Source organism: Coffea arabica, chromosome 2c (genome assembly GCF_036785885.1).
Source record: "Coffea arabica cultivar ET-39 chromosome 2c, Coffea Arabica ET-39 HiFi, whole genome shotgun sequence".
Taxonomy (NCBI): domain Eukaryota; kingdom Viridiplantae; phylum Streptophyta; class Magnoliopsida; order Gentianales; family Rubiaceae; genus Coffea; species Coffea arabica.
This window is the reverse complement of record NC_092312.1, coordinates 12,857,683-12,921,651: the sequence shown is the minus strand read 5'-3', so window position 1 is coordinate 12,921,651 and position 63,969 is coordinate 12,857,683. Positions and strand designations below refer to the sequence as shown.

At 35.8% G+C, this 63,969-nt stretch overlaps 10 protein-coding genes and 1 non-coding gene across 23 annotated transcripts in view; 4 read left to right on the top strand and 7 right to left on the bottom strand.

Annotated features, from left to right (window-relative positions):
* LOC113726115 (probable pre-mRNA-splicing factor ATP-dependent RNA helicase DEAH9) overlaps positions 1 to 2,381 on the bottom strand; it is a 17,213-nt gene extending 14,832 nt beyond the window's left edge. For 2 of the 8 annotated variants that reach the window (XR_011839010.1, XM_027249657.2), the window contains exons 1-4: positions 2,198 to 2,377; positions 1,257 to 1,401; positions 978 to 1,052; positions 59 to 148 (exon numbers count right to left, since the gene is read on the bottom strand). Coding sequence is in view for 6 of the 8 variants with exons in the window: in XM_027249657.2 (XP_027105458.1) it covers positions 59 to 148; positions 978 to 1,052; positions 1,257 to 1,401; positions 2,198 to 2,304 (417 nt within the window). In the remaining 2 variants the exon portion in view is untranslated. Of the gene's footprint in view, positions 1 to 58; positions 149 to 977; positions 1,053 to 1,256; positions 1,402 to 2,197 lie in introns of all 8 variants that reach the window. The other 6 variants (XR_011839011.1, XM_072074452.1, XM_072074451.1 and 3 more) reach the window with 6 other exon arrangements.
* Positions 2,382 to 7,895: 5,514 nt separating this feature from the next.
* Positions 7,896 to 18,463, bottom strand: LOC113726105 (apoptosis inhibitor 5-like protein API5). Of its 4 annotated transcripts, XM_072074448.1 has the most exons (17): positions 17,812 to 17,952; positions 15,844 to 17,378; positions 15,167 to 15,266; positions 14,979 to 15,044; positions 14,812 to 14,911; positions 14,624 to 14,689; positions 12,781 to 12,878; positions 12,624 to 12,698; positions 12,158 to 12,307; positions 11,202 to 11,267; positions 11,053 to 11,118; positions 9,821 to 9,931; positions 9,388 to 9,477; positions 9,197 to 9,303; positions 8,499 to 8,613; positions 8,335 to 8,400; positions 7,896 to 8,253 (listed from the first exon to the last, which is right to left on the bottom strand). In XM_072074448.1, the coding sequence occupies exons 4-17, from the start codon at positions 14,985 to 14,987 to the stop codon at positions 8,086 to 8,088; spliced, it is 1,287 nt and encodes a 428-aa protein (XP_071930549.1). In that variant the 5' UTR covers positions 14,988 to 15,044; positions 15,167 to 15,266; positions 15,844 to 17,378; positions 17,812 to 17,952; the 3' UTR covers positions 7,896 to 8,085. The 4 variants fall into 4 exon arrangements, with proteins under 4 accessions (XP_071930549.1, XP_071930547.1, XP_071930548.1 ...); XM_072074446.1 differs by having other exon boundaries at positions 14,812 to 15,044; XM_072074447.1 differs by having other exon boundaries at positions 14,812 to 15,044; positions 15,844 to 17,284; positions 17,812 to 17,950.
* Positions 18,464 to 19,958: 1,495 nt separating this feature from the next.
* Positions 19,959 to 24,586, bottom strand: LOC113726104 (uncharacterized). The gene is made up of 5 exons (XM_027249638.2): positions 24,368 to 24,586; positions 23,559 to 23,880; positions 23,255 to 23,334; positions 23,118 to 23,176; positions 19,959 to 20,502 (listed from the first exon to the last, which is right to left on the bottom strand). The coding sequence occupies exons 2-5, from the start codon at positions 23,868 to 23,870 to the stop codon at positions 20,198 to 20,200; spliced, it is 756 nt and encodes a 251-aa protein (XP_027105439.1). The 5' UTR covers positions 23,871 to 23,880; positions 24,368 to 24,586; the 3' UTR covers positions 19,959 to 20,197.
* A 2,033-nt stretch (positions 24,587 to 26,619) lies between these two features.
* On the top strand, positions 26,620 to 29,293 carry LOC113722068 (peroxidase 19-like). The gene is made up of 3 exons (XM_027245643.2): positions 26,620 to 26,999; positions 27,452 to 27,652; positions 28,654 to 29,293. Exons 1-3 carry the CDS (start codon positions 26,733 to 26,735, stop codon positions 29,230 to 29,232), a joined length of 1,047 nt encoding a protein of 348 aa, XP_027101444.1. The 5' UTR covers positions 26,620 to 26,732; the 3' UTR covers positions 29,233 to 29,293.
* Positions 29,294 to 30,806: 1,513 nt separating this feature from the next.
* Positions 30,807 to 34,542, top strand: LOC113726103 (uncharacterized). Its single transcript, XM_027249637.2, has 8 exons — positions 30,807 to 31,080; positions 31,186 to 31,277; positions 31,393 to 31,459; positions 32,200 to 32,230; positions 32,366 to 32,506; positions 33,935 to 33,960; positions 34,051 to 34,109; positions 34,195 to 34,542. The coding sequence occupies exons 1-8, from the start codon at positions 30,901 to 30,903 to the stop codon at positions 34,223 to 34,225; spliced, it is 627 nt and encodes a 208-aa protein (XP_027105438.1). The 5' UTR covers positions 30,807 to 30,900; the 3' UTR covers positions 34,226 to 34,542.
* Positions 34,543 to 35,089: 547 nt separating this feature from the next.
* LOC113726102 (negative regulator of systemic acquired resistance SNI1-like) lies at positions 35,090 to 41,602 on the bottom strand. 3 transcript variants are annotated; one of them, XM_027249635.2, is made up of 15 exons: positions 41,075 to 41,601; positions 40,916 to 40,982; positions 39,767 to 39,860; positions 39,608 to 39,697; positions 39,438 to 39,509; positions 39,171 to 39,242; positions 38,906 to 38,987; positions 38,781 to 38,830; positions 38,462 to 38,674; positions 38,313 to 38,383; positions 38,151 to 38,220; positions 37,387 to 37,452; positions 36,413 to 36,565; positions 35,954 to 36,087; positions 35,090 to 35,302 (listed from the first exon to the last, which is right to left on the bottom strand). In XM_027249635.2, exons 1-15 carry the CDS (start codon positions 41,262 to 41,264, stop codon positions 35,224 to 35,226), a joined length of 1,503 nt encoding a protein of 500 aa, XP_027105436.1. In that variant the 5' UTR covers positions 41,265 to 41,601; the 3' UTR covers positions 35,090 to 35,223. The 3 variants fall into 3 exon arrangements, with proteins under 3 accessions (XP_027105436.1, XP_027105437.1, XP_071930546.1); XM_027249636.2 differs by lacking the exon at positions 39,767 to 39,860 and having other exon boundaries at positions 39,608 to 39,725; positions 41,075 to 41,602; XM_072074445.1 differs by lacking the exon at positions 39,767 to 39,860 and having other exon boundaries at positions 41,075 to 41,146.
* On the bottom strand, positions 41,550 to 41,622 carry TRNAE-CUC (transfer RNA glutamic acid (anticodon CUC)). The gene has a single exon. It is a non-coding gene; the product is annotated as a tRNA-Glu (tRNA).
* A 2,803-nt stretch (positions 41,623 to 44,425) lies between these two features.
* Positions 44,426 to 47,402, top strand: LOC113726101 (GDSL esterase/lipase At5g45950-like). Its single transcript, XM_027249633.2, has 5 exons — positions 44,426 to 44,782; positions 45,666 to 45,796; positions 45,924 to 46,157; positions 46,670 to 46,916; positions 46,989 to 47,402. The coding sequence occupies exons 1-5, from the start codon at positions 44,515 to 44,517 to the stop codon at positions 47,177 to 47,179; spliced, it is 1,071 nt and encodes a 356-aa protein (XP_027105434.1). The 5' UTR covers positions 44,426 to 44,514; the 3' UTR covers positions 47,180 to 47,402.
* Positions 47,368 to 50,377, bottom strand: LOC113726100 (GDSL esterase/lipase At5g45960-like). Its single transcript, XM_027249631.2, has 5 exons — positions 49,974 to 50,377; positions 49,653 to 49,783; positions 49,302 to 49,535; positions 47,956 to 48,226; positions 47,368 to 47,719 (listed from the first exon to the last, which is right to left on the bottom strand). Exons 1-5 carry the CDS (start codon positions 50,257 to 50,259, stop codon positions 47,526 to 47,528), a joined length of 1,116 nt encoding a protein of 371 aa, XP_027105432.1. The 5' UTR covers positions 50,260 to 50,377; the 3' UTR covers positions 47,368 to 47,525.
* A 2,180-nt stretch (positions 50,378 to 52,557) lies between these two features.
* LOC113726098 (GDSL esterase/lipase At5g45960) lies at positions 52,558 to 59,900 on the bottom strand. Its single transcript, XM_027249630.2, has 5 exons — positions 59,567 to 59,900; positions 59,339 to 59,469; positions 57,192 to 57,425; positions 55,020 to 55,275; positions 52,558 to 52,943 (listed from the first exon to the last, which is right to left on the bottom strand). Exons 1-5 carry the CDS (start codon positions 59,853 to 59,855, stop codon positions 52,750 to 52,752), a joined length of 1,104 nt encoding a protein of 367 aa, XP_027105431.1. The 5' UTR covers positions 59,856 to 59,900; the 3' UTR covers positions 52,558 to 52,749.
* Positions 59,901 to 62,899: 2,999 nt separating this feature from the next.
* The window catches only part of LOC113722052 (ethylene-responsive transcription factor ERF091-like), a 1,222-nt gene continuing 152 nt past the window's right edge, over positions 62,900 to 63,969 (top strand). The window contains exon 1 of the mRNA XM_027245642.2: positions 62,900 to 63,969. This exon is cut by the window's right edge and continues 152 nt beyond it. Within this exon, the coding sequence (XP_027101443.2) occupies positions 63,066 to 63,932 (867 nt within the window). The 5' untranslated portion in view covers positions 62,900 to 63,065 and the 3' untranslated portion in view covers positions 63,933 to 63,969.

Below are 63,969 nucleotides of genomic sequence, written 5' to 3'. Positions count from 1 at the left end.
AATCTACAATAATACTAATCAACCAAATGTTGTCAAAGGTATAACATAAGAATCTTACAGTATTTGTGACATCCTCAAACCGAATTGTATAACCAACTTCTTCACCAAGTTTGACACCCATCTCTTCAGCGACTCTTGATGCCACTGACTGCATATGTCATAACCTCAGTCATGTGGTGCATGATTATAAGCTTCTAATATAAGACAAGTACAACGGAAGCATCCAATCTAAAAAGGGAAAAAATTAAAGCTGCAGCAGGCAATATCTGACTTCAAGTTTTCAGCATGGAGATCAGCCGGAAATCATAAATTCACAAAAGAAAAATCCTTAATCATGGAAAACTAAGTGAAATTTTACGACAACTTAATAGAATTCAGAATTTTAGAGTTATCAAAATCTGCCATATCCTCACACTATAACTTTACTTCTGCCAAGCAATTTTGCAACAAGGTGGTAACTAGATCGGAATTGTTAGCACCTTAATGTACACATGATTAAACTGAAAGCAACCTGAGAATCATTACAAGACAAGCAGTTTTCTTTCCTACACTGACATACCAAATTCTCTGGCAAGACTACCAAAACCACAATAGTCCTACATTAAACAATTTTGGGGGAAAAAGTGGCATCAAGTTATTTCCCAGAAATTAAACTTTATTTCACCCCAAAAAAAAGAGGAGAAGAAGAAGTTACAGATTTAGCAAACTCACATCCACATACATCATCCAAAAGCACTTGGAGACATGTCCAACTCAAAAATGATCTTATATGTACTAATATAACTTTTCAAATGTAGGCTTCCCAAGATTCACACATGGAGAGAAACAATCCACTATAAACATATGTACAGATGTACGTGGAGATGCAGAGAGAGAGAGAGAGAGAGAGAGAGAGAAAGTTTTAAAAATTTGACAATCAGGCAAAAGCACATATACTGGGATGTGCATGTGTAGGTGAATCACGACAAAAACTAAACCTGTACAGCAAGTCTTCTTGGTTGAGTACAAGCTATAATGCGTCCCCCTTCTGCCCAACCAGCTTCTTTCAAGAACTGCAGGCAATTAGAGCAACAACCATAGTCATGAAACTTAACAAAGTCCAGAAAGGAATAGAGAAATCAATCTCGATGATTTAACTCAGTTAGCCCATTCAAGAATTCACGATATACACACTGCGTTAAACAAAGCAAGCACAAGAATAGGAACATAAATACGTGGAAACAGAGAGAAGGGTTAGGGGAGCCTAAAAATTGTACCTGAGGAATCTGAGTGGTCTTACCACTACCAGTTTCCCCAACAATAATGGCGGTGGCATGAGTCTCCACTAAATAAAGAATAGCGGTTCTGTACTTGTACACTGGTAGCCTCTGCCTTTGTTTCTCTACACTCGCAAAGCCGTATCTGTAATATTAACATCTCTTAAGGTTTCATCAATTCAAGACCCACACTCTCTTTCGGAAGCCCCCCGCAATAATTCAAGGAAAAATACACTCCCACTCCCAAACATCGACTTGTCAACAGCATATTACAACTCTCAAGAATCAAGAACCATTCTCAGAATTCCATGTCTTTGGTTTCAATACTATCGTAATGACCAGCAGTTCAAACGTAAACTTCCCATTACCACTGTACGACTACAACTTCTATAATTCAAGAAACATATTATCACTTTCACAGGTGAACAAATAATATCACAGAAAATCCCATGTCTTTTATTTCAATAATCAATATGGCAATGATTCAGGTAAAGTTATTCGGGTACATTTCCATATTTACGGTTTCCACACATTCAAGAAACACGTTTTCTTAGCGACCCTCATATTTGGCTTACATCATTACAACATCTAATTTCAAGAAAACATACTTTCTTGGCATCACATACTACCCATATTAAATCAAGAAACTTCAGTGACCATATAAAATCAAGAAGCGTTAGTGGAGCAAGTAATTCAAGAAAATTTAAGAACCATGCTCACTTTGCTATATAAGTTATTTCTTGGCATCACATGCTGCCCGTACTAAATCAAGAAACTTCAGCGAGCATATAAAATCAAGAAGCGTTAGTGGAGCAAGTAATTCAAGAAAATTTAAGAACCATGCTTACTTTGCTATATGAGTTTATTTCAACTAATGATTACCACTATAAATTGAAACCAAAAAACATTTAAAAAAAAAAAAAAGGTTAGCAAGGAAGTACCCAGAGGAGGAGGAAGATAGGGGGGATGTGGAATAGAAAAGAACACCGCCTTCTTCGTCGTCGATGAGGCGAGGCCTCTCCGTTCCCGGTTTCCAGAACTGTGACATATTTTCATTCAGGGGTTTTGGGTTTTAGCAGTTCAGGAACGAGGAAAGTATGGAATGGCACTGATTTATTGTTAAAGAGATCCGGGTCGGGTTGTAAGTACCCGGTCCAGGCCGGTGTATTTTATTGGTGCTTCTCGGTGCCGTAAATATCGTGCATTGTATATCTTTTCTAGACTTTTGACCCAAAAAAATTATATATATATCTATACTATATATAAGAAGCACTTTGTGCTTCTACTGTTGGGGATTTCGAGTGCATCCGTTTGCTTTAAGCTGTTGTACCTTGGGCTGCTGATTTGTACGTTGAGTGGTGGGACCGCTCTTGCTAAATTGGAGCCAAGCACTTGATGTGAGTGTTGCTGGTTTGTAGGTTGTTGGTCTGACTCTTGGTGGGTTGAATGCGGCTGGTTCATCGTGTTGTACTTTGCAGTGGTAGTTTGTACATTGACTGCTCCCACTGCTGCTTCAGCTTTTGCGGTGATTTGAACATCCGACTGCTGGCTGTGCAGCTGGCTTTCATAGCTTCTGTTGTACTTCACAACTGTATGGATGGAGAAGGAAAAAAGGCTTTTTCTCTTCAAATTTTAGAATCTAAAATTTATTATAAATGAATGTTTACAATCTAAAATTTTTTGTTCTACTCCACAATTGTGTGGATGTCGAAAAAATTTAACCAATCCCAAAAAATTTCAAATCGCTTTGATCATGTGTTATAACGTTTAAAGTAATTTCACTTAAATCATAATCAATGTTTAGAATTGAACTTAAACCATGAATTGAACTTTGTCCGACAAGTTTAATATTAAAACGTGTTTAATATTATCAAATGTCTTTATATTATCAAATTAAACACATTTTGTTTATATTATCAATTGTTTAAGTAAAATGTATTCTGGTTTTTAATATAAAAAACCATCACTTGTGTTTAAGGGGTTTCTAATATAAGGATAACCATGTATATATTTATTTTAAAAAATTGATAAATTGATAAAGCTAATAGGCATTAAAAAAATATCTAGAATTATGGTGGATATAAGAGAACCACTAGATAAATTTATATATTTATTAAGTGATAAGTGATAAGTGGATATATTTTTTTTATATGCATATATGTGATAAACATGAGATATACTTTATTCCTCAATTCTGACCAAAGAGTTCAATCATGTGTCATAGGGGTTAAATCACTTGTCTCCCACTACCATCTATTTTTTACTGTTTTAGTCATTCTGATGCTTATTTTGTGGACCACTTTCTTCCTAAGGTTGGCTATATTTGTCATTTCCAGATTCTTTGTCTCGATTTTGCATATTTCTTGTTTTTTACTGATCATCGATGAATACATTGGCACCAGAGATTTCATGCAAACAATTTGCTACGTTCAAAAAACCAGTTTACATGCAAATTACAGCGCATCTTGCATCTTACAACTTGCTTCATACAGCTTGCTTCGAATCAGGTATTTTCTTATGCTAATCCAAACTTACTTCACATGAGTTTTTCAGCTGTTCCATGCAACTAGAAATTTCTTTTATTTTAATCTGTACTGAGGTGCTCCAATTTCTTATAATACGCAGTAGCAGAGATACTTTGATAAGCTTCGTCTGCTGTCTCCATGGAGGTTTTCTACTCTCTTTCCTTCGTTCAACTGGTTTTTTATTGTTTTTTAATATATTTAGTTCATAGCTCATTCCATCTGTACTGATAGTCTTCATCCTTTTTAGCTGAATAGTTTGTTCCTTGCACATCACCACTTATATACCTATCTATCGATATATATATAAACAATATATATCTGTCCATACGCATAGATTTTCCTCTGTCTATCTTTGTTTGTTGCTTGGTATATATGTATAAAAAACATGAGCTGCTCCAAGCTATCCATAACGGATGATCCTGATAAACTTCGTGAGAAAAAGGATAAGCGAAATCGTAAAAAAAGAGAAAAATTTGCTGCTCTATCTGTCGAAGAGAAACAGGCTCAGCGCAAAAAAAACAGAGAAGCTTATCACAGAAAAAAATTGGAGAAAATACTTTCCAAGTCCTTGCCACAACAATTTCAAGAAGCTTCTCAATCACCAGTTTCTGCATCTGTTATCCGTAGCCTTTCTCCTCAACAATGTTCTCATGGTACATAGTGATTCAAAAACTCTTACTATATTCTCATAATCTGTATGTGCATAGCATATTTATCATAACCTGTCTATTTCCCTTATTTTGTTGATGACTAGCTTTGAATGATAAAGTTATCCAAGCTATTGGTTGTCAAACTTCCAAACTCAATGAGAATGTTCATAGAATTATTGGTTGTAATCAAGGTTAGTCATAGAATTTTTTTTTCTTTACCAACTTTTCTTAGAATTCCAACCCCTACTTTTGTATATATTGAATTGCAAATTTTTCTACCTGACTTTCAGCCGATTCACGCAGTGAATTCTCACACTCTCATTTTACAGAACACTTTACAGGTACCATTTCTATCTACTTTAAATCAATGAATTCAGCTAAACTTAGTTGTATATGTATTAGTGTTTCTTGCTATATTGTAGTGAATTAGACTGTGCATTGTTTGTTATCCAATCTGAATTTCATTTTTTTTATAATATTCATGCAACCAATCTGAACTCTGTCTATTGTAATAGGTGCTCCAAAACCTGGTATTCGGATTTCTCCCTCTCCAAATAACAGTGATGAACTAGCTTCTGCTCAGTTGGGTAGAAAATTAAAGGAACAGATTTCTTGCTTCTCAAGCTATGAGAAAGGTACATGGTGTACTTTGTTTTTGATATATCTTTCCTACTCAAATCATAAACAGTATTCTACTGATACAATACTCCATCTCTAATTTTTATATGTAGGATCTGCTTCTAACTGTGGTACACAACATACATGCGTAGCTACTGACATGGTGCACAATGCAGGTGATTTAAGCTTCGAAATTAATCATTGATTATTGCTTCTTATATATAACCATCAACATTATCATGATCAGTTATATTAGTATTCTTGTTTACTTTTCAGATAAATCATTCATATGCATGAACTGCTACAAATTCTTGACAGAAATAGCTGAACAAACTTCAGGTCAAATGTTCTTTGAGCTTTTTAAAAAAATTCCTTCTGCGATTGTGTCTAACAATTCCATGAACTTTACCTTGAACAGATTTGTCAGCTATCCTCCCAATGTACCAGCTGTATCAAGTCCCTGATAATTGTTCTGCTAAAACAAGAAGAATTGCAGGTTATTAGCTTTGGTCTGAATTTACTATCTTGTATATAGAAAAACTCAAATTACCATATGAGCTGCTTGACAATTCTCATGAGGTTGTCATTTTATTCTGAAATTTTTTGTGTACTATCAAGTTTCTTATTTCTCACTATTGTTGTAAACTAATTTGGCATAAAAAATCCATCAAATAACCATCTCATTAAAATATATTAAATTGTTTAATTGCTTCTGATGTTGATCAGAAAACTTCAGTATGCATTATGTAACCTCAAACCACTTCTATTCATACAAATACCTTGATCATATTGCTACCACTACATGTATAAAGCTTATGGCTTCTGCTTCTAATTATATATACTTGAATCATTCAGGCAAAAAGCATTCATCAGCGAAACAAGTGAAAGCTATTAATAACAAAAAGAAAAAAACAGAGGTACAGATTACAAATCACTGATTGTTCCTCTTTTACCTCCTTATGTTCAGTTCCAACCTTTAGTTTAGCTGAACTAATTGCTAAATCTATAGGTAATCAGCCTGTTGATGGAGTTCATGCACTCGAATTTATTAATCATCAGGCAGATAGATTACCTGCAAAAGTTGATTGTCAGTACTGTGGAGGGAAAAAAATGCACTCTGAGACACCCAATTTCTGTTGCTCAGACGGACAAGTAGTTCTCCATGAGAATAAATTGCCAGATATTCTTGTAGAATTGTTCACTGGTCATTCTGATGAAGCTTTATCCTTTCGTACATATGTCAGAACATATAATAATATGTTTGCCTTTACTTCCTTTGGTGTACACTATGATAAATCACTTTGCAAGAGAACAAATGGCATTTATACCTTCAAAGTTCAAGGACAAAGCTATCACTTTATCAAAGATCATATTCCACATGGAGGATCTGGATTATATCTGCAACTGTATTTTCATGATACAGATCATGAGCTTCAAAACAGAATGGCAGTTTCAGAAAGATTAACAGAGAGTATAGTAATGAAGATCATGGAAGTCATGAAGTCTAATCCATACGCATGTTTTCTGCGCAGTCTAAGAAACGTTCCAAATTTGGATTCATATCAGATAGTCCTGAAATCACATTCACAGAATGATCAACGAGTATTCAACCATCCAACAGCTTCTCAGGTTGCAGCTCTTTGGACAGAAACAGAGAGTTCAGGAACAAGTTATGCTAGACACATTAAAATTTATACAAAAGAAGGAAGGGATCACCTCGTCCAGTACTATTATGGCTGTTACGATCCTCTCCAATATCCACTATTATTTGCACTTGGTGAAACAGGCTGGCATCCTGGAATCAGAAGATTTGTCAGAGAAAATGCCAAAAAGAGAAAAAGATCTGTTCAGAGAAACAAACCTACTGCTGTCCTCACCAATTTCAAATCTGCTGAACACATGATATCTGCTGAAGAAGAAGGTATTCCTAAGATGAATAACTAATACATTATCTATATGCAAATGTCTTATACATTACTTATGTGCATTGCTCACATCTTGCTTACATAATTACTGATGCTGAATTACTTGTTTTGAGAACATACTACTCGCATTATCTTCGATTAGTCTCACATGATCCTATATCTTATCAATGTATGCAACTTCATATAGTGAAACCAGTTACTTATACCTTATTTTTGTAACTTTCAGTTTCCAATGATCCTGAAAACAATGGTGAATTTGTGTCAATGCGAGAATAATATAGTGAAACCAGTTACTTATACCTTATTTTTGTAACTTTCAGTTTCCAATGATCCTGAAAACAATGGTGAATTTGTGTCAATGCGAGAATATTATGCTTATAAATTGCAGATCAGAGACAAATATTCTCCAAACATACTTAACACTGGTAGATTACTTCAGCAATATGTTGTGGATATGTATATCAAAATTGAAAGTCAGAGATTGGATTACTATAAAAGCAAACAAGAATTCATAAGGAGAGAGCAGCTGCAAGGCGTAATGGATAGTGTTATAACAGGTCAATGCCAAGCTTCAAAAGTAGGCCAACGAGTAGTCCTTCCAGCTTCATTCATAGGAGGCCCTCGAGACATGAAAAGGAGATATGTTGATGCTATGGCTTTGGTCCAGAAATTTGGCAAACCAGATTTATTCATTACAATGACTTGCAATCCTTCATGGCCAGAGATAAAGAATCTCATGCTTTCAACAGATGAAGCACATAACAGGCCGGACCTCCTCACTCGAATCTTTCATGCAAAGCTTGATGTTTTAAAACAGGAGCTGCAGTTCAATTCATATTTACATTGTACTAAGCTTCAAAGGTCTTTCTTTCTATAAGTAATGCCTGTACCTTAGAAAGGAGAAACAGAAATCTTCAACTATTTACTATTGTGAATGTCAAAGAATCTCTATTGTGCATTTGCTTCCACCTTCTTTGCCAATGTTCCACCCTTTTCTCAAGTACCCAGGATTCTCTCCCAAGTATAACACACTACTCATTACCAGGACTTCAAGAATGATCACCGCATAACTCACAGTCCACATTTATATGATCGGAAAACATCAAAAACTCTAAACCAAAAATGTAGTTGAGCTAGACAATCTTGACATGACAGCTTTGCAGTTCCAAACATACCCGGCTGCAGGAGTGTTTGATGGAGGAGAAAGTTTCTTAGTTTCTTTCCAAGATAAGTCAATTCTCTTGTCACCAATAAATGATGGTGATTTTGAATGCAGTGGCTGCATAATCAAGAAATTGTCAAGAGCATTAGTTAAAGTATTTCTATATCAGGAGTCTACAGGAATTTTATCCCCATTCACCTGTGTCATAGCCAATATGTTGTTACAAGTACGCAACCCAGTTGTGGTATTCTGCTTCTGTGTCTTCTGAAATTTGGTCAAAGGGAAAAAGAAAAATCAATTAGGACACACTAAGACATAAATAATCCAGAAAATAACTCTTAACTCTGGCTTGGTCAACTCACTATGCTGGCCTTTGCTTCCTCAGAAGTAGCAGCCGTCAATGCTTTGTTGTGCTCAGCCATTCCTTGAGTTAATTTCTTCATGGTAGCCCTAGCTAGCTCTTCCACACAATTTAAGCTGTAATGGAAACAAATGAACATCAACTTTCAAACCTCCTTCCCCTCTTTCCCTCTCTCTCATACCACATGCCCAAACCCACACAGACAAACACATATAAGCTCTGCAGAAGAGGAAAAGAATTACTGAATATTTTCAGCTTCAACTGTCAAAGGATGTCACAAAGCAACAGTTATCAAATATATGCACTAAAATAAATTGCATTTTAGAGTTTAGTATTAAATTAAATTGAAGAATAAATGGCTCTATACTCACAGTCCCTCTTCACTCGTAGACTACAAGACATTTCTAACTACAGAAAGAAGATTTCCTGATGCTCTCTGTCACATGATATTGATCTTTTCTGAGCAATTTTGTCCCAATTCTGTACAATTACTGAATGCAGTAGACTAGTAATTATCTTTCCTCTTCATTCTGAATTGCATGCCTCGTGTAGGAAGTCACAAAACTATACATGATAGGCAATTGCCCAGTTTATGCATTATATTCACAGGGAAGAGAGAGAGAGAGAGAGAGAGAGAGAGAGGGAGGGAGGGAGGGAGGTAAGGATCAAAATATTGTACTGCTACAATCAACAAACTACCGTTCTATGAATTCTTTATGATACTCTGAGAAGTCCTCCCCAAGCCTATCAGAAGGTTGGCCAGTCACAATCTTGTAACCACACAAGCTGTTGGTGGCATTGGGTGCCTATTTAAAGGAAAAGAAGAAAAAAATGAGCAGTGTAAATGGAGAAAATGTAGTAGAAATTGAAGGAAAGAGAGACTTTGTGACCTTGTAAGCTAAATGGTGGAATGTATACAATAAGCACTCGACATAAGTGAAGTTCATCTCTTCTCCTGTTTTTCTTATAGGCATGTATTTCTGAAAAAAAGAAATAATATCCAATCAATCAAATAAGCAGTATTTTTATACATAGTTATAAGGGAATAGACTCATTCTTCATACTGTAAATTGAAGGCCTCTCATACTAGTATTAGAGGAGAATAAATCAAGACTCAGAATGAACAAGACTGTGGCCACAATGAATGTATAAAGATAAAAATCTTTATAATAGATGCATATAGCTAGACAGAGAGGGAGACATTTGGGGAGAGAAGAAAAAATGTTTTCTTTCCAACCATGCTTGGGTCTCATATATTATGTTCTAGGTGCTTTACAAGCTGTAACAAATTAGTCTTCCATAAGTCGTAAACTATATACTTGCCTTCAAAAGCTGAACAACAGAGGGAAGGATTTGTCTTGAATCCTGAGGTGTGGTGTAAGGTGAACTCTCAGCAAGATCCTTGAGCAGGTCAACTTTCCATTCTTCAGGAAGCTGCCAAGAAAGAACTTAAGAGAAGATTTCAAACAATAGAGTGGAATCTATACTTGGACGTGAAAAAAACAAATAGCCATTAGGTAAGTTTAAACAGATTGGTAAACAGCAGAAATGTTTGATGAATTTCTATATGGGAATGAATCCATGAAGTATATCCGTAGCGATAAGGTGATAAATTTGCCCATCAAAGTGCTCTTATTCCATCTTAGACAATCATGCAAAACAACAACATATATTTAGCTCATGACTTCCCCCAGTTACCAACCAGAACATGCCAAACAACTACAAATCTGTTTCATCAGCATGGTCACCACTCTTCATCGAAAGGTTGATGCATATGTATAGTCCTTAAAGAATGGCAATTATGTCATGACAAGTGAATAATAAGCAGACTGCCTCTACTTAAGTTATTCAGCGCTCAATGACAGCAAGAATTTCTGTATATCAGTTTATGACATGAGCTAACTGAATCCACTAAATATAGTTATCAGAATAATTCACTAGAGAAGATAAAGGCTACCAATACTGTATGCTGGAGGGGTCTGGGTAAAGTAATCAAGGCTCATGTAAGGATGGAAGCTGAGGCTCTTAACAAATGAATAGCCAATTTGATTGGAAACAAGTGCCTCGAATGCTCAGATTTCATGAGGCCAGACCAAATTCAAACCACTAAGTAGACCTATTATTTGAAGGGCATCTCAGAGAATGTCTTCAGTTCAAACTGCATTCACCTCTAACCATCTCAACTATGCGCAACTGCTCTACTCTAGCTACAGAGTTGGAAGTCAGACAAACATTGAAACCCCTTAAGACAGTTTTTTAAATACTTCGACTTCATTCTTTCTCACTTCAAGCAATACACTTCAATAATCCAACCAGCCAAAAAGAAAACCAGGCAACAAGAAAGTGCAATCTCATTCCGCAACAGCATATCCTAATGATTTCTCAAATAATAACTGCAAAGATGGGGATCAGCAGCAGATTATGCAAGGACAAACCACTATAGGCACATAAAAAAGTAGTGGGATTTCCTCTTAGAGCATTTAAATATCAGATGAACAGCCAGACATTGTTAATGAAACAGCTAAATCCTGCTACATTAGGAAATGCAAAATTACCTTGTCAAAAACAGGAAAAATGTGCTTGTTCAAGTAATTAAGAAACTTGCCATTGGATGCACCCCTCTGCATGGGAAACAGTATTTCAGCTCAACAGACCAGTCTATAATTGACTCAAGAGGGCCATCAAGGTAAACAATAGCACAAACCTCAAAAAATGGGATAGCCATAAACAAGCATGCTATTAACCTAGCAATGTGATCCCCATCTGAAACCTGCATTTTAGAAGCCATCATTTCAAGAATTGCTGTAGATAGATTATACTACAAAACCAAGCATAGGTGCATAAGATGGGAAGGGAACAAGAAAGAATTATTGCTTCTATGCATGGCCAAGAGTTTCACTTGAAAATGTCAGAACCTTGGTTACAAAACTAGCTTAATTATATGAGAAAAATAGTGAGATTCAGATGGCATCATGACAAAAATGTCCACAGGGAAAAGGAAAATTTAACGTAGGATGAAAAGAACATGTGAAATGTAAAACCCACCCAATAAACTACAGATAACATGACAACATTTCAGCAATGCAGTAGTTTGGCAGAAGCCATCTTGTAAGAGTTAGCCTTTTCTTCTTGCATTTGGATATCGCATACAAGTAGCAAAATAGTAGACAGGACTCTGTTAAGTCACTAGATTGCTATGGTAGTATCTTTAAGTTCAACTACCAGACAAACATAGCGATGAAGATCCCCTGCACTTCGAAAGCATTGTATATGGTATCTTCTCTTCATCAATCTGACAAAAAGGTTAACCTTAACCATGCGGTTGAAAAAGGATCAAAGAAGTCTACAAGAAGATTATCTGCTTCCAGTGAATGACATCCATGTACATATGGCAACAAAATCATGTCTCAAGTTTTGTAAATATGAATATGGTAAGTTGATGTGCTCTTCACACTCTTAAGGATCTTAATAATGGTCAGCCCAAAAAATTATTAATAACAAAAAAAATTATAATAACACTTGCCCATAAATGACATATATTTATTTGGAATGCTTGTTTTGAGGGAACTTTTCATTTATTTTCAGATGGGTTTTGAAGGGGGGAGGGGGGGGGTTGCAGCAAGAGTCAACCATGTCATCAGGTAATGAGCAATTGCTTACATCGAACTGAGCATCAAGATCAGCTTGGCCTTCAATGATCTCAATGAGCTCTTGAACACGCTCAGGAGGAGCTTTTTCTCCAAATATGCTTAAACTTTTTAAGAAATCCATAAACATCTTAAATTCTGCTCCCGTCACATCTTGTAGACTCTGCAAAAAGAACTAATCAGTTTCTTACCCTTTATTTCCTTTTTTAAATCATCATATCAAACAATTCAGACTACCAGCTCTGCAATAAGCACCCTTATTCGTCCTCACCTAGCAAATTCCTTTGTTAATATTGAAAACATTACAATCATCAACACGAAGACATATCAGCAATTTCCATAGGTATAAAACAGAAAATTTGTCTAAAAGAAGAATTGCAGTTAATAATCAATGCTGCATGCTTGGCAGGAATTTGCAAACTGAAAGTTCTATGGTTCAACAGAGGAGCAATTGGATTAATACACACAGAGAGACGTACCTTTTTAATCAAATCAGTCATGTGTCTTTCCATTAGCTCTGGTGGCTTCAGCAACTCAGTTTTAAGAGGGAATACCTAAAATAAAGTATGTTGATTAAATATAAAACCAAAAAGAGCAGCAAAGTTCATATACTGAGCCATGTAATTTTCACCCAACCTTGTCTCTGATAAAACTTAAGGTTCTCTCTCGAAGATTCTCATCAGTCATCTGCTCATCAACACTCTCAATGTGCTTAAATAAGGCTGTCAAAGAAGCTGCAAAAGAAAGTTCAGTTTACCGACTTGATAAATCTTGAGTGGTGGTTAACCATTGCAGTGATTCAACCAAACACAACAATTCACCCACCCCAAAAAGGCTAAGATTAGAAGGAAATATAGAAGATAGAAGACCACATATCAAATTATTAGACGGAAACAGAGTATTGCAATGGGATTCCTTTTTACCAATGGATTAAAGATTGTACATACGGCATGATCTCTATAATTCTAAGACAATACCTCTGGATCACCGAAGACCCAAACAAGGTGCTAGTATAATATGGAATCCCCACCCCCCCTCTCTCCCAAAAAAAAAAAAACTAAAACAGCATTTAAAATATATTCATAAAAAGATACATAAACAAGCAATGTTACAAAACCATCGAACATAGTGGTATCACTCTGATGTGAATTGGTCATAGCAATTACCCTTGCTTGAGTTTTTTTATCATTGAATGTGAAATGATATGAGAAAAGCTCCCAAACTAATGGAACAATCACCGCATCTTGTAATGTGTAGCCTAAGACTCTAATAGCCATGAGCCATACTCCAAAGTTCTAGTAGGTATGAATTGAAGTTTCTAGTGAAACATATATATTAAGTCAAAGCCATATGTTATATGTATGTATCAGCTAACCAGTCATTCATATACATGTGCCTTCTGATCAAGGAAACCAATCATTGATACACGTTTGCCTGCTGATCAAGCCAGTTTAAGTGGCAATGTTCACAGTGCAACAAGAACTTTTTATATTCACCCCACAAAAAACAAAAGAAAAATCGTAAATTACAATGAACAACCATGGACAACTGAACAAAAGTGGACCATAACCTACTGACATTCATCCTAAGTTGTAAGATTTAACACCAATCTGCGATAATATAATGTAAAGAATGCTAATACCAAGCTAAACCTAATCGACATAGAATTACAGAGTCATGTATTTCAACCAACAAAATTTGGAGCTTACATGACTTGAGTTCGACCACTGCAATGAAAAGTGGAATCTACAGGCACAACAGTCAAAGAAGCATGACAAACGACTAAAGTCTGAGCATTGGAGTATGTTTTTCTCACATAATATATATATATATATATATATATATATATATATGGTAGTCAGAAGTTGACCAAAGTGTACTTGTTTAAAGAAATAAACTCTATCAAGTGATCACTCATGAGCTTGTACTTCACATGATTGTTCTCTACATAGCACAAGAAAATAAGGATACAATCACTCATATACAGCAAAAGTAGGAATCCTGAAAACAAATAGAAACTAAAGCATCAAGGTATAAGCACAATGTTACACCCTCTAAAGCTAGTCCAGTGGCATCATTCTAACATCTACACTATGAAAACATAAATATGAGGCTCCAAATTCAAGAAGGTAGTTTCAGTGTATGTCACCAAACCAAATCCTGGAGGCAGTTCTATTCCTGATTAGTATTTTTTCGGACCGAATAAAACTAAAAAAGGATTTAAATGTGATTATCATTTTCAGTAACCATAGACCGATCAAGAGCTACACCAATAGCTGATATCCTGAAACCGTATCTAACCTGTGGTCCATCTTTGGATACCAATTAGGCTTTGAAACATATCAAAGAAAGATGTAGCATTCTCAAATCAAATAGAATAGAAAGTTTGAGACCTATATCATTCTATTCTGTATTGACTGTCCAGTAAAAAGTAGAGACAGAAAAACAATCAGTATTGTGTTGCATCGTACAATAGTACCTTTAACATCCTGCCTCAATAAGGATAAAAGAGCCTTATGTACTGCATCGCGCTCAACATTCTCCTCTACAAGCATCAACCATGTTTTTAGATCAGACATGAACAACATTAAAGACAACTGGAAGTTCAAATACAAAAACTAGTTTACCAGCAGTGAGGAGCTGGGCAAGAACAAAAAACAAATTTACCAGCAGTTAGGAGCTGGGCAAGAATATCAACAATCTTAGAAAGATGTTCAGGTGTATCTTTGCAGAAAAGAGGAAGTCCACGAATTGCTTGCACGCAAACCTGCAAGATTTGATTGGAAATCAAAAGCACAATACAATCAGTATTGTGTTGCATCGTACAATAGTACCTTTAACATCCTGCCTCAATAAGGATAAAAGAGCCTTATGTACTGCATCGCGCTCAACATTCTCCTCTACAAGCATCAACCATGTTTTTAGATCAGACATGAACAACATTAAAGACAACTGGAAGTTCAAATACAAAAACTAGTTTACCAGCAGTGAGGAGCTGGGCAAGAACAAAAAACAAATTTACCAGCAGTTAGGAGCTGGGCAAGAATATCAACAATCTTAGAAAGATGTTCAGGTGTATCTTTGCAGAAAAGAGGAAGTCCACGAATTGCTTGCACGCAAACCTGCAAGATTTGATTGGAAATCAAAAGCACAATATTTAGGAACAAATACAAAAGAGTGTCATCACAGTTCATACAAGCACTATGAGATTACAGAAGAAAGTTTAGATTCACTTATGCAAATTTCATCATATGCAAGCAAATAAGAACCACTATAGAGGCCATCAAATCATATCAAAGAACAAACCCGACAATATTTTCAAAGCAAAAGGAAAATTACCTGTATGCGAACTTTCAAACTAAATGAGTGTGTGCTCATATAATCTCTGTGCATGTATGAGAGAGAGCGAGAGAGAGAGAGAGAGAGAGAGAGAGTAAGTAGAAGCTGCCCAGACTTCTTAACCGTATCCATAACAGCAAGTCAAAATTACTTCACGTATCCGACACTTTTCAAACACATCAGATACCACACGAATGTTTAATAGAATCTGATATTGAAAACTAACAAATTTATGGACAAGTGCTCATGGATAGTCAATTAAACCTTTCTCATGATTCATGAAACAAAATAAGGAAAGAAAACGGGTTGCAGCAAGGTTTGCAGCCCATTTACAAAAAAATTGAAAGAAATAAAAATCACCTGCTATTCTAGCAATACAATGGCAGATCACCCAAAAATTTAACTCCTAAGCATATGTTGAATAGGATAATGAACATTGAGCATTATAAAAGGTTTTCTCCACTCTCCAGAGTCACATTCTTGTTGTTGTGCCTTCTGAACTCCTTCAATACATTTTGTTGTTCCTCTCCTTCTCTATGCTACCAAAATTAATGCAAAAGGACATTAATGCAAATCCCGCTAATCTACCTCATGCAGATGTTCCAACTCTAAAAGAAATCTTTGATCTAGCTCGAAGCTTCTCAGAACATCATATCAGTCGCCTACAATGTGGATCATGAGCCCTATTCTCTCAAAATGTTGCAATTGATTAATTGTCCCTTCATTCTCATTACCAGAGCCACTGACATGTAGCCTTTTAGGAGAATTCATTCATGATCTGTTACGTGACTGAAAAAAGCAAGCCTAAAAGATAGCAGCATCAGACACCAATTTATGTTTCCACAGAAAAACAGTTCATTCTGTTATAGTATCTTCACTGATAACTTCCTACATGCAACCCAAGCCAATTTCTATCTTCAGCACTAACAAGTAATTGCAACTCAACAGACTCAGCATGTATGCTTGCAAAAAATGTATATCTTCCTGATACAGCAAATTACTTTTAGAAATAGGCTGCAGGATGCCAATTACCCAAAGATCTTAGCCATGCAGCATTTTGGTGGGTAAAATATGGAGAGGCGTGCTTATTCATTTTGGCATATGTTGTTTAAACTCCTCCCATCCATTCCTGAAGGTTTCCAATCTATTAACTGACAAATAATGTTGATTTCTTTAGATGTTGATCCTCCTCTCTCAAAACCCATTAATTGAAAACCAAATCCTCTTTCTCCACATGGCTTTCTCTTTATTCACAAACAACCTCCACTTCCCTAATTTCTCAAGTGAATGGTGGATGTGTACCATTAAAAAGCAAGGTACACCAACAAAATTTGGGTGTCAACAATCATATCAATATCAGACTGTTCACTTGCAGGTACACGCATGAGTGAAATGCTGCCAGCTAAAGGATCTGAAAACGGCATCCTCAGGAGGGAATCAAGGGTGTAATAAGCCTGAGGAATGAGAAGAATTTTTTTGGATGTTCACCACATTTCATTCTGTATCCATCTTACACATAGATCAGGTTCCCAACTATTTGGAACTTTTTATACGAGAACAAGAACAGACTCCTTTAAAGAAAGTACTGCAAAAGCTTCCATGATAATGCACACGACGGCACTGATAAAATCTATCTTCTGCCTCAACAAGATCATAAAAGTCTCCATCTTCCAAACACACAAGCTGAAGCTCAACCACCACCTACCCCAGCCAGTTGCTGCTATATCATGCAGAAAATAGACCACCTAAGTCAATTATGAAGAAGGCAATATAGTTTCCCTGATCTTTTTGCCAAATAGTCCTACACCATAAGGAATCCACAGATCAGGCATTTCAATACTGTTTCTCTTGCTGCTGCTTGAGTTCCATTACACTTGATGTTTAGTAGTATCAGGCTATTAAAAAAAAAGTTTAAAACTAATGAATATCTGCTAAATTGAGCAAGGCACCAAGTCTAAGCCTTCAACAAAAACAGAATCATGCAGCTGACCACATTTTAAAATTCTATTTTAAAAAATTAAATCTTTTCCACTTCCTCTGTTCCAAATTGTGATCTTTCCCACCATTACTTATGAACTTGCAGAAAAAAACAGTTGAAAAATTGCTTCATTCAAATATATATCAACTTTAAGCATGTACTTGCTGAAAATAATTGTTGCAATTAACTAAGAAAATTCCTCCTTCATTCTGCTCGATTCTGCCTAAGAGTTCAACAAGAACAATATCTACAACTGAACACTATCAGATATACTTAAATTGTATAATATCATCATCAATAAGAAAATTTCGAAAAAAAAAAGATGAGATTAAGATTAAGAAAACGCTGACCCCGAGTTCTTCAGCTTCACATAAATCAAGATGGGCATCTACAGCACTGACCGAAAGACTTGGGAAAAACTTGAAGAACCTGGGGATCAGTTGAGCAGCTAATTGCCTAGCTTTAATGCTGGTACTGGTTGCCGCCTTTATTATATTCTCGTAATCCTCCACATGCTAACAAACACCACATTCATATCAATCACCAAAATTCGCAGTCAAAATTCAATCTTGCAGCAAATTATTAAAACCCCAAAATTCAAAAATCGGAGAGAAGTTGGGGGCACCTGAGTCTTATCCTTGGCTTCATTGAGGCGTGCCCCGTACTCGTAGAGCTCATCTATGTCCTTGGCCTCGTCGGAATTCTCGGTCATCTTACTTCAGAGCTTCTAAATTACTGCTTAATTTAACTACGTGACTGTGTGAAAAGATGAAGGTTAAGGTTTAAGGAATTGGCTAAATTTGTCGAATCAAAATACAGATTTTGTATCGATTTGAACGGAGGTTGATTTGGTTGGATAGAACAGTGTGGAAAGCGAAGATTGAGACGGTATAGTATTACCTTCCAGAAGACTTGAGCATTATATAGTGGCGGTCCCCTGGAAGAAAGAGGAAAGCAGAGAAAGAAGTGAATTTGCAAACTGTAAAAGCTTGAGGCAGGTTTGGTCTCCTAGACCGTAGAGACCAAATTTTGCCACATCTACGACTCTTAAATTTTACCTTGGCAAATTACCAAAAGGATTTTCTTTTTCTGAAAAATATTACTACTAATTTCTTGGTTTTGACCTTTGAGGGTGCATTTCTTCGATTAGTCCTTGAATTCCACAGATTACTTTTTATTGTCTGGAACTATATATGTACAAGATTGAAGCGTGAATAATTATTTCATAATTCATATGAGAATAGTAGTATTTTGGAATATTTAAATGCTAAAACCCAGGTTAATTCAACAAATATAGGATAGATGTAGCCTACAGTGAGATAGGTAGTTGAAATGATATAATTATCTTTAAAAATAATTAGCTGTTTTGGGGGGTGTTTTTGAAAAATTTTGCTGCAGCAGAATTTATTTTTTGAGTATATTTTGGAATATTTTTAGAAAAATATTTTTAAAATTTTTTTAAAAAAATTAAACTAATTTTTAAATTAGTTTTTAGAGTACTTTTTAAAAATTTTTATTGTATTTGAAAAACATTTAAAAAACAGGGGATCCAAACAGAGCCAAGATTAGATTAGGGAATACATTAAATGACACTCTCGCTTTAGATGTAGTAAGATAAGCGTGCGGCTAGCATCTTTTATACATTTAGATAAAACGGGAATTCAGCTATAAAGTCAATAAAATTTGAAAGACTATGATTGATCCTGAAAGGGAATGAATGAAAAAAATAATATGTCGAATTGAGGCCTGAAAAATTAGAAAAGAAAAACCCTGATTCGAATTGTTGGAATGGAAGAAAATAAATCTATAATCTACCATCCATTCGGCAAGATCAAGTAAATCCCAGCAGAATAAAAGGGCGGATAGAGTTATGAACAGTGTTCCGTGGTCACTCGTTGGCATCTTCAGTGTGTGAGTATTTTCGTAATTCTCCAGCCATGTGCAGAGCGATTGAACGGTGGAGATTCAAGATTATATGGCTGGTATTTTTGTTTGGGGTGCCGTTTGACCATCTTGCCATTGGATACCCTTTTTGCCATTGGACTGGTAATGTAATCATGATAAGAAAGACTGCTGGCTTCGTCTTCCGAGTGAGGTTTTATTCAGATCTAACCCAAACCCAATATATTTGGATAGAATTTGAGTTGAATTTTTCAAATGCAGATCCTACTAGTAAAAAAGTCATGGGATTGAATAAAATTTATTTTTTTATTATTCATACCCAATCCAATATATTTGGACAGAATTTGAGTTGAATTTTTCAAATTCAAATCCTACTAGTAAGAGTGTCATGTATTTGGATAAAATCTAATTTTCCTCTATAGTGCAAGTAAATGCAGTTTGCCCATGAATCGCCTCAGTATTAAGTAACCTAGCAACGTGCATAACTGCTACAATAACACACTCACCAAACTCACTCCAAGGACAGCATCCGAGGTGCGAGGCACATACGAGCAGGTAGTTATTTCGCAAGGAGGTTAGGACACGATGACACATCTCTCCCATAAGTTGTCCTGTAATTTTCATTCCCGTATTTTTAGTAAACAAGTAGGACTCCAAGATAAAATCTCCAAGTCTAAGAAGGATTTCAGTTAACCAAAAAAAAAAAAAAAAAAAAAAACTCATTGTAGCTGCAGTTAATAATGACATTATACAAAACTTGTGTTCACATTCTGTTGCTTGTCATCCGGCTGCAGGTCTCATGCTCTTTTGCTCAAGTTTCCATCTTCACTTCTCTTACAAAATTGGCATCTCCAATGCTTGCAAAACATCCTTGAACTCAAAATCACGTGTTTCTTTGTTGAAACGCTCAACTAACTTGTACCTGACATCATTCAAGTAAAATGATTGTGCAGTCTCCATGAGCCATTTGGCCTCTGAGTCACTGAGCTTGCTTGTAAACACAACATCACCCCTAATAAGCACCAATTCCTTGCTTTCTGCAAATTCAGTGTAATAAGAGACAGTGAAGTAGGGAGCAGCCTGAGTTCCTCTTGCTTTGTAATCTTCAAGACCAGTGAAAATCATGTGTGGCATTTGCACTGCATCAAATTGTTCAATAAATAAGCGATGACCAAAGAAATGCATTTTCAAGACAATGAAGGCCACTGAAAGATAAGTGAATCCTGAAAACATAAGAATGTCGTCTTAGGGTAGCTAGGATATCATCATGTAATTAGTTTTTCTTTCAAGCTGGGCAGCAGAGGAGCAGATGGGATAAAAATTAAAATCATTGGAAGAAATACTGAAGTAACTGACGAATGGTATATTGGCAACACATGACATGAAATTAAGAAATACAAAACTACCACGTTTACCTTAACCTATAAATACCTGATATGCTACCAATACTGCATTTATGTATTAAGACTTCACTTCTACTTCTTAGCATATCAGCTAATCCATTTTTGTAACCGTCCATTCTCAGAGAAAACTTAATAACATGGTCTAATCTTGTCCATCAGACAACAGAATACATAAAATGGAATCTCAGAGTGGACCTTTTCTTTTTAAAAAAAAAAAAAAAACTTCCTGCTTAATATAGGTGCTCTATTGCAAAATGAAAACAAACTCCAAAATTAATTTCAACAGATGAAATAGTCATATCAATACTAGCTGATTAAATGACTTGATATACAGGGATGATATAAAAATTATGGCCAGGACAAAACAGAAGGAAAATAGCCATGTAACAAGGCCTTGCAAACATATAATAGATACAAACAGAAAATTCTTGTAGTAATGATTACGAGTAGCTTGTTGGCTGCACCACACCAATTAGAAAGTTGAAATACGAATGCTTATCAAGCAAATACTGCACAACCTCTTGGCTTGGGCTTCTAGGTAAGTTTTTTCTAGCTTGAGAATTACAGCTTAATCTAATGAAAACATCTATATTTACTCCCAGTGAAAAGTACATCAATTTTGCATCATTTGTAAATGAGACAAACTTATTCACAACTCTTCAAAGATACCGCTAAAAGAGACACAAATATTCAAGAAGTCTCAGGGCTGAAAAGCTTTTCCTAAGCACCAACAAATATGCACATAAGTATTAAGACAGAGGCAACAGTCTGAAGGTCATTGTGAATTATCCAAAAAATTTAATAGGACACACAATCCTAATTTCAGGCAATCAAGCACGAGAATGACAATGATATATGAAAAACATACATGCAATAGATAGACTTCTTATATAATGTACTGTGCAAAGCAAACTTCAAAGCATTGTTGGCAAGAGGTATGTCGAAACAAAAGAAACTGAAGAACACAAGGCAAAAAATTAAAGACAAAGTGAAGGTGTCAGAGAGATAGCATCCATAAGCAGCCTGCTCTTTCAAGAAAACAGCTGTGAAGCAGCGGGTATGCTAACGCTGTGGGAACAAGTTGCTTAAAGATAACAAGCCATCCCCTGAACTTCCAAAATACAAGCAGATAGGTGACCATCTAGTATGTTATCTCAGTAAGTACAACTCCATTAGTATTTCTTTGTCTCACTTTTAAATGTTTTTCTTGCCTTTCATTCCGTCCAAGAATAACGTCCACTTTCCTTAAACAAATACTTTCTAAATGAAGGAAGGTAGTACAACCAACATGTTCCATGCAATGCTCTAAACATCAGTTAACTAATCCAGTGGACTGCACATATTCCTCATTTTCTCTTTAAACTCTTACATATCTTCAACAATTTCTTAAACCTCATGGCCAATCAAACTAAGACATTCCTACTGGGGAGGATGGAGCAACAGGTGTGGTGACAAAACAATTATTCTACTCTACCAATATCAGGAAGCAGAAAAAAAAATTGAAATATGAATTAGTAGGAAAATTTGAACTGAATTATGTATCTTGAAATTGGCATAAACTTGCTTTATCCTAAGCTAGTGTAGATTTTAGTTTGATTGAAAAAAAAAAAAACCAGTTTAGTTAATGAAATGTTTTATAGCCAAGGAAAATGCAAATTGTTTGCCAAGGCTAGCCACCACCATATGACTTACGTCAATATGTTTGGAGATGCTGCCAACCTTTCTTCTGATTGTGATTGCTTATGAAAAAGTTCTTAAACAAGGGGAGTCAGGAAGCAAGAAAGAAAGCTAATTTAAAACATTGATTTGTGAAAAGAACCAGAGCATTAAAGATAAGCTTTACAATGTATTACAACTAGAAACGCAAGATAAATAGCGCGTATAAAACTGTAATAGAATGAAGTTCAACACCCTTTGATTCCCCTGCAACAGATTACCACCTAAAAGAACCTGAAGTATAAGATGGTAATCACTATTGGCTGGAGTTAAAAACCCAAATCATGCATGAATCAGTCTTCCTATATAATCCCCTTCCATTAATCTTTGTTTTGCAAGCTTGAAATATTGCTATCCAGGTACATGCTTTTGATATACATTGATTATTTACTGAATTGCAGGATGAGAAAGGAGACGTGGTTGATGGAGCATCAACCATCCCAATTCACAAAAACTTAATAACAATATTGAATGAACCAAAAGAATAGCCATGTAGTGAATAGAAATGTAGCTAGTTGAAACACTCTAATGAATGTGACTGGCACATTAATAATCCACCATAGATGACGGAATTTCAAAAGAGTTGACGAAAAATAAACAGTGGTGCTTGAAAAGCAAGTAACAAGTGATCTGACCTTGAAAAAAAATCGTTGTGTAACCGCTTCCTTTCCACAGTGGAATCACGAAATATCGGCTAAAAAAAAAATAAGAAAGTTTTTCCGAGATTAAGGAACAAACATGTGTCAAAGGAAAGATCATGCACATGGATTACCAATTTTCAGCTCTCTGCTTCAATAGATGGTATAACTTTGCGTCCATTGATGCCCCAATGTGACCTCTTCCCAAGTGATACTGATATAAAACAGCAAGTAAAACAATAAATCTACTGACTATAACAAAAATGTGGATCATAAACAAAGAGTCATTAGTCAACTTGTGATTGCATCATTTGGACATATGATGAAACTTCTCACAGCTTTCTACATATGATAAACATAACCAGTTATGGTAAATCAAAAAGTCTAAGTTTTTAGTTCAAGGAAGGTAAGAATCACAAGAACAGTTTAATGCATTACATCATCCCAAATGTCAGCAAGTTCTTCTGGAGTTTTGCTGTTAGATCGCTTTATATCAATAATCGATTCCAAAGGCTTAGGTTGCAGAGGACTGAACCCAGAAGCAAATTTCGACGTCCTATAGGACCCAAGCCCACTCCATTTCAAGAAATCACTAGGAATTGCAGGTTTTCTCAATTTCTCAATATGCTTTGGCAGAGATGCAGCACTGTATGATCGTTTCGCAACTAAACAGTGTGAAACATTGTCTTGAATAACACCCACTGCACACAATAACGTCCTCCTTGGGGCCCTCCTGGCTAACCTTTGCATTATCCTTTATCTGCAAAACATCCATAACATTTTAGTTCACTTTCCCAGTTATGATAAAAGAGGGAAAGCAAATACATTGGTGAAAACAAAATGCAGCAGCAAAAATTAAATCTTTCAACAGCTCATTTAGCATGAAAGAGGAAGCCCACCACACTGCAATGAATTTCAGGGAGATGGGCTTGTAAAATGAGATAAAACCAAACAAACCACGTAAAAAGCAACATGCCCTTGCATGTTCGGTCACCGTTGCCACCTCCATATACCATAATACCACAGAAATGAAAGCCAAACTGTCTTGTAACATATGGGTAAACGACAAAAAAATGGGTGCATAGAAAGCAAAGAAATGGTTGGGGAATTTCATCAAACAGTTGACAGAAGTGGAATTGATTTAACCCAAAAAAGTACATGAGTAAATAAAATGCTACCTTGAGAGAAAAACCCATTAAACAACGATTCAAAACCATGAGCAGGAAATTGCAACATCGGAAAATTACCTGAAGATAAGCTACCAACGGAAGGAATTACAGTGAGAGCGCATGCAATTAGCTGCTGACGCAGGAGAAGCCTCCAACTACCATTCTAGCATTCTTTTTTGATTTTGAGAGAGGATCCAGCATGTTAAACCGGTACGACGTCGTAGACGTGGAAGATAAGTTTGACGTGAACTGAGTATAATTTCTTTTTCATTTTTTTTTTCTAAAACACTACTCATTTTAGCATGTGTATCTTGAAATTAGACTGAAGAAATTAAAAATGTAGGATACAAATTTGGAGGCCTCTTGGAGTCCACTAGGTACCTACTTCTTGACTCTTGATATTATTGTTTGTTGTTCATTTTAATTTCTATTTTTTAGATTTTGGTTAATCTATTTGGTTAGGAAAACAGTAAACTGTCTACTTTGTTTGGAATGATTTTTTTAAGTGATACTCTTTATTATTTAAGTAGCTTTAGTGAATTAATATACTTAAAATTTGTTTGAAAACACACATTAATTAGACTAATGTATAAATTTTGGAGGAGGAAAAAATGAGTTGCTGGTACGTAAGAGGTTTCAAGTTCGAAATCTCTTATTAACACTATAAAAAAAAAATATTATCGTTAGATCATTTTGCAAGTCGTGTCAAAATTACAACTTGCGGAGTAAATATTGTGGAGTAATAGGCTTAGCTTTTATGCATTAAGTATTCTCAGAGATGAGGAAAGAACTTTTGCTACTTCTTAAGTGTCGTGGTACACTTTGTATAGTTGATTAAGTCGTTGTTCAAATATTACAATGCCTAGTTTATTAATAAAATCATCTCGTTTCCGGGGAAAAAAAAGTAAATATTTGAACCGATTGCACCAATAAAGGAGATCAGTGTAAATCACTAAACGCATCCTTCATTTAGTACAAGCATTTTGAAGCGTCAGTCAGTTCATGTCTTCAGTCCTCTTTCTTCAGGTTTAGACAGATATGGATGCGCAAAATAAAAGCTGGGGAATGCAAGAGTACAGGTACGGTATGGACATGGAGCAGAATCAGATGGTCCATCCACAGCTTTTACTGAGCTCACAAAAAAGTCGTCAATCCACTTAATGATTACAATGATTCAATGAAGTTGGAAAAGGCAATTGCATGATGAATGAGAGAGTAGACTGTTGCAAGTCAGTCTCAATGAAAGCAACATAACAACGAACAAAGGCACCAAATCTTCAAGCTAAAACAATTGGCTGTATGAACAACAGGTTTCCAGTGATCCCCCTTATTGCACTTTGCACATCAGCACATGCGAAGTGGGGGCAGCGGCCACATTCCATCTGTTATGAGTGTTAAAATACCAGCAGTTTGGTTCTTGTTTTACCCCGACCATGCATATAATTGGATGCCGGAGCACTTCTTTCCAGTATATCATACTTAATATGTGGAGAAATAGTATAGATTATGAGGCAAAGAACTGGAAGAGGAACGCACGTACCACACAAATGCTGCTGACCAAGAAGTCTGTCTAATTGATATGTATCCTTGTCTTTCAATGTTAATTAAGTTCCAATATCTCAATAGGGCTCTATCTTATTAGGCTATGAACTGAGTAACTCGCACTGCTTTCCACCAATAAACATCACCATCATGTATGCAATTTCTTCAGGACCATGTTCAGTTTTAATATCTACAAGTTTAGGGGGATAAAGAAAAGCTCTAATGATCTGGGGTAGAAGAAGAAGTTTAATATATAACTGGATTAAGTTTAATAATTCAGCAAGCCCGTGAAAGATGCTACATGCGAATCAGTTGTTTAAGAGTCAAAAGCTACTTTCCTGAGTACAAAAAGAAGAAACGGCCTAATCGTCATGGTTACAAATAAAGCTCAAGTAATCAGGCAGGCCACTTAAGTAGTGGCAAATAAATCTCTCGTGAATTTAACAGTAATTCACTCGAGGACTGCTAGATAGTTGAACTTTTTCATCATGGTATCCAACTTCCCTTTGAAGAAACGTTTGGACAAGATGGTTGGATGAAAATTCAACATAAGGAAGCTTCTGAAAAATGGTAAAAACGACTTTATGAACTTGTAAAATTGCGCTTTTGTCATGGTAACATTACATTTTCCTTTGTCACCTCCATCAATGTGGAAAGTACATTCTCACTTTAAATCTGCTCCCTGTGTATCCGTGAAACAGAATTAATAATTTTGCGGGCATCACGGGTTTTGATTCTCCCTTCTTGAACATGGCTATGCATTAATTAGACACCAATAGACAGTCGTCCACTTCTCACTTTCATCACCATTCTCCTGTACAAGTAGTAGCCATTCTTGTTTGTTATTTTGTCCAAAAGCGGTGGTGCTCTCCCACAAAACTAACTTGAGAGTTGAGCCATTATGTCTTTCTCTTGTTATCCATTGTTCTCTGCTGCTCTCTTTTTTGAGTTTTTTCTGCTTTCTTTCCTGGCCTTATTACGCTCTTCAGACTGCTTGGTCAATGTCACCCGAGGCCGCATTCCACGCCAACTCTCAGTCAACTTCTATGCCAAATCCTGCCCTCAGGTTGACCAGATTGTGGCGTCCGTCACCTCTGAGCAGTTTAGAGAAGCCCCAGTATCCGCTCCGGCCACCATCCGCCTCTTCTTCCATGACTGCTTTGTTGAAGTAATCTTGATTTTCTTGTCTATAACTTGTAGCATTTTGCAAACGAGTGCATGCATTTCTTCAGACCCGCAGGCTAGCTAGAAAATGTGGCCGGTGCATTTCTTTTCCGTACTAGAATTTTTTTTTTTTTTTATACAAACAATTATGAACCACATTATATACAGCATCAATTCCACAGCTTGCAACAATACGCCAACCTCCCCATGTACATTAATGATTGAGTAGTCTACTTAATTAATCTCAACTCATGGTAATATCTTTTCTGTCACAAATTATAAATTAGCATCAAGTAATTACTTTTTATCACTTCTCAAATTGTTGCATGGTAATAAAACTTAATTCATGGTTATGTCTTTTCTGTGTTGTAAATTCAAATTAGCATTAGGTTATTAGCTTTTACGTAATTGAATTTGTCACTTCTCGAAATTTTGCATGTGCTAATAACATTGTAGGGGTGTGATGCATCAATATTGACATCGACTAGACCAGGAAGCAAAGATTTAGCTGAAAGGGATGCGTTGGATAACAAGGAACTTGCTGTGGAGGCATTTGAAAGCATAAACAAGGCCAAGGCACTGGTGGAGAGTAAATGTCCTGGAGTTGTATCCTGTGCAGACATTCTAGCAATTGCAGCCAGAGATTTTGTCCACCTTGTAAGTTACATGTTATCACCCAATACCCAGGTGTAAAGGGTCAATATCATTTCCTTTTCAATCATGTTAGTGGCTTTTAATAATCATGTATATTATGGTCGTCGTGCTGTTCATGATCTTCACCAAGTCATGCCAGCATAATCAGTAAAAAGCGACTAGAGCTTTTCATTTTTGGTGTAGAAAGGAGAGAGAGGAAAAGCTGAACCCCTGTAAAGAACGTATTAATTTGTCACATTTGACAGTCAAATAATCATCGAGTATTATGAAATTCTTGAATTTGATGATGCCCTCATTGTTTATGTATCTGCAGTTTCTGCAGTATTTGTCGCCAATATTTGACTCGCACGACAGATTTGTCATTCAACAAAAAGCAAGATAATCCTTAGCCTAATGACAAACTCTACCGATTTAGTCACAGTTTTTTGACTGTTGTTTGATTCTTTTGTGAAAGATCTAATCAGATTAGGGACTTTGTCTTTCTTAAGCAAAATTAAGGAAAGAAAATTTGTCATTCTTAAGCAAAATTAAGGAAAGAAAAAGGGTTGATTCTCTACAAGGCTACAAGTAGCTAGGAAGAATCCAAAAGCTGCGCTAACTTTTTGACGTTTTCATTGTTCTACAGCTGTGCAAATTTTGGACTTTAGGCAAGTAAAACAAGTGTTCATTTTCCCAACCTCGCCATTTGTCCTGATTAAATTTGGACACTCCAAAAGCTAAATCTAAGAGTTTGCATCATTTCATGCGAATATAATTAATCATCCCATCGTCATTTTCCATACAAGATTCTCTGAAGGCTAAATTTCAAGAATTATGTTGGATAAAAGTTGTTTAAATTGGCCTACTTCATAAACCTGCATACTCCGATTGTATATATAAAGTTGTGTCAATTGGAAAAAAAAAATGCATATGTATCAGTTTGATCATGCATGTCATTCATAGCTGATTCTTCATGTATGTAGTAGCTAGCATGATTTCCTTAGCGGGTGCATGTGATCTTATAGACAGGAGGACCGTATTATCAAGTGAAGAAAGGAAGGTGGGATGGAAAAATTTCAATGGCCTCAAGGGTTCCTTCCAACATTCCTCACTCCAATTCAACTGTGAATGAGCTTCTAAGACTCTTCAGCTCAAAAGGGCTAACACTAGAAGACCTAGTTGTCCTCTCAGGTGCACATACAATTGGTTTTTCACATTGTAAGCACTTTGTGGACAGGCTATATAACTATAAGGGCACAAAGCAGCCAGACCCTGCCATTGATCCCAGACTCCTGAAGGCCTTAAAGATGTCATGCCCACAATTTGGAGGCAATACTGATATTGTAGCACCTTTTGATGTTACTACCCCATTCTCATTTGATAACGCTTATTATGGAAATATTGAAGCTAAATTAGGCCTTCTAGCCTCCGATCAAGCCCTGGCTTTGGATCCAAGAACTAAGCCTTTGGTTCAAGCCCTGGCGAAAGACAAGCAAAAATTCTTCCTAGCATTTGCTGCAGCTATGGACAAAATGGGCTCAATTGGTGTGAAGAAGGGACCAAGACACGGGGAGAAAAGAAGAGACTGCAGTATGCATATGTGATTCTTGATTTTTTTTTTTATATTCTTTTTTCCCTCCTACATATTCTTTATATGTTTTTTTTTTCCAAAATTTTAAGGTATTCCTTTTCTTCTACCACTCTCTTCTATTTGTTTAGTGTCTTGCCATTCATTGCTCTGATGTCTTGCATCCATAGATTTTCGCTGTCAGCAGTGCCAGGAGGCTCATTTTTAGAGATTTTTCGCGAAGGCAACTAGTTTTAGAGGACTGACATATTATGATCTTCATTTTCGTGGGATGAATATTTGTAGAGCGGGCAAAATTTACCTTTCAATGTTTTAATATGCTGTCGTAGCTGTCTAAACTCTCCATCCATGGCATCTCACATGCAAAATGGTTTAGTTTGTAGCAAGCTAATTATCGTTACCAATTGCCATCCAAAGGACAAAATGTGGACACTTCTACCATCTTGATTCATGTTCCTATGACATCGCAAATACTTTCGTCTATAACCAACTCTAAATCACCTTCGTGAGATGTAGAGGCAGAGATTTTATTGGGGACACGTGTCATGCCAAACAGGTCTACTTTCTGAACAGATTGAGGAATAATTACAAATCTTTAGTTGTCTGGTAAAGCACTTATCATGAAGTTAGGAGATAGACTCACCCTACCTTCTCATTTTTTATCTGATAAGACTGTATAAATAGGGAGGGGGGATTTGGTTGACAAGAAGATAGGAAAAAAAATACGATTCTCTACTTAATTTATTTCTTTAAAATTTTCAATTGAGTCGAACGTCGAAATTGAGTTATTTGTTCTGTATTTTACTGTCAGATCCGAATCTTCGACATTTAGTTTGGATCTAGTTCGGACACGATCTTTTTGGTTCTTTCATGAGATTTTAACAAAAATTGGACATGTTTTATTAAGGGAATGCTTATAAGAAGATGGTTGAGTTAAGATTTTTCCATTAATTTAAGTAAGGGACCAAATCAGCTAAGTTCATAAAATGAGGGGACCAAATTGGGATAGACCTATAGAAAGGGTGCCAAAACAGAAACTGTCCCTCTTTAAGTTTTTTTTTTTTTTTTTTTAACAAGAAGTTCATAAACAACACTTAAATTAACCCCACAAGATACAACCAAAAGGCAATTGGTATGCTCACGCACACACTTAACAAACGATGTGGGACACAGGGAGAAGGAACATGGGAGCCTCTACTAAGCACTAATTAGCACTCACTCACTCTGATTTTAACCTCGCCAACACTTAAATTAACCCCACAAGATACAACCAAAAGGCAATTGTTGATTTTTGGTTGCACCAATGGAACTTAAGTACTACTCACGCACACACTCAACAAACGATGTGGAACACAGGGAGAGGGAACAGGGGAGCCTCTACTAAGCACTAACTAGCACTCACTCACTCTGATTTTAACCTCGCCAACAAGTCTTTTTTTTCTTTTGACAAGAAGTTCACAAACAACAGTTAAATTAACCCCACAAGATACAACCAAAATCCCTCTTTAAGTTGATGAAGGTAAAAGTTGGCTTATTCACTCAACAGTCAACTCCAAATAACAAAATATGGATAGAATAATGCAAGATAGTGGTGTCCCTTGAGCAATTTTATTCCCTGAAACGGCAGCTTCAATGGCTTTGGTTTGGGCCGCTTATCCTAAAACCCCATTCCCAAACCGGAAAAATGAATTTAGTAAAAACCAAACAACCCCCTAATTTCTCCCACATATTAGCCACCTGCACTGTGGCGGCTAAATTGCGCCGCCACCGTCCCAACTGCTTCTCCGCACCGAGGAAACGCCGGATTATCGAAATCACAGCAATGAGAGTGGTGGTTCAGCGCGTTGCCTCCGCCAGCGTCGAGGTTAGCAACGTAATTTCGCACACGAGAACACAGAAGAATTTCCTTCCAGCTTTCTTATTTCTTTCTTAAATTTTTTTGCAACGTAAATTCAGCTGCAATGAGCAGGTTGAGGGGCGTATTGTTTCGGCAATCGGGCCGGGCCTGCTTGTTCTGGTTGGCCTTCATGAATCCGACGCGGACTCTGATGCTGAGTACATGTACATAACTGTTTTTTTATTTGTTTTTTTTTTCTGAAGGATATGATTTTTATTGGTATATATTTGCTTAATTGGTGTATTGTTTTATTTATTTACTTATTTATTGGTGCCGCAGATGTCGGAAAGTGTTGAACATGAGACTATTTCCAAATGAGAAAACTGGAAAGACATGGGATCAAAATGTAATTTTCTGATGAACTCCCTCAAACATAGTAATGTGTTTTGGTTCTGAAAGATTCATAGGGTTATGATTAACTTTTCCTCCCCTTTGAGCAGGGTTATGATTATTTATTACATTATGTTATTAATTTAGGATTATATAATATCTTGACATTTCAAATTATGGCGTAATATTAAGGTATTTTTAGATGTTGTACAAAATTTAGCATTTGCATCTTTCAAGCAATTTATGTAATTTTATATCATGATATCTGTAATTACTTTTATTGCCTGCATTATTTTGATTTTCCTCGCCAAAGTTGCACTTAAAGGTTCTAGGTGCATATATAGTTTGATCGTATGAATTCAGTTCGAGTTAATTAGTGCCTTATAAGTTGAATTGTATGCCTTATAAGTTGAATTGTATTGAATTACTGTGTTTAAAAGTTTTACAAACTTCGATAGCAGAAGTAGAAATTGCCATGGTGGATTTATATTGCTAGACTATTAATATTAATCTTATCCGCTGACAGCATCAAGTCATGTTTGATTGAAAGTAGAAAGGAAGTCAAAATGAGTTATTGAGTTTAAACTAATTGTACAACAAAAATTTCATGGGATGTTGGAATTGCCATAGACACAAGGAAGATAAAGTTCCAATTTAGAGGATTTGAAAATGCTACATGATTTAAATGGTAAGGTAAAAATGATCTGTTATCTATTGCTTTCCTAATAATGTTCGTGGGAATTTTTTCATTTGCAGGTCATGCAAAAGAATTTGGAAGTTTTATTGGGTAGGTGCTTTACTTTCACCTTTCTTGTTGTCAATTGATGATGCTTTATCTTTGTTCTTTGAAGATACTGTGGAAGAGCACTAGGTCTTAATAATTTGTACTTGTATTGCTTCTGATGCTGGTTTGCTGGTACAGTGAGCCAGTTTACATTGTATGGGATTTTAAAGGGAAACAAACCTGATTTTCACGTGGCCATGCCTCCTGAGAAAGCAAGGCCGTTCTATGAATCTGTGGTTGAAAAATTTCGAAAAGCTTACACACCTGATGTTATAAAAGGTAAGCCCTTTTTTGGCTGTCTACTTATTTCCTTTGCTTATCATTTCTTCTGATTTATGCTAGAGTTGGTAGTGGATATGCCTCTGGTTACATTAGGCAGAATTGATGATTAGTCCAATGATTGTTAACGTTAAGGCTCATAAACTTTCTTACCACCAGTAAGTCTTAATTTCAATTAATAGTCACACGGATAGAATGGAAAACTTTCTTCTAGTCACACGGATAGAATAGTGCTACGAAGCTCTACACCCCTAGTTTTAGATTTCGTACTAAAACTTTTCTTACAAAATTTACTTCTGAATTACTGCATAAAGATATCATGATTGCATAATTTAGCTGATCTGTGCTGCATATCTAAAGATTGATTACTAGTCACACGGATAGAATGGAAAACTTTCTTCTAAAAATTAACAAATCATCTATTTAAACTATGGTTATTAGCCTCAATCTGCACCCAAGCCTGCTTGTTTCTAGGAAGCTTCCATGTTCTTTGGACCCTACTGTAATGGCATAGCTTTGATTTTGGATAAGCTGGAAGTGTTTGTTTGCCTTTTTGCAATCATTTAAGTGTTCTTATATGTATTATTTCAATTCTTCAAAATGAAAAGCCAATTGGGTAATAGAAGATTGACTAAAATCATAATGTATTTGTCGCAATTGCATATGAAAATCTGAATTAATGTTCATAAGAAAGTTTATTAGGACTTCATGGTTAACTGTTACAGAATATGTCTTGCTGGTATTTTTTTTTCTTTTATTGGTATATTCTTTTTTACGTTCTCATGTTATGTATGGTTTTATTGTGGATTCAGTTCTCTAATAATGATTGCCACATATGAAGGAAATGCAAATCCCCTGATGAAGAGACTAGTCTTTTAATTCACCTCCTATAGAAAATAATGCCTGTCACTGAAATTGTTCATGAATAGTGGTACCTCAGGAAGTGAGAAGTATCATTATGGCAGTTGCAAGTGTAAAATGATAACCAACATTCTTCAACTTTGATAGTTGATGGTTGGAACTTCTTACCCTGTTTAATGAAGTTTGATCGACTTTGTTAGAACAACAAATTTTTCCTTGTTACAGCTGCTGTTTAATGGCGTTTCAACACTTACTCTTGAATGGTTATCTTTAGTCTTCAAGGTTGTGTGCCTCAGACTTATAATTTTCAGTGCCGTTTTCCTATTCTAGTTACTAGAATAGTGGTCTGTTAAAACTTTTGAGGACATATGTTTGCTTATTTGTGCTTGAGACTAGTTGGATTCTGTATCTTCCAACTTGCTGATATGCTGTTAATACTTAATCCTGTTGCTATCTTTCCACTATCCTAAAGTGGAGAATAATTAACCTGCATTGTCTATCTTTGATTTTGCTGTCCTCAAATATTTTTATTTCTTGACCTCTCAAAAATTTTCCTGTCCTCTGCAGATGGCATTTTCGGAGCCATGATGAAGGCAGGACTCCGTAACTCTGTATTTTGAGTTCTTACCTTTACATTTTTTAGTGTGAGAACACAATTCTGACATGTTTCTATGTCGGTGAAGGTCAATTTGGTTAACGATGGTCCAGTGACAATGCAACTTGATTCGGTACAAGCATCAAGGTTTGTGCATGCCATCAATGCTTTGGCATTACCGGCAAATCTTAATTTTGCTGTGAGTTTAAACCAACTTATTTGATCGTTTCAGGAATACAAATGACACAGTGGAAGCATCATAACAAGGCCAGCTTTGTTGGGCAATGGCTTCAGGATGGGGATATGGTGGCTACTGTGGATTCATAGCATGGATGATTAGGGGATGGCCGAGGATAAGGCATGCGTTGACATGTTTTGTCTGAGCAGACGAAGACATGGAGATGCCGGACATTTGGTTTGTGAAAGTACATTATGCTCGTCAATTGTCCTCCTTTTCTCTAGGAGGACTGCATTGTTTTACTTGTAACAAAGGATTCTGAGATGTTATGTTCCCTACAGTAAAATTGGTATGCCAATGGCTCTTAAGTTCTTATACTGGAGGAAATTCATTTTGTCGGCATGCTTGAGGTACATCAGTAAACTGAGGCCTTTGGAGATCAGTGCTTTTTCCGCCCATTCTTCATTAGTATATCCTATACACAAACCATGCTTCCATGCCATTGGTTCCAGGAGACACACAAGAGAGAATCAAGAAGCCTGAGGGGATTTTAAAATGGTGCAACTGCATGTTAAACTTCATTTTAACCTTGCAATCAGCTGAACTTGACTTCAAGCATAAGGCCTTCGATGGCTCAAGTAACATAATGGACAGTGAAACAATGTCATACGCGCATATACCCCATGTATGTGGTTGACAAGAAACTGAATGATATGGAAGAAGACTTCCTTCTTTGTCAATCATTGTAGCACTATAACTCGTTAACATGATGTGATGTTGAATTTTGAGAATCATTTTAGTGCCATAACTTAATATGATGTAATTGTTTTGCAAACGCAGCTCAATAACTTCCTGCTGACATGATGTAATATTGTAAAAAAAGAGGGTTTTTGAGAAGGCATCACAGAGAAACTTTAATCATAATCACCAACTATTATGATTCAAACCATTTCTCAGCTAAACAAAAAGCTCATATAATTATGATTCAAACCACTTTTGACATTGACATATCCTTACAAAACATGTTCCTATATCTGTAGTGTTGGCCAGCAAATTTGAGACTTTTGATGTACAAACAATAATTCATGAACGGGCACCTGTTGACAGTACACTTGCGGCCGTAAATAGTGCTTCTCTACTGAAAGGCGAAAAGGTAAACTGCCTGCAGAAGGTATGTCAATTGACAACAATAAAAATGCTTATCAAAATTTGTATTCACTTCTCTTTACATGATCTTACAGCATCCTTTTTTTTATTTACAATTTTCCAATATTCTAAATAAGGTTAAACAACTATGATTGGAATGTCATCAGGTAACATAATAATCAACGATCTTCAGGATAGAAATGCACTTGTACGGCTCATGTCACTCAAAATTGTAGAAAACATGACTCCACTGTAATCTCTATTACTTATGCACCACGCTACGAATGAATGCCAAAACTCTAAACTATTATGCCTAATAATTGCGTGCAGTGACCAAACACTCTTTGTCCTCATTTTTAAACTCTGGAGCATTACAGAGTGCCTTGCACTTCAGCATGTTTGATGAACTAGTGAACTTATCCTTTGTTGCAATAATTTGGATTGAAAAGTTATCTAAATTCCAACAAAAAATAAACTACCAGAACAAGAGAAGGACGTCTTAAGTCACCTACCAAATATATATATATATATATATATATATATATATATATATATATATATATAGATAGATAGACACGTACACTTTCCTGAGCTAAACTGTTTCAATTATCAGGGAAATTCAAAGACAGCGCAAATGTGAAAATCACATCAATTAAGAACATCTTACTTGTCTTCCTTTCTGAAACAAGCAAAAGCAGACACTACATTCTCACATATTTCCATAATAGAGCTGCCTCTGACATCCTGCTTGCTATCAGAGGCATCTTCAACTGAATGTTTTGAGGACAAGGACAAGAAAGCCTGAAAAGAAATGCCAAACATAGAGTAAGGCAAAACATAGTATTTTGATTATTGCATAATCACTCTTTGCCCTAATTGCAGCTTGCTTTCATTTCATATCATTGTCTTCATATATTTTCTATGCTTTCCTTATGTCCAGTTTTGTTTGGGCCCCGGGGAAGGGGGGGATGCCAGGGGTAAAGTTGAAACTCTGTAATTACTCTAAGCTTGATTTTAGGATTTCTATCAAACCTACTTCTATCCATTTCTAGAGCTACAACACTGCAATCCCCGTATATGCAATCTGGAAATTAAGCAAGACATCTACAACAATTTTATTGTTCACCTGAAAGCCATGCGCTAAAAGCAATTGAGTGACGTCTGGCCTCATTTTCTTAATGATTCCTTTTGCGCTGTTTTCATTTGAAAAGCACTTCAATATCCCATCAAAAGTTGCATCACTACTTGAGCCATTAGACCGCCTTGTTCGGATAGAAGACTGTTATATAAAATATAACATGAGAGTAAATATAACATGAGAGTTGCAATGCTAATGGTCAATAACCATTCCAACAATTCCAGGCAGGTAATAATCTAAGAATTGCGAATACAGAAAGAGACATGAGAGTTCAGAATTTGCAATCAACAAAAAGTAGAGAAATTAACAACATATCAGTGTCTGATTTGACTGGTTGAGAGGTAAATGAATTCTCTACTTGTCTAGTTTACAGCCTAAAAAGTTGCAAGTCAAAAAACTTTGTCCAGGTAATTCCATGGAAAAGCAGGCAGACCATTTAAGAAAGAAGGTAGTAAGTAATTCCTGAAACAACCTTTCATTTCCCTGTAAATGTTAAAAATGACCCTACAAGCAAAATGTATCTTCTAATGGCTAGTGAACTTAAGAGAAGAGAGAAGGCTCCAAATGTCTGGATATTGTATACAATTCTTTACAAGATAAATGTTATGGAAGTATTTCATGAAGTTTTTAGGCTAAGACAAACAGAAAACCCTTAATCAGCAGATTTTTTAATGCAAATCAAGCACAGTACACAACCAATACATTCATGGTAATACAGCAGAATAACCCTTTCCATTTCAGCACAGCAGAAATAGAATGAATATCCAAATTGAATGTGTCAAGGATCTAAAGGACAACCATGTCATGTAGGTTTGTCGAAGAATGCGAGGAACAGGACATTGGTATTTTGGAGACATAATTTGGACAAACAAGAGTTCACAATTTGATCATCACACAATTCATAGATCATCCATCATGCAAAGCTTTTGAATTAAAGAAAAGAATTGGATTATCCAGTTTACCTTTGGAATATACTTCTGAAAGTACTGCACAATGGTTTTTAGCTTCCACTCAGGTTCATCGAAGAGCTGTCATCATCAATGCACCAAAGTAAACAAATTCAGTACCAGCTTGGTTCCCACCTGCCAGACTGACAGAGAGAAAACAGTTCCGAAAACACCACCAAACAAGTTCTAGGGTATCATAATTAAAGGAGCGAGAGATGAAAGGGCTGGGAGAGGTTTTAAAACCCTTCACCAAAGTTTCAGTTCTTTGTTAGGACTCTAACTAATTACAGAAAAAAAAAAAAAGAGTTTTACCAATTCATACTGAACATTGAGTTACTGCCAATTGTGTCTAATTTTATCATTTGAAGGCTAATTTAACACAGCTTCTGAGATGGAGAAGTTAGAAATATGAAAAGGCATTGAGAAGGGTTGACCCTCCCCTGATGTTCTGCTTTCATTTTCCCATCCCCTTCTTCTCAACTCCTGCCAAACAGGGAAATCTATTGCCTTCTGGCCCCCAGTTGCCCCACTCTGCAAAATCTTCCCCAAATGCACAGCAAAGACAAACATGCTCACACATAAAGGTAGCAAAGTTACTGAACTAAGATCTGCCGGACACTTCTTAAAAACCTAATCAAGTACAATTTCCATTGTTGGTATGTGCATTCATTACTTCTTTGGTTTCAGTTATTCTCCAGCAATGCAGCGTGCATGCATACGTGTGTGAGCATTGCATGTGAAAGAGAGAGAGAGAGAAGAGAGAGACTATGGCTGAGCACCAGAAAAAATGAGAAAAGGAGATCACTACTGTATGAAAGCTCATTTAAAATGATCTCTGCAGCTGGAATCCTGCACCACATCGAAAAGCCAGAACCTTTTAACTGAATGGTCAAAGTTAAGACATAGATGCACTGTGTTATCGATAAAGAAGAGGAAAATACCTTGCCCCATCTGCTCTGGTGATAAGGCCAGTCATATCTGCTATGTTCCTTGATGAATCTAGCTCCATAATCTGAATGGTCCAAAAATTTCACAATCACTAAAGGCACAAATTCAAGATGTCCCTACAATGGAGAGCTTCTCAACTAACCATCTGCAGAAGTTTCTTCAGGGCAAGACATGTATTCTTTTCTACTTCGGGTAAAGCTAACTCTAAAGGGCCATGACAATCCTTCTGTAGCTCCGCCAAAGAAGTTCTTTTCCCTTTCTGATCACAAGTGATTTTAGTCTTATCACAAGAAAGATCACCTATGAGAGACATGCAGTCCTTAATTAAATCTTTGTAAGATAGTTTCCTGGACCCCTGCAGTATGATGGAAGCAGAACTTACAGGGTGAATATTGTATAGTACATAATGAGAAAAACATGAACAGTTATGAGAACTGAAACCAAAGAATAGAAAAGCATACTAGAATCTTGTTAAGGATGCACTCCCTCAAAAGAATCCAGTTTAAACTTTCTGCAGCAAAGATAATGATCCAATTAACAAAGTATAGACATTAATCACATGTCACAAATTCAACTGCAATTTTACCTTTAAATGCATGAATTCGAGGGAAAAGATCTCCTTCAAGAACATTAACAAGATATTGAAACAGTAACATGTTCTGCAGTGACTGCAAGAAAATGATACGACAGATGAGAATTTGCACATTGTGAATATATAGTTCTAGATGTCAAGAAAAACTCCAATCCTGCTGTTAAACATTGGCACTTCATGCAGCTTGGTAAGTGAAAACTAAACTTTCAAGCAACAAAAGCTCAATGACATTGCAAGATGACATGGGGTAGTAACTGACCTTTATTTCTATTGTGTTGCGCCTTTCCTCAGTAGCTCCTTTAGCAATATCTTGCATCAGAGAATGGAAGGCCTGAAACCAAAACAAAGTACTTCGTTAGCATAGGAAAGTAAGAACTTATGTCAATCAAAGTATTATGGGCAACCATTGGCAATTAAAGAATAATGAAATGGAGGATATAAGCCAAGTGGAAGATATTCAAGCAGTTTGTTAGAATTCTATATGAGATGAATAATAAAATGCAGGCACGATAGCAATACAACTTACAAGGGGGTTGATTGATCCACCTGAGGTATCAGTAGCTTCATCCCTCTCATTACAACCAAAAGGAGACCAAGCCTGGCATGCAGCAGAGAGTGCTATTATGTGTTTTGAACAAACAAAAAATCAGTCATTGACATAAAGAAGATAGCTCCAATCAGAAATAGAACAGTTACCTCTTCAGCCACAATAAGTCCACAATGTACTTTAGAGGGTGTGGATGACTCTGACTTTTCCATCTTAGGCAAGTATACCCACGGATATCGCTGTAATGAAGGATAAGCTTGATTAAACCTAAACTTTAGAATGTCATAAAAAGAATGACCAAATAGTACCTTATTCAACTCAAAAAGAAGTTGATAACTAGCAATTATCAGATCAAGTGAACTTTCATCCTTCAAAATTTGAAAAACCGCCACAAACATTTTTCTGTATAATCAGAATTCCAAAATTAGTCAGTCAGCCAAAAACCTGGGATAAATGTGCTTTAGAAGTTTCAGCATAAACCAAAGAAGTTATTTTACCAGTTTTCAACCACAGAAAAAGACATGATATAACTGTTTTGAAAGCATGGTCACATCAGTGGCACATAAGATGACAGAGTCTAAGTTCCCTAAATGCTACAAACAATCGAGTTCATAACTTGATGTACACATAGATTCATGAACACAAGTAAGGGTGATCAAGAAACAATCACGGCCACCTCTAAATTGAGACCAAGAGATAGAACAGTCTAATTTCAATGGGTGATCAGCCGCATCTAAAAGTTCTCCATAATAATCACGCTGATATTTTGGTACTTCGAAATCTCAAAGAACTTGTACATTAGAAAAGTCAAGAAGACATCCCGAGGAGGTCATTCCAATCTATGCAGCTCGTAAAGATCTAATAGAGCACCAATTTTCAACTCAAACAACCAATGTAACCTTAAAACTTCAATTGATCAGAATCATGTCCACTGCTTGAATCAGTAATAAAGAAACAGCAAATATGCAATCCAACTCAGTTGCTAAAGTAATATTTCCACAAAAGAACTTCACTTTTGATCAGTTGAAAATAATCACATATGTATTAAACACCAAGATCTGATTAAAAACCTGAGGATGGTGAGGGTTTTTGCTCCTTCTCTTACACTGAGCATTTGATTTTGACCTTTCCCAGTCCCCCTCCCCATTCTTTTCTATATTATGAGCAAAACTTCTAAAATATATATATAGAAACATATTGTGACAGTTAATCAAGTGGCTCAATATAAAAGATAAAAAAAAAAAAAAAAACTCAATCTTACACAGAAATCCCCACTAAAAATTATTCAGGAAAAAGAATACCCAAAAAATATGGTCATCAACAATCCATATCCAATTACGGATATAATTCCATCTCCTTTTTCTTTTCTTCGTGAACTTTTAATGACTTAATCAAACAGGAAAAATATAAATCATGTGCATTAAAAGACGAGAAATTTGACAAAAGAAAACATGTACTTAGTTGGGGGATTGTCGTTTTCAGGAACCAAAGATGCCGACCGAACTGCGTCCAGAAAAGCAAGCCCTGAAAATGGATGGACAATACCAAAAAATTAATACGAACAAAATTCACAAAATTAATACTCCATCCTTCATAAAAGAATTACTTCTACTCACGGTCGTCGAGGAGGTGGTGGAAAGAGGCGGAGGAAGAGGTGTCAAGGATTGCCAGAGTATTTTCTTCCAAACCCACACGCCCACCCCTCCCCCTGTTGAAATTACTCTCATTCTTCTGGTATTTATTCTGATTTCCTCTTCCGCCTTCCCTGTTTGCTCCAAGTCCTCTTCCTCTTTTGCGCGTCTCCATCTTTATTCTGTACCAGTAGTATTCTTCTTCTTCTGCCAAACCCCTCTTTCCTTTGTCTTCTACAAAATTTGAAGCCCCAGCACAGTAACTTGAGAAGGTAGGGGCATTTGTTACTTACTGCTTGTTTTTGGGTCTGTTCCCGCCAAAATTGAAGTTGCTTCAGGGGCGGAAAAACAAACAAAATAAACCAAGCAAGGAAGGAAGGAAACTAGGAAAAGAATTGTTTGAAGGAGCCACCCTCCAGCCATAAATCGAGCAAAATGTGAAGGCAACTAAACAAAAAGGTTCCGTTGCCGGGACTCGAACCCGGGTCTCTCGGGTGAGAGCCGAGTATCCTAACCATCTAGACTACAACGGATGTTATTGTCAACATAATGAGTGGTTAAGCTAATAATGATTTTAAACATTATTTTGTAATGCTCACATTGTGCAGAGACCATGCAAAATTTGCTTTAGTATCATTTGTAATGCTCCGGGCTCAAGGGCTGGTTCGAAGAGTGAAAACACGGGTTAAAAATAGTAGTCCAAATTATTGAATGGCCCATGGGTTGGGACTTGTATTCATTGAATATCCTCTATACTCTCCATATGGGACGGCATCGGGGCCTCACATGGTTACCTGGTGAAATATTTAAATTAGGTCCTCCGGTTTGTTTCTTGTTCAATCTAAGATTTCAATGACTCAACATCACGCTTTTTTTTTTTTCTTTTTCCTTCCTGTGTCTGATCCGTAATTAAGGCCATAAAGGTATGCAGCTTTTAATTTTATTTAAATTTTTATATGTGCTAAGCAAAAGCAAGTAATGCCTTTTAAAACGCTGTTGCATTTCCGTCTGTGGTTAACTGTGTAAAGCTTGGCAATCATATGATTATTTTTGACAAACATCGATAAAATAGAATCTTTATTTCTAGGAACTTCGTGTTTGTATCCTATTTTCCAGCACTTCTTCAGCTAATTAATAAACAACAGAGTGACATCAAGAGTAAACTATAGTATTAGCTAGCTATATGGTTTACTTTTTCTAGTTACAAAAGAAAAGGAGCATGACAAACCAGAAAGCCTAAAGTTAGGATATCTTATTCTAACACACACACACATATATACACACACACACACACACACATATATGGGAGTGCAAACGTGCTTGGTTCTGAGTTGATGCATGAAGCTCCTCTTGTCAGCTTTAATTTCAATGTCATTCCAATTCTGTTCTCTTCTATCTACTCCTGCTGTATGTTTTTTCCCTGGGTAAATAAGGGTGTACATGTTCCTCCCCTTAGTCTTGCATGGCTTAATGAGGAGGCTGTCATACAAGAAATGTATCTGAGTTCATGGAATGGGAAAGGAAGGCTGTCATCCAAATCATGGTAGTGTCCAATAGAACATCAATGACATGCCACTGAAATCACGTAAGCCACTGATTGGCATGCCTAACTGATAATTTGTTAAGAAAATCATAGAAAGTCGATAAAAAATGGTCAACGCCAGTATAAATTTCTCTATTTTATATTCTTGTCTTGATCCTTCCATTACACTTTTTTATAGGGGTAAAATTCAAAACTTCAAAAATGACACAAAATTTTAACACTAAACCCCCGCCTCATGCTTTATATATAGAAGGATACGAGGGAGGCAAAAAAAAATCACCTTGTCGATAATTGTTATCTGACCCTCGATCCTGTGAAGTCTTGGCCAATAACGATAGCCTTCCTTAAAAGAGCTTGTTTTCAACTTTTTATATGGATGCTGATCTGTTTCTAGCCCACAACAAAAAAAAAAAAAGGGAAAAAAATAACACGGTGCTTCTATCTTCTATTAGGGTCCCAAGTGTAATTATACTTTGAATGATGATAAATTTCTAGTTTTCAATTGAAGTCTCTGTTGGGAAGATCTCTACTTCCATGAAGAAATTTTCCAACAATAGATTTTCTAGTCGCAATTTGACAGAGATGTACAAAAGTTTTTGTTAGGTAGATTTCTACTTAGATACAGAAGTGTTCCCAAAATTTAATAAACAAATGCATTTATCATTTTAATGACTTTTATTTTTAAGTGTAAATGGAAAGAGTCGAACCAGAAGTTTTCACTTATATACGCTCCCTCCCTTCTTACCACCCAACCCATCTCTTCCCCTCCCATTATCTTTGTAATGACTTGTTTGTCCATCACATTAAGAAGTTACAATCTTTCAATTAAGGACATATTAGCTAGGCAGATCACAAAAGTAAAAAAAAAAAAAAAAAAATCAAAACGTAAATCATTTAATACAGTTTTATATGGAGTACTATAGATAGGTATACAACCATCCCAAACAAAGTGAAGAAACAAAAAAAAAAAAAAAATGGTAACAATTTTGAAAGTCCCTGTCCTTGATTAGGAAGGTGCACACAGGTTGTCCAAAACTCCAGCAAATGAGTTGAGAAGCTGCATTAATTTGAGCCTTTATCTGCGCCCTATTTTGTTTCCACTTTCTTTTTTTTACGTGTCACATCAGCAAATATAATAAATGAAACTACGTAATTTTGTATTGGACAGAAAAATGTACACAAAATATTAGACAGAGGATCCCGTCTGCCCTGGCAGGTTGGTACTCATTGAAGGGCAATATGATTTTCCAGTTGGTTGAACAACTCTGGGTCTACTTAATCAATGCAATTCGTTCAATGTCAAAGTAATGTAAAATCCTTGTGCAACACTGCTAAACCTTTATTTTCATGTTCCAACCTGGAATCCAACCCCACTCAACCAAATGGTCCCAATTGATATCAAAAACAAAGAGAGAAAATGATCAAAAGCTCCAGCTTAAACTCTCGTCTCATGTTTTTGGTCATTGCCGTCAAGTCTTGAGGCATTTTAATTTGGTGCCTACGTTCCAAATCCAATTTCATATGGCATTTCTCACTTGTGGAGTCCAACAATGGTTATATTATTGGTGCATTTCTCACTAAACGTCTTGAATTAAAAGTGGCCCATTTATGAAGGGTAAACAATTGAGTTGAATTGCTTAATAGTTTCTGCTACTAAAGTAGACCGGAACACAAAGGATTTCACACGACTTTGTCGTACAAACTTTCAATGTGCCACCTAACAAAATTTAATGCATCGTAGGCCGTTAAAGAGAAATGTTTCTGTGTTTTCAGAATCAACAGAAAAAAAAAAAAAAAAAAAAAACTCCCATTGCATTCTTGAACTCCAGTTTCTGCAAAGGCATCAAATTCGAAACTGGATGAGCTAGCTAGCTAGCTAACTATGGGTCTGATGAAAATGGCGATTCTGTTCTTGGCCATGGCAGCATTTGGCCTCACAGAAGCCGTTGACATTAGTCAGCTGAGACTACTGGCAGCCAAAAACAACATGACATGTGTGTTGGTTTTTGGAGATTCTAGTGTTGATCCAGGCAACAATAATCGTCTTGACACTACAAATAAAGGCAACTTCCCACCTTATGGGAAGGATTTCATCAATGGCCGCCCTTCTGGAAGGTTTACTAATGGCAGACTTGCTACAGATTTCATAGGTAAGTAAGTTAAAACATCTTGCTCCCCAAAATCCCATAAAATTTGAGAAAAAATGGGATTAAATTACATGCTACTATAATAGGGTGTCTCTTTTTTTAAGGGTTAATTACATTTACCTTCCTCAAAATTTAACCAATCTACAGTTTGAACCCCGAGGTTTGGCCAAATAACAGATTTCCTCGTATGAATAACTTCCGTCAAATATCCGAGACGAAATAGATGAGATGACCAAAATCTTACAAGTACCAAACGATGTAGTCTTTCTAAATCGTCATGTGCCTTTCTCTTATTTTTCTTTTCTATTTTACTTTGTTGATCTCCTTCTTTTGCAAATTTTCTAAAAACTTTAGCAGTAGCAGCAATGTTGCCTTTTGTCTCCGCCATTTGTAGGCCACCACCGTCTCATGATCTGAGCCCAAATTCTGTAAAATTTTTTACTTCAGGCTTGTTTTTTTATTTTCACGGAGGTCATGATTAGGGCCTCAAACTCGACCAAAAACTACCAAATGGGTTCGACTGCTATTTGGTCAGACTCTAAGGTTTAATTAGTAATTTGCCAAACTTTAGGGATGGTAAATATAATTAACCTCTTTGTTTAATGGCGTAGTGCATGCATTTTTGTTTTAGTACTATAATCTATTGTAAGTAATTACCACGTGTTTCATTTATTGCATGTCACCATAAACTCAGCACACCTGAGAATGTTATATTGGTTGGTAACCTGACAATATTACTCGTTTGCCTTATTTTGTTAGTTATGTTGTATGTATCACTCAAAGCTTTTCTGTGTTATTTTCAAAAAAAAAAAAAAAGAAAGAAAAAGCTTTTCTGTGTTTCGTTCTTTTTTTTTTATTATTATTTTTTTTTTTTGGAATTTTGCAGCGGAGGCACTAGGGTACAAGAAGATTATACGAGGTTTCCTCGACCCACATCTGAACAAGATAGACATGTTGCATGGCATTAGTTTTGCATCAGCAGCTTCGGGTTACGATGATCTCACAGCAAATCTCTCAGTAATTATATGATGAAAGACCCAATTTCTCTTCAATTTATTGGTTGATTTTTTTTTTTTTTAAAAAAAAAAAAACTGTAACTTGATTAATTTTCTCTTCTCTTTTTTGCTTATAAATTGTGGGGCAGAGTGTTATATCCTTGTCCAAACAAATGGAGTATCTCAAGCATTACATGATACACCTGAGGCGGCTGGTGGGAGCAACCAAAGCTGAAGAACTTATAAACAATGCTGTTTTTGTTTTAAGTATGGGAACCAATGATTTCCTCCAAAACTACTTTCTGGAACCTGTACGTTCAAAACAATTCAGTGTGGCACAATACGAAGATTTCTTGATCACTTCTATGTCTAGTGCCATCAAGGTGCGTCTGCCCTCGATCGGAAAATTATAATGCATGTGGTCCCTTAACTTTTTGGCAAAATTATTTTGGTTCTTAAACCATTGAACTATCTAATTAAGTGCTCGATTGAAGTTTTAGCTTTTTGGGGGAAAATGTTTCTTTTGGAGTTCTTTGGAAATATTTACTTTAAAACATTTGCTAGCTACCTTCTTACTCGATCACATATTTCAAAAAAAAAAAAAAAAAAAGTGTTACAGTGTTTTTTAACTATTATTGTAAAAAAAAAAATTGCAATCCTGACAGGTAAATTAATTTTCTTTGGACCTTAAACTATCCAATTTTTTTTAATAATCATAATCAACCACCACTTAAAGCCAGCCCCACTGATTTTTTTTTTTGACAAATGTAAGAAAATCCCATTTATACACGACAAGGACTTCATAGTTGTATTAATTGAGAACCAAGTGAAGTCAGACTTGCGACACAAAACTTCAAAATGATTTATAATGACCTCAACAGTATGTCTTTTGCAGGAAATGCACTCTATAGGAGCAAGAAGAGTAGTGGTAGTGGGAGTTCCCCCTCTTGGCTGCCTCCCACTAGTATTGACGTTTCGGGGTGAGACCAAATGCGACGAAGCATTGAACAAATTGGCCCTTTCATTCGGTACAAAGTTAAGGCAAGAGTTGACAAGCTTAAAAGGGTCCCTGGGGCTTAAAACTTCCTTTCTGGACATATACGCCATCATAGGAACAGTAATTCAGAATCCAAAATCATATGGTTAGTAGTATTTACTATTTACGAGGCAATTAATTAGGAATGATTAATGATGAGACGGGATTTTTTGTGCAGGTTTTACAGAGGCATTAAAGGGCTGTTGTGGGACAGGAACCTATGAATATGGCGCCACCTGCCGGGGTTTGGCTACGTGCTCCGACCGGACAAAGTATGTGTTTTGGGATGCAGTTCACTTCACAGAGAGCCTGTACGGGATTCTTGCTGATGAAGCTTTAAAAACAATCAGTGTTGATCTTCTCAATTGAGGAAAGAATTGTTTTGCTTAGCCATCTTGTGAGTTTGCTATGCTGAAAGAAATTAAGCTCCAAAAAGAAAAAGGGCTGCTAATTATGCATTGAGTTGAGGATAAAAAAAAAAAAAAAAGGGTTGCAAATTCTTGAGTGCAGTCGTCGTTTATTAATTGTACTCATGAAATGAATTGTTAGAAGAGATATTATTGAAATGCAAAAGCGGTTTCTTTATTGCGAATTCGACGAATAACCAAACTGAGATGAATGAACTCTAGCTTTTTTCAGATAATTAAGTCGATAGACATTTACTTGAGGTATAATTTGAATTAGTGCAGGAATAGAGAGGTTAACGAAGGAAGCATTAATCACTGACAATGTAATCAATCGTAGGCCGACGGGCTTGAAAGACAAGGCCGTATGATTTCTCGGTTGGGTGGATTGAGTCCCAAAACACGTACTTGGATGCATCCGGGCAAACGAACGACCTGGGGTTGCACATAAATGATGTTTCAAGCCACCCCGTGCCGCAACAACCTCTGCTAACCTCGTCAAAATCTACACGTACACAATAAATTGGCAGTTCAATCTGTGACTCTCACAAACCTAATAATTCAAAGTTAAGCAAAATGCATATTAACGAATACCCCCTTTAGAAAAACACTAAAATTAAATGGGTTAATTATTAGTCTTGGAAAGTGATTAATTAAGTCATGACAAAAAAAAAGGAAAAAAAAATGGTGGTTTATGAAATCCTTCAACATAGCTAGCTTATAAAAAATGGGGGGACTAACCATATTTACGGCCTTGGGATGTAATTTCTGCCAATGGCCCATAGACGTCCAGATAGGCAATTCGAGAACCATTAGCTGCTAATCTGATTTGGGTGGCGTTCAGTTGGTTCTGGAGTTTCCGATTGTAATCCTGAGCGACGGACGACATACTTTCGACGCAGCCGCGACTCGTTAGGGGGTGATCGGCGTAGATGGTAATGACAACCGGCAAACAACCCATCGGTGGCAGCCCAACAACTCCGATTCGTCGAGCTCCAACATCCCACAAATCCTTCCAAATATTAAAAACCAAAAGAAGATTTAGTTTCCTTCATTAATTTCTCACACACACACACACACACACATATGTGAATGATTGGTATTAGTAAACCTTTTGTGAATGTAAACACTTATATATGTAGTATTACATTCTTACATTTGAATACTTTTTTAAATTAACTATATATTTTTATAAAAAAAAATATAAAAAAAAAACTCTTAATAAGTGTCCACTGCATATCTGTTAGTTAACATAGTTCTATTTTCTCTAATGCAGTTCAACACAAATGATCATTTGACACATTAAATTCCTCGCACCGATCTGACCCAATAGTCACCATGGTTGGTGGCCATCTTGACTTCCACATTAATCACGCAATCGCATCATTTCTGCTGGAAACTTCTTCTAATTAAGTGTATACCAGCTTAGCTTCGACCATTAATTATTCGTGTTTTGCTAATCTTCTGTGCTTTGGAAGGGATTAGGACTTAGGAAACAACAATTGCTCACTTTCACATAGAAAAGTTGGACCTTCAATTAATCTGAGCCACAAAAACTGTTAAATTTCATGCACAGACAGTCAACCCACGTCCAACTATTTTAGAGATGTAGTGTTCATAATGACAAAATAAAAGATTCAAAAGTTGGCTATCCAAACACAATCAAAATTGTGTTTCCCCTCTTCCCCATACTACCACCATCTTTGAAGGGACCATGAAATTTTTTTTCCCAAAAGGGAAAAAAATTTTGGGAAAAAAAAAAAACAGAGAGAGAGAGAGAGAGAGAGAGCATCAAGTTATAGTTTTCCGTCCCTGCCTTTGCAAGTAAAGATCAATAAAAGGCTACTTTCTATTAAAATATACAGATGCATGTTTATGGACCATATGGTTGAAGCTCAAGATTGGACCAACATTTATTTCTATGTTTCATTCAGCGCCATAATTCCCTTGAATTCAATGCCGTATTGAAAAAGAAAATCAAGAAGCCAACAACATATACGTACATGACGATGCAAATATTAGCTGTCTAGATGAAAAGAAAAATTATACAAATTGCAATTTGGGCCGGGGTTGGGTGGGGAACCAACCTGCAAGAAATGCTGTACGTTTTGCAGACAAAAGTCTGTGTAAGCTGAAATGGTATAGCTTTTCCTTCGAATCGGCATAGTGAAATAATTGACGACAAAGTCGTTTGTGCCAGCACTAACAAGGAACATGGCATTTCTTATTAGTTCTCCAGTCTTCTCCTGCCCGATTGCTGCGGCCACTTTTAATTGATACTCTTTGAAGTACTCCAGCTGCTTTGACAGGGAGATCACATTCTGCAGAAGATTGTTAAAAAAATTTTTTTTTTTAATAAAAAATTCAGCATATGGGTTTTATAACTCTGAATTATTTTCGTTCTAGCTAGTTAAGAGAGAGTGATGGAGACAGCAGACCCCTATTCGTGGTGTGAGCGGGTCAAATCCGGATCCAGCAGATGCGAAACTGACTCCACTCACCAATTCCTCAATTTTGAGGTTTGGATCCAGATAAGGTGGCACTAAATCTTTGATACCAAGGTATTTGGCTGCACTTTATAACCATGACCAAATTTGTGTGTTACAATCATGTATGCAAAAATTAAAATTTTAAAAAAAAATACATACAATCATGGTACTTAAACATTGTACATATGTATAGGTTTTTGATCTTTAACTTAATTGTTTCTTAATTTCACTCAAAGAAAGAAATCAAATGTACTACTACTAGGGACTCACCAATATAATCATTAGCCAGCCTTCCATTAGTAAATCTTCCCGTTGGAATTTGGTTGGAGAAATCTCTTCCATAAGGTGGAAAGTCGCTCTTAAATGCGGTGCTTATGTAGTTATTATTTCCAGGGTCCGCAGTAGAATCTCCAAAAACAAAAATGGCTCGAACTGAATTCTTCCCGGCATTGTTTAGTGTTTCTGCCTTTGCTTGGAAAATGAAAATAGTGCCAGAAAGAAACAACAGAAGGAGCAGAAGAGAGAAAATGCTAGTTTTTCCCATAGAACTGATCATGATAACTCGAAAGCTCAAAGAACCGTATGCAAGAACAAATGATGAAAAGCCAGCCAGCCAGCCAGCCTTATATCTGTGGAGCTAATCAAAGTAAAGTAATCAATCATGCATAGGCCTCAAAAAGGTTGGTTTTCTATCATGTTAACAAGTGTAGGCTACAATATATAAAGCTTACCTTTTTATTAATTTTTGTTTTTAACCTTTGGTTGAGGTAACAACTAGATTCGACAGTTCCTATTTGGTTTTGGTTTGATGAGATTGGAGGCTACACCAAATTGTTCGTGAATTGTTTCAATGAGTTCTCAACTACCCTTTTCCTTCTGAACCAACTTTGCCGGTTCCAACAAGAAAATATCTTGACTTTAACTTAATGAAGCAATCCATGGCAAAGCTGAGGCCAAGGAATTTTCAGATTGGAGATCAAGGACCATTGCTCATAGAAGTATGGAACACGAAAGGGTGAAAAGAACACAGAAGTCGAGGGGCAAGCAATGTAGACATGACCATGGCATCAAATATTTCTCCAGGTCGGGCAACTGAAGCTAAACTAAAACTCTTTTAGCACAAAATTTGGTGAAAAGTTAGACTATTACCTAACGGATATGTGAAAGACTTTTATCTCTGAGTTAATTAAGGGTCTAGATTTGAACACTTTTTTTTTTTTTTCAAATTGAATTTGATACATAATTATGCAAAAAGGTGGTTGGTCTACACCTCCATATAAGTTAATTAGATAAATCTTACGTTTTACGAAATATTTGCCAACTGATATTATATGATGACTAGCTAGGAATTAATGTTACTACGTGGATAACTATATATTGTTCTTTGTTTCAGAATCATCTTTCTGTAGATTGTATAGGTGGAAGTATATTTCGGATGGATGAGAGTATTGTATAAAACCTCATACCTAACTTGATTATATATTGCTTGTTATTCTTTATTGCAATTTCCATATTTTCTTACCAAACTTGTGGTGAAGGGAAATTAGCAAACTAATAAATAAAAGCTAGAGCAAACTAAGGATCTTCGGTACTACTGCATGCAGGAGATTAAGTTATTTCTTATCTCTTTTAATGCATCCGAAAAAGATTTATTTAAATGCCCATTATCCAGCTGGTTAGTATGTACAATTTATAAAAGTAGCAGCAGAGACTATTATTCTTAGTACCCGTTAGACAAATCCTTTAAAAATAACTAAAAATATAATCCTGCTAAGTATATATAATCCACTCGGAAAAAAAGAGAAAAAAAAAAACCCAAAAAGGTGTTTACTTGGATGGAAGCCCGATTTCTAACTTCTAAGCACTCACTTCATCTCTCCCTAAAAGGCCATAAGTCATCAATATATAGCCCATCCCCTAATTGAGTAAAAAAGAATCACTACATCATAATGACGAAATTCAAAAATATGCACAAAGGAAAGGATCTAATGTTAGAAATCCTTCGCTAACATGGGCAAAGAGAAAAATCAAAAGTGATGTTTCTTCTTCAATTACATTCTTCCTTAGCTAAAACATGCTACTTGATTGACTCTTTGTAAATGGAATTGAGTTCGCAATTCTTGTGGATTGATCAATAGGTTAATTTGCTGAATCCTCCGATCAATAGAACAAGGCCTACTAATGATGCTCTTACAGCATTGGTTATATATATGAATCAAGCTCAATGAGCACATCATCAATCTTTCAAACTATATATGATGAAACCAAAGACGAATCCCATCCAAAAGCGCAAAAGCTGCAATTAGTTTGCTAGAAGAGTCTCTCGTTGCTCCTGAACGGGCGGCAAGATTAGGATTTCCTAAAGAAACACCGTCTGAGATGAGCTTAAGAAAACTTTGAAAGGGGAAGGCTCTAATTGAGAAGATAATTAAAACTCTCGGCTAGGCTGCAAAAAGCCGTGCAAAGAAACCATAAACCATCTTCACTTGATCAAATCATAGGAAATGACCGAGTATAAAGAATAGATTACCACAATCACATCCTCACTTCTGACTACCTAGTTAAAGCTTATCAATTGTATATATTCCACTTTTGAAGTAGTAGCTAGCTTGAAAATTTGCAAGTTTCAAAAATACTCTTGCAAATATATGAAGGCAGGCCAAAAGCTTGAAGGTGGCAATTAATCAAACTAATTAATATACTCATTCTGTCAATATATATGTTTGCTAAGGGCATCCCAATCATTTAGTTCATCAATCGTTTAGGAAGAAAATAGGAAAGAAAAATTTTCCTACCAATCTTCACAAATACAAAAGCGAAAGAGAGAGTTAATCGAAGTACAAAAGATTCAACATATTTCAATAATGCAGTAATTTCTATTATGCCCCTTTTTTTTTTTCGTTGAACGAGATTCATTTACATGAAACACAACAAACTGATGTACACAATATTTAAATTTATTTTCTTTTTCGTGTTGTAAATGTGACCTCCTTACAAATTCTTGCGCACGCCATTACATTGACAACAAGGAGACAATTGATTGGCGTTATCCCCTCATGAAGGAATCAACGAGTGAACGTAGGGACTTGAACAAATTGTAATATGCTGCTTGAGTTGGATGTACTGCATCCCAGAAGATAAACTTTGACGGATCAGGGCAAACTGGGGACTCTTGATTGCATAAGAATGATCCTTCAATCAGTCCAGTCCCACAACAACCAGTATTAATATCTTCGAAACCTACAGACATTGGAGACCATTCTTAGTGTTACATCAAAATGTGGTGGTACCGTTAAGGAATGGCGAGATTGAGACGCTGAAAAAGACAAGAATTTTTTTATAAGGGATAACTTCAGGAACCTCTTCCAAGGTTTTTAACAATTTTACTTAACACCCCTAAGGTTTTAAAAATTATATATACCTCCCATGCCCATTTAAAAATTTAACATGGCAATACCAATTTTAGCATTCTAATAAAACTCCCTTGTTTGACATGCTTATATAAAGGATGAGAAAATCTGAAGAACTATCAATGTTGTTCTTAATCTCTATCTTGATCAAACATCAAACTAGTACCCTTCTGTCTCATTAAAATTGTTATACTTTTTTATTTTATAATGTTCTAAAATATTTGTCATTTAAAGAAAGTCAAAACACCTTTTAATCTCTCCTTTCAATATATACCCTTCTTTTAATCATATGTATGTTGTCATTCAAATTTTTGAATTTGCGAAGTAAGATTAGAAAGAAAAATAAAATATCACAATCAAAGCACCGCTCTTAAAAAGTTAGATTTTCGAAACATGACAAATAAATTGAGACGGAAGGAGTAATATTTTTTTGATAATTTTCTTTGTCATTCAATTTTTTTTGTAGCTTTTGTTTTTATCTTTCCTTTTTTGATATCAAAATCAAGAATAAATCAACAATAGCCTAAAATAAATTGCCCAAAATCACTACCACACTATGGTAGTTCTACCACTGAACCAGTCCACAAACTTAAAAGAAAAATCAAAATAACTCTTTGTTCTCTATCTTAAAAAGAATCTCTATTCCCAGTAAAACATTATGAAAAGTAACCTATTGTAGCGATAGCTGGTCATCAAACAACAAATATCAGCATGAAATATTTGACATTTATTCTTTTTGTAATTGTGCCCATTTATTTTATAATTGTTTAAAAGAATAAATTAAACTTTTATAAGATAAGGGCATTTTAGGGTATGCATTAAATTTTTGACCTTATTTTAATGTTTGATTACCAAAGTGTCAAATCAAGGAAGGTATGTGTAATTTTTAAAATTTTGAGGGAGCTAAGTGAAATAGTTAGAAACCTCAGGAAAGGTTTATGAAATTATCCCTTTTTTATAAAGTTATTTGTATACATAAAACAAAACAAAAAAAACAAGATAATATGTTAAAAGACGAAATGCTGCCTGCTTTTTCCTAGTTTCGCATATTTGCTCTTCAATACTACTCCATAGATTTCAAGTATGCAACCAAGTTCTTGGCTTTGAATCTTCTGTTATACATTTTGCTTTTACGCTCATGTTACGAGATATTTTAGAATGATATCTGTCTCATAAAGGTAGATATATTTTTTTTTTTACACAGATTAAGAAATTTTATTAATGTAGTTACATTAATTATTTTTTCTTCATACTTTCCTCAAATACCCCTTTATTAATATTGGATCATTTATTCAAAGTAAGAGTCACATGTTACTATATTGTTTTTGGAATTTAGAGTACTTTAATTTTTCAATGCAAGAGTCAATCGACTTAATGTTACATTTTTCACTAAAATGAACAACAAAAATAAAATTACCAAACAATCAAAATTTTCAATTTGGAGCCATTAGAAGGCAACTAATATATTAAAAAATTTCTAATAAATATATACATTAAATATGAGTATGTTAGTAAAATAACAAACTAACTACTTTTTTAAAAAAGGAAATGGGCCTATAATTTGGGATAGATACAAAAGGAAAGTGAGCCTATATTTATATAGGAGGTAGGGAGTAAGAGATAAATGCCACATTTAAAAAACCACAACTCCAACAGCTAAAAGTGTGATAGAGGTCCCAAAGTCCAAAATCTTGCACGTAGATGTCTTTGCCTTTTGAATTGTACATAATCCTGGGGTTTGCTACCTAGATAAGCTAGCAATAGGTTCCTATGAACATAGGGAGTAAAAAAAAAAAAAGGAAAACTAGAAACATACAGCATTAATCTGCAATTTTAGTTATGACCAAAATAACATGCCAAAAAATAAGAAGGAAAACCAATGCAAATGAGGAGTAAATGCACTGACCATATTTGCTAGGATTTTGGATCATGTCATTGATCGGATTGTAAATGTCACCATAAACTAGATTGATATCGGAGCGTCGGGCAGAAGCCAACATTTCTTGAAGCCCCTCGTTGTAACTCCTTGCAGCAGAGGAATACTTTTCAATACAATTTCGATGAAATGCACTGATCGAATTAAGGGTTATTACAACAGGCAAGCACCCCATTGGTGGCAACCCCACTAAACCAATATTCCGTGCTCCCTCATCTATTAATCCCTGCAATTATGCCACCATTAAACATTGTATCAACTTGCTGCACATTGATGAATATTTTGTGTGTGTGTGTTTTGTGGTTAAGTTTCCATTAGTGATTAAAACTAATAGTTTTCTTCTATCATTGACGTTCTTATGGTAATTGAGAGAAGCTAGCTCAATGTACACAGAATTCTAAAAGATAAATTATTTTGTAAGAATAGATTAATAAATCGAACGTATAAATCCTATTTAGAAAACATGAATATTAGATCAAAAATTGAAAAGAAAATTCTTTACTAATATTGGAAACGTAATTGACCGTAGATTTTTTTTTTTTGTAAGTGGGAGATTTTGAATATAGGACTTCTTACTTATCGTCCTCCCCTCGTAACACCCAACCAATCCTTCCCCAGTTAACCATTGATCTTATTCTTTTTTCTATGACCATAAATTAATAATGTGGTTTAACTTTAGATGAAAGATTATCTGATTACATGTTAATTTTAATAATATAATATATGTGAGATAAAAAATATTAAAAATTAGTCTATTTGTTGAAAAATTCAATTTCACCCGAAACTTCAAAGATGGCTGGGACAAAAATAACCACATTCGCAAAAAGAGGGGCTGAGAGGGACGAGGCTGCGGTGGCCATGGTGGAAAACTCACCACGAAGCTCCACATTGTGTGTACGGAACCCAGTAGGACAGCCTGGACGAAACTAATGCAAAATAAATGTTTGTTGAAAGTGTCAGCATGCCCTTAAATATTTTTAGTATCCTGAAATCCAACCGTATTTTAACCAACCACTTATAGAGTAGCTGAATACTAGAAAGAGATTTTAATATTCTTCTGGATATAGGTTAAGAAATCAAATCCCTTAACTTGCATTCTAAAATTTTCACTAGTTTGACTGGTCTGGTTACAATTCAGTTTCCTCCAAATTCTCTTCCCTTTATTCCTTTGGATTAGGCCTGTCAACGGGTCGGGTCTAGACCCGGATCCGGACCGGATCCGTGAAATTATTGCGGGTATGGGTAGGGATTTAATTCCGTTTCCCGGATCCGTTTTGTCAAACAAAAAAACGGGTCGGATACGGAATATAGTATTCCAACCCGTATTAGACCCGGATCCGGATATAAATGAATTAATAATTTAAAAAATATATATTTATCAATATAATTTGATTAGGGTGATGTATTTTAATAAAATTAATTTGATTTCTTTTCTTATTTGATTTTTTCTTTGCATTAGTTAGAAATTAGTTTACAAATATATTTTTTTCTCATTTTTATTAGAAATTATAAAATTTGGTAAATTTGTTCGGGTAGACCAGGATCCGGATCCGGGACCGCCGGATCCGGATCCGGAACGTAGAATAAAAGACCCGTCGGATAAACGGGTCGGGTCCGGATCCGACATAGTAATTCGAGTCTGGGTCCGGAATAATGAATTCCGGCCCGGATCCGGCCCGTTGACAACCCTACTTTGGATTCCCCTTTCTCCCAAATAGAGAGTAGGAGTAGGCGTTAACTAGAATCTATTGTGTCCAAAAAAAAAAAAAAGAAGAAGAGAAATCCAACCAAATAACTCATTAAGGGATTATCTGTCTTAGAAAGTTTCTTTAACATTTTCCCTAAATCCTAATCAATGATTTTTTCTTCAATTTACTTTAAAAAATAAATTCCGGTGCCATCTTCATTACTGGGGGTGTAAAGTTAGAAATCAGAGCATGACTTCGTCAGGCCCTACATATCTACCACTTGGGCTACAATATCTACATACTTTCATAGTTTTTTTCCCCTTTTTAGGCCACAATTTATATATAGTCATAAGCTGCGAACCCACTAATTAAATAATCCTAGGAATTTTTGCAGTTACAAGGTTTAGAATAATTGGCATGCATGCTTAATAATGAAAAGATTTAGAAGACTAACCTTGAGAAGTTGGTGGGCATTGTCTAACAAGAACTTCTGGTAAGCTGAGACCGTGTAGTTAATTTGCATAATCGGGTCATTGAAGTAATTGACCACGTAGTCGTTTGTGCCGCAGCTTATTAGAAAGGCGGCCTTGTTAATCAGCTCTTTTGCTTTCTTCTCTCCAATGGCTTTTTCAATTCTTGCTTTGTATTCTCTGAAATAATTTAGTTGCTGCTGCATTGGAATTACACCCTGCCACATCATAAAACATACCAAACTAATTGAACTACTTTTTCAGGAAATATAATTGGAGTAACTTCTACATGACTGATTTAAGTTTTTTCTTTCTTTCTTTAATTACAGATGAAGTGTCTTTCTGCTACTCGATCTACGTACATTATTAATTTATTATACCAGAAAGGTAATAATTTCTGTAAAGCAACTGGTTTACATTATGGCATGTCCATAACGTACGTATGTTCAAAAGGACTATTATTGGTGAAGCATCATCACCTGGTTTTTAGAATTTACACAGTTACTAGTTAAAACTTATTCCTGCAAATATGCATGCTTAAAGTCACAAGGAATTGGCCTTTCTTATCAAGAAAATTTCCAGCAAAACAACCAAACTACCAAAAAAGAGTGTAAAAGCAGATCATCTTTACCAGTAACTCAAAGATATCCTAATGCCCAAGAGTCCAAAAATACCTACAAGTACGAATGTGTACGTATTCGTGTACATAATTGTGTGCAGGTGCCACATTTAGCACGTTATAAAAGCACCAATACGATATTAGATTGTAGTTCCTTTGACAATCTCTTACGTTATTACTTGTTCTTGCTTCTGGGATTCTGCAACAATACATAACGTGTTAACTGTAGCTTCTGAGACGTTGATTCTAATTAGTGATTAGTGTTACTCGACTCTACACAGTTTAAGTGTCTCAGGAGGTGCACAGCCAAGAATTTTCTTGCAATTTTTTTTAATTACTGGAAGCGGCAAAGAAGGAAACTATGTCACCTTAAACTATTGCATTTTATCAAAGAGCACAAAGTAAATAATAGGGTAAGTAACATGTAGCCTGGCCCCATGTGGTTTCATCTATTACCACATAACCCCTCTAACGTTTCAAATTGTCCACTTCATCCCCTATGATTTTATATAAAGTGGAAACTTGACGAAAATTAACATATATAACGTTGTTAATTGAAATATCAATAGTATCCTTACTTAAATGCTAAATCAATCGACGGCTTAATTACCTTGTATAAGAACATAGAGGAATTACGTGGATAAATGCAAAAATCACAGGGAGTAAAGTGAATATTTATACAATTCATGACGGGGCTATATGAAGATTCAAATTTTATCACATGCACTTTTAGAGCACGTTTGATTTAAATCCATTATTTGTGAGTAATTCTATTTTAAATTGCCCCTCGTCAATTGGAACTCCAAATATAGGGATGAAGACTAGCAGGTTCTTTTTTCTTGTGTGTATGTGAGAGAGAGAGTATAGTTATAATGCGATAGTTCAACGTGGATAGCCTATTATAGAATTTCTGCATATTTACTATTTTTTTTTATGTAAAAACGTTTGAATGGATTCGATTACGGTCATCATCACACGTACATATTTGCTACATACCGAAGCAGGAAATATCACCAGTAGATCAATAATTATCAAGGTGGACAATGGAGATGTGACGAAATATGACAAACGCTGTATTTATGGTCAGAACTCAATGGTTGCAGAATAATTAAAGAAATGAACTACTCTGCACGGTCATACCTGATACTGGATCACTACTACTACGATTTTGGTCTTGTCTGAACTGCTGCTTCTTTTGTACAAACATAAAACAGGTTTTGTGAAAACATTCTTTTAACACAATTTTCAATTATTTTTTTAAGCGTACATACATCACACCTTAAAAAAAGGTACTCCTTTTTATTAATTTTGTCCAAACATGAATCACAAAATCTGTTCAAGATTATTTTGTGGATTTATGAGTGAGCCACTTTTCTGCCATGCAAATCCGAAACCAATCCTAGCAGAACAGGAGTACCAATTACACAATTACTCCTTCATTATTGTAAAACTGTCATGGAACGGGAAGAAAAATCTCGGAGACACACGCAAGAGAATGAGAGCCAGACGTACACTTAGTTTAGCTGTAAGAGGGTCGAATCCGGACCCCGCAGAAGCAAAACTGACTCCGGTTATGAGCTCCTCCACGCTAAGTGTTGGGTCCAAATATGGCGGAATTGTTTCTTTTAACCCCACATATTCAGCTAAACAATCTCAAACAAAAGCCACAAGTAGTTAACAGACTCCATAATGTGGTGCAAAGGGAGAAAAAAGCAGGTAAAGGGAAGCCGGAAAACTTACCCAAATAGTCAGTAACAAGCCGTCCATCGCTGAATCGCCCGGTAGGAATGTGGCCAAAGAAGTCCTCCCCATAAGGTGGGAAGTTGCTCTTAAAAGCAGTTCCTATATAGTCATTATTTCCAGGGTCCACTGTGGAGTCACCAAAGACAACAACAGATGAAATGGAATTCTTGGAGATCAGCTCCCGAAGCTTTCTTGATTTTGTTTCAGCTTCGATGGTATTTGCTGAAAAGAATACCAGAGAATAGCAAATGAGAAGAGGCAGCCAAAACCCATATGGAGAATTCATTTTCGAGCGCTTATTGCTACCGCAACAATCTGACACGAAAGGAGTTGGGGTTAGTTATCCTATTTATGGTCACAACGAGATGTCCAACAAATAAAGGAGTTCGACATATTCGTACATTTATTTTTCTTTTTTTTTTTTGGAGAAAAAAATACTTGTCATAATGGAGTTGGTTAGGAATATACACATTCACAATTTTGTTGTGCAACAAAGATTTACGTGTGCATTTTGGAGTCTTCATTTTTCGTGTGCAACAAAGATTTACATGACCATCATAGGTAACCTCTGATTTTGGCTTCATGTACCAAAAGTTGCACTTGGAAGATTGGCAGAGGAAGTATGAATTTAATTGACAGAGTTGCAGTGAATTCATTTTCTAAAAGTCAAAACCTTAAATGTCAATCAAGACATTAACTAGAAATTGCAAAACAGCGGGTTTGTTGAATTAATCTTTTACGCCTTCCTTCAACCACATTAAATACATGGAAACTGGACAGCCGCAAAAGCATGAAACCGTCGTGCTCCTGAAAATTAAGCAACCGCACCAAGACTTTTGAATTCTTTTCAACTCATTCTCTCGAGATCCTGTTGATTAGTGGCGGAGCTTAGACCCTAGGGTAAGGAGGGAGGGTTGATTTTTAATATTACATGAAATGAAGTAATAGTATGGATGGTTTAAATCAATGGATGTTTTTGTTTCTCTTTTTAAGGTTTAATATAGGTTATGAAGTTCGTATTGTTCTTAAATTTAGATGTGAAAATTAATTTTAACGAGTCCCAAAATCCTCGTAGATGGTAATAATTATGAATTTTTAATTGTTTAGGGGGGGGGTCAATATAGATAAGAAAAAAGGATGCATTAAATTTTAATGGGGTCAAATAAGAAGTAATTTTTAGAGTTTTTTAAAATTTCTAAACCTAATAGTTGATTTTCTCAAATTTAAGTGGGGGCAATTATCCACACCTAGATACATGTGGCTCCGTCCATGCCTTTGATTTTTTTATTTTTTTTTCAATTTCCTTCTTATTTTCATCATTTAGTGTTACTACAATTAATACGTAGGCCTGATTGTCACCATCCCATTTCTATTCCTTTTGGCATTTCTTCTTTTTCCTTCTCTATAATACTTTTTTTTTTCAACAAAAAAAAAAAAAAATCCTTTGGGGATGGTGGAAATGCCAACACAGATTGTGATACAGGTTATATAGGCTTTTCTAAAATGGACTAATTCAATGGACTCATGGGTTACATAGGCAAAGAATGAGGTAATTTTCAAACGGGCTTCGAGTTTTCAGATCTAAATGTACTGGGCTCAAACCGAAACAGCTCAGGCCTGAAAAGTAACATGATGTCGCATGTCATTTTTTAAAAAAAAAAAAAAAATTACAGAATACAGATATAATAATAAAATTTAATCCTTCAATCTGCTACAGCTGATTGTTTGCGTTGTAATAATTTTGTTCCATCAAAGCTTGAGTTGGACTTTTAGGAATCTAAGTTTTGGAATCACAAAAGTGCAATGCATGAATGTTTTTTTCTTGCACAGAATCAAAGCAAGCAATTCCAATGGATGTAGGAATGTTTGCTAGCTAAAGTATCTTTAATCTTCGTGATCACGGAAGCCTACAATTTAAAATCCATCCCTTAGTTCCTTGTCATTTCTCTTTGGTCTTGTTCTGGATGAAGTATCACCAAGGAAACGTCTTCCCTTTGCTTATGCAGAATAGTATTGAAGTCTTCAGAAAACGAAAATGAGAAGAAATAAAAGACTTTTTCAAGTTCACACACACAAACAAATTAGTATATTTTAACCTTGACCAGCAAGCAATTTTGACTAATTGGTGGTGACACACGAATATTTTTTGATCATATCTTTACCAGGGCCTCCTCCGATTGCCCCATCTCGCCAAGTTCAAAAGAAATTTCGGTCAGCCCAAGATTTTATTGTGATCTCTTTTCTCTAGTTGGATACAGTTTAGGTATGTTACAGGAAGGTGCCGGGGAAAAGAATCGAAGCTGGTAATATTTTAAGCGGTGAGGAAGTTGATTGAAGCCATTCTTTTTTCTTTTTTCTTTTTTTTTTTCGAGATCAGAACGGTTGTGTAACCTATTCTATTTTATATTTGAAATCATTCGAAATGTTATTTTTCAGATGATCAATCTCTTTCTCCCTTTTGACAAAAGAAAAAAAAAAATCTCTTTCTCCCTATCCTTGCTTTCTTCTTTTTTTTTTTCAAATAAAATAGGGGTCAATATTATTAATAAATTAGTTAGTTATCGTCCAATATGATTTGTCTAACAGAAAAAACTGCACTAATGACAAAAAATATATAGAACATGTTACGGATATATCTAATTTGAAAATTTATTATATTTAACAAAATTACAAAATAAGAAAAATTATATTATAAATCACAAACCATCAAATCCGACAAATTGCGCATGAGCTGCTTCATAAGTATTTGTGCATGTTTATTCCCTCATATGAAAGCTGAGGATTGGTTCACCGACTAGGAAAGGATTCTTGAAGTTTTTTCTACTGTTAGGTTCAAAATTCAAATATTGTGTTTGATAATTGGAGGTGGAAAGGGTGTGAAAAGAGATGGGAGAGTAGAAAAAAAAACTCGAAAAAAGAGCCAAGTTTTAGTTTTTGGAGTTTGGGCCTTCCATTTTCCTCTAATAAAAAAAAATGGACCATCCAAATGAACCTGAAAAGTGTTACTACTAAAAATCTTTCCCATGAAGGCTGGTGGCGTGGAGTTAGTGTAATCCCAGAGAGCTTGTAAAGAGCACAATGATTCAAATCTATTTCCAAATACTACTGTACAACCTTCCAAGTATAAGCATTTTTTTGAGATATTTTTAAAAAAATTTTCCCTTATATCACGATTACCGTTGAGTGCAGGGAAGATATCCATGAAATCACACCATAAGCATATTCCACTTAAAATGAATGACAAATTCAAACGAGTACTTTTCCAGCAATCAATTTAAAAGAACTCAAGCCAGCTACTTTTCTTGTTGTCTACACCCTGGTATCAGGTATCATCCTTGAAGTTAGCTAATTTGCAGCACAAGCATCTTACTGGATTACCTATTCATGTACTCGGATAAACCGTAGCTAGTGGAGCCATCAAAATCAAAGACCAAGGCAATGTATATAAAGCTATGCAAATCGAGGAGAACATTCCCTGATCATTCTCTGTTTCTCTATGCCTTATCAAGTTAATAGAATATTCGCTTCAAGTGGAATGGCTCAAGACGAGAAATCCACGATTTTGGAGAATGTTTGGGCTAATTATATAGCCAAGAGTGAGTTAGAAAATGCACACCAAAATCCAGTTGAATCTTCCCAAACATGGGATGACTTGCCTGGACTAAATTCCAGAGACGGATCACTACTAGAAAGGCTTCCAAGTTTAGGCACGTTTATATCCATGGGAGCCGAAGCATGGGAGCAACCTCTAGATGGAGCAAATCTTCCAAACAATACAGAGTCATCAAGGACTGTTGATTCACAAGAAACATGCAGTAGCAAGAAGATGGATTCGGGAGCTGATGAAATGAAGGTCAAGAAGGTTGTTACAAGACATTATCGCGGGGTGAGAAGGCGGCCATGGGGCACATATGCAGCTGAAATAAGAGATTCATCAAGAAAAGGAGGTAGACTATGGCTTGGGACTTTTGGAACAGCAGAAGAAGCGGCTATGGCTTATGACAAGGCTGCACTGAAAATCAGAGGTCCCAAGGCATATCTTAACTTCCCACTTGAAACAGTTGCGGAAGCCATGGGAACGTGTAAATCTATTCCACAAGATTACATGGATTCATCAGCAACTTCTTGTCAGACTAATGATACTGCTACAAGTGCTTCAGTTACTTGTGGTGAAATCATGTCTAATTCTAGAAAAAGGGTATTAAGAGAATGGGACGAAAATGAGGACTCTTTCATCAACAATGCTCAATCTGCAAAGATTTCAGCGGCAAATTGGGAAGAAGCTGCTATGAGTGACATCAACTTATTACAATTTCCAAATCTTGAAAGCGAATATTTAGAAAATTTGTTCTCCTTACCGTAACTGGTTAAGTAGCATTAGCAATACAAATGTAGTGTGA

Excerpts from the sequence above, each read along its gene's own strand:
- LOC113726098 (XM_027249630.2), bottom strand. The coding sequence starts at position 59,855 with ATGAATTCTCCATATGGGTTTTGGCTGCCTCTTCTCATTTGCTATTCT. Across the intron at positions 57,426-59,338 it reads CTCTTACAGCTAAACTAAGT|GGTGTAATTCCAATGCAGCA; the intron begins GTACGTCTGGCT and ends ATGATGTGGCAG. Across the intron at positions 52,944-55,019 it reads CCAAAATCCTAGCAAATATG|GTTTCGAAGATATTAATACT; the intron begins GTCAGTGCATTT and ends CAATGTCTGTAG.
- LOC113726105 (XM_072074449.1), bottom strand. The coding sequence starts at position 18,173 with ATGACCGAGAATTCCGACGAGGCCAAGGACATAGATGAGCTCTACGAG. Across the intron at positions 15,045-15,166 it reads TGCCCAGCTCCTAACTGCTG|AGGAGAATGTTGAGCGCGAT; the intron begins GTAAATTTGTTT and ends TGATGCTTGTAG. Across the intron at positions 9,932-11,052 it reads TTTTTCCTGTTTTTGACAAG|CTTCCTGAAGAATGGAAAGT; the intron begins GTAATTTTGCAT and ends CTTTCTTGGCAG.
- LOC113726103 (XM_027249637.2), top strand. The coding sequence starts at position 30,901 with ATGAATTTAGTAAAAACCAAACAACCCCCTAATTTCTCCCACATATTA. Across the intron at positions 31,081-31,185 it reads TTGCCTCCGCCAGCGTCGAG|GTTGAGGGGCGTATTGTTTC; the intron begins GTTAGCAACGTA and ends TGCAATGAGCAG. Across the intron at positions 32,507-33,934 it reads CACACCTGATGTTATAAAAG|ATGGCATTTTCGGAGCCATG; the intron begins GTAAGCCCTTTT and ends TGTCCTCTGCAG.
- LOC113722068 (XM_027245643.2), top strand. The coding sequence starts at position 26,733 with ATGTCTTTCTCTTGTTATCCATTGTTCTCTGCTGCTCTCTTTTTTGAG. Across the intron at positions 27,000-27,451 it reads TCCATGACTGCTTTGTTGAA|GGGTGTGATGCATCAATATT; the intron begins GTAATCTTGATT and ends ATAACATTGTAG. Across the intron at positions 27,653-28,653 it reads CCAGAGATTTTGTCCACCTT|ACAGGAGGACCGTATTATCA; the intron begins GTAAGTTACATG and ends GTGATCTTATAG.
- LOC113726102 (XM_027249635.2), bottom strand. The coding sequence starts at position 41,264 with ATGGAGACGCGCAAAAGAGGAAGAGGACTTGGAGCAAACAGGGAAGGC. Across the intron at positions 40,983-41,074 it reads CCACCACCTCCTCGACGACC|GGCTTGCTTTTCTGGACGCA; the intron begins GTGAGTAGAAGT and ends ATCCATTTTCAG. Across the intron at positions 39,698-39,766 it reads TTCTTTTTGAGTTGAATAAG|CGATATCCGTGGGTATACTT; the intron begins GTACTATTTGGT and ends CCTTCATTACAG.
- LOC113726100 (XM_027249631.2), bottom strand. The coding sequence starts at position 50,259 with ATGATCAGTTCTATGGGAAAAACTAGCATTTTCTCTCTTCTGCTCCTT. Across the intron at positions 49,784-49,973 it reads GCTGGCTAATGATTATATTG|CCAAATACCTTGGTATCAAA; the intron begins GTGAGTCCCTAG and ends TATAAAGTGCAG. Across the intron at positions 48,227-49,301 it reads ACGTACAGCATTTCTTGCAG|GATTTGTGGGATGTTGGAGC; the intron begins GTTGGTTCCCCA and ends AATATTTGGAAG.
- LOC113726104 (XM_027249638.2), bottom strand. The coding sequence starts at position 23,870 with ATGCAAAGGTTAGCCAGGAGGGCCCCAAGGAGGACGTTATTGTGTGCA. Across the intron at positions 23,177-23,254 it reads AAGCAGAGAGCTGAAAATTG|CCGATATTTCGTGATTCCAC; the intron begins GTAATCCATGTG and ends TTTTTTTTTTAG. Across the intron at positions 20,503-23,117 it reads CACAACGATTTTTTTTCAAG|TGCAAATGCCACACATGATT; the intron begins GTCAGATCACTT and ends AATTTGATGCAG.
- LOC113726101 (XM_027249633.2), top strand. The coding sequence starts at position 44,515 with ATGGGTCTGATGAAAATGGCGATTCTGTTCTTGGCCATGGCAGCATTT. Across the intron at positions 45,797-45,923 it reads ATCTCACAGCAAATCTCTCA|AGTGTTATATCCTTGTCCAA; the intron begins GTAATTATATGA and ends ATTGTGGGGCAG. Across the intron at positions 46,158-46,669 it reads CTATGTCTAGTGCCATCAAG|GAAATGCACTCTATAGGAGC; the intron begins GTGCGTCTGCCC and ends TGTCTTTTGCAG.